General features: G+C 37.9%; 1 long non-coding RNA gene across 4 annotated transcripts; it reads right to left on the bottom strand.

Annotated features, from left to right (window-relative positions):
- Positions 1–28,840: 28,840 nt before the first annotated feature.
- Positions 28,841–41,397, bottom strand: LOC113987963. Of its 4 annotated transcripts, XR_005562260.1 has the most exons (6): positions 41,299–41,397; positions 40,473–40,558; positions 40,115–40,188; positions 33,002–33,160; positions 30,085–30,293; positions 28,841–29,267 (listed from the first exon to the last, which is right to left on the bottom strand). It is a non-coding gene; the product is annotated as an uncharacterized LOC113987963 (long non-coding RNA). The 4 variants fall into 4 exon arrangements; XR_005562261.1 differs by lacking the exon at positions 40,473–40,558; XR_005562259.1 differs by lacking the exons at positions 40,473–40,558; positions 41,299–41,397 and adding an exon at positions 41,196–41,280.
- Between the last annotated feature and the right edge of the window lie 30,692 nt (positions 41,398–72,089).

Consider the following 72,089-nt stretch of genomic DNA (forward strand, 5'->3'; position numbering starts at 1 on the left):
ATCTAAAATGATTGTGTTTGAGGACAACTTTTAAGACTAAATAAAAAGGCCTAATAAGGACCTCCAGAGAATAGCTTAGTGTTTAATGAATAGAAAAGACAGGACACCACTGGAGGTGCCTGTACTTCCACAGCTTGCTTTTGTCATTTGAAGAGAGACTGCAGCTTGTCTGGGGTCACACAGTAGCAATTTCTTAATTATTGGTCTAGTCACCCATCCATAAAATTGCATTGCCAACAAGCTGAACATATTTGAATTGTTCCAGTCTCAGTGTTGTGTGCAATGACCTCTAAACATTTTTTGTCCTGAAAAAGTGCTATTCTTTTCCTTATTGACAGAGGATTTGTCTGTTGAATTATCTAGTAGTTATTATCATAGAATCATGGAACAATTTGGGTTGGAAGGGACCTTTAAAGACCATTTACTCCAAACTCCCTGTCACAGACAGGGTTGCATTTTACTAGATCAAGTTCCTCCAAGCGCATCCAATCTGATCTTGAACACTTCCAGTGATGGGCCATGCACAACTTTTCTGGAAAACCTGTTCTAGAGTCTCACCACTATCGTCCTAAAAAATTTCTTCTACTCTCTTTCAATTCAAAACTGTTCCTCTTTGTCCTATTCCTACAGGCCTTAGTACAAAGTCTTTCTCCATCTTTCTTATAAGCCCCTTTAAGTTTTGAAAGGCCACAATAAGGTCTTCCCAGAGCCTTCTCTTTTCCAGGATGAACAACCTCAACTCTCTCAGACTCTTCATAGGAGAGGTGCTCCAACCCTCTGATCATTTTTCTGGTCCACTTCCAGACCTGCTGAAATAGGTCCATGTCTTTCTTGTACTGGCAACCCCAAAGCTGGAAGCAGCACTCCAGGTGCGGTCTCACCAGAGCAGAGCAGAGGGGCAGAATAACCTCCCTTGCCCTGCTGGCCACACTGCTTTTGGTGCAGGGATACAGCTGGCTTTCTGGGCTGCGAGTGCACTTTGCATGTCAAGCTTCTGCCTCGGAGTGATCCATAGCTCTCTAAGCCAGGTCTTTGTGTTGGGTGTCCGTGGCAAGGTGTTGGCAGCGGGGGTGGCTGCAGCTGGGTTTTTTTCTGAGAATATACCAGAAGCTGACCCCAGTGTCAGACAGGGCCATTTCTGGCTGGCTCCAAGATAGACCTGCTACTGACCAAAGTTGAGCTGATCAGTTGATAGTACCTCTGTGATAACGCATTTAAGAAAGAGTAAAAAAATACTGTACAACAGTAGCTGTTGTATAGAGAGGAGTGAGAAAATGTGAAACTCTGCAGACACCAAGGTCAATGAAGAAGTAGGGGAAGGAGGTGCTCCATGGTGGGGCAGGTATCTACTGTAGCCCACAGAGAGGACCATGGCGAACCAGATACCACACTGCAGCGTATAGAGACCCTGGACAAGAGTAAGCCCTTGTCAGGAACTGCAGCTCATGGAGAGGAGCCCAGGCAGGAGCAGGTTTTCTGGCAGGACCTGTGCCCTGTTGGGGGGACCCACAGCGGAGCAGTCTGTTTTTGAAGTACTGTATCTTATGGGAAGGACTCATGTTGAAGCAGTTCTTAAAGGACTGTAGCCTGAAGGAAGGACCTGTGTTGGAGCAGGGGAGCAGTGTGAGGAAGGAGGCAGCAGAGAAGCTGTTATGGACTGAACACAATCCCCCTTCCCCATCACACTGCACTGCTGGGAGTCAGGGGTGGTGGAGGAGTTGGAAATTAATGAGTAAACTTGAGCCTGGGAAGAAGGGGAAGGAGTAGGGTGGAAGCTTTTTTTTCTTTTCTTTTTCTTTCTTTTTTTCTTTTTTTTTTTAATCATCCAAGACTATTTTTATTTTAACTTTCCCCTAGTTGAGTCTGTAATGCCCATTACTGTAATTTGTGATTTCCCTGTCTTTATCTCAAACTCATCCTATTTTCTCATCCATTCTGTTGAGGAGGGGTGTAAGAGAGACTTGGTGGATGTTTTCCGGCTGACCAAGGTCAGCTTACTACAGTGTTGAAGGCACATGTGCAGTTAGCCCAGGAAATCAAATCCCCTTTTTATGATGTTCATCTCTCTATCCACTATATTACCAAGGTTGTATGTAAAATCTGGTTTTATAAGGTGGTTCTAATATATTAGCAAACTCACCTAAGACATGAAAAATAGCAAAATAAATTTATTTTAAAAATATTTTGAAAACTTTTCCCCTTTGTGCACAGTTGGAAGTGTATGTGTTCATGCACATATATGTACGAATTTAATCTGTCCCTATCAATATATCTACTATGAATGTGCATCCTCATCTGCAGACACATCTACAAAGACATATCCCCACTTCACATAAAAGTTAACCAGAAGAAGCAGTGTATTTTCTTGTTTAAAGAAAAGCTCAGCTCATAAGGATTTTGGACATCATTTACTCAGGCTTAAGTTATATTGGCCTCTTCTCTGTTTGAATAGGCTTCCATTCCACAGTAACTACTGCTGGTATGTGAAACTGTACAGTTTACAGATCCTGTAACAACATATAAATGCATGGTTTTCTAAGAAATAGCCTTACTTAATTTCTGTTTTGCCCAGTTGTACTGTTTGTGCACACTTACCTATAAAGAGGACATTTTAAAATAATTTGTCCATAACATAAGCTAGTTTCTAAGTGCAAAATTTAATGAATGTTTCCATTTTATCATCACTGTAAAAAATGGTATCATATTGTCTCATTTTGCAAATGAGAATTAATAGCCCATTATTCACAGTCATTCTAATGGTCTCACACTGCCTATCTTCAGAGATGGGTGAGCTCTAAGGAAAAAAGTTTTACTTCTCAATCAGTCCCCTGGGAGCTGGAAGGCCACTCTTCCTTTTTCTGTTGCAGGGAATCTTCCAACAGTTCCAGTTGTGCTTCTCCTCCATTCCAGTGATGTTGTGAGGAGTAAGGTTCTTGCCCTCTCAGCTTTGTTAGGTCAACTACATCTTTACCAGTAAACTGAACAGAGACAAATTACAGTCTACAACTGGCATAGACTGAGCCCTGCAATCAGTCATTGATTAATATATGTAATTTTGAAGATGTGCAAACTAGCCCTCTACAAACTAGCCCTCTGCCAGACGAAGACTGAGTGTTGTTCAGAAGACAAACTGAGACAGAAATGGTTCTTTGTAGGTGTTTTGGAAGGAGGAAGAGGGTGAGTTTTGGTATACAGGTACCCACTGCTCTCTACCATTCCAATCATGGCCAGAAAACAGGCGCTGGCCCACTTAATTTTCTAGTGTAAGTATAACCTTAGCCAATCCTACTGTCCAGTGCTAGACTGGGGTTAGCAGTGACATATCCCAACCTTTCTGACACCATGCCTCAAAAGGGAAAGATGGACAACATTGTGTCAGTCTTCTTCTTGGAAATTATGCAATACAATAATAACAAGAGATTGAATATCCATCCAAAATATTTTGGAAGAAGGGTAATAAGAAAATTTAGTCAAAGAAAGGGCCTGTAACATAAAATCAAGGAAATAGAAAAGACTTCTGTCCACATTGTGGTCAATGAATTCAATCATATTACAAGCCTGAGTTACCTTACCATCCAAGTCAGGGTGCAAAGGAAGTGCATCATTCAACAGGTATTTGAGCTGATAGATGATTGCTATTTTGTATAAAAAGGATTGAATTACCTAGCTTAGGAAATTTTCTTTGCAACTAACAGTCGGAAGCTGTCTATCTACACCCTGACTGGATCACATGCTAGATAATCAATCCAAGCCCTACAAAAATGTTAGATTAGCTTTAAAGGATCGTATCTTCAAACAAAGGTACAATTTTTCTATCTTCTGTGCACAGTCTGAATGTTTCAGAGTTCTCTATCACAATTTTTTCATCCTCAAGGAGATGACAATAAGAGGTGAGACCCTATCGCGAATAAAATATATGTTATAGAATGTTAACAGACTCGCATTGCAATATTTTGTAGACCTGACATTCATATTATGCAAAGGACAAGTTATTACCTGCTATAAGAAAGTCACACCTGAAAAAAACATGTATGATTAGGGCAATAAGCTATGAGAAATGAATTTGAAATCCTTTAACTATGTCAATTTTCAGTATAAAGGATGTGTGGTAGAGCAACTGCTGAACAATTTTGTATTTTGTGTGTCAAATGCCTGTCTAAATAACAAGAGAGAATCAGATAGAAAAGCAACATTTCAGAAACCATGAAGATAAATAAAAAAAAATGTGTGTTGAAGTATGGTAGAAAGAATGAAAGGATATTAGAGTAGGAGAAATGAAAGAGGATAAAATCTGTTACACAAATATGTTGAAACAAGAGGGGAAAAAGAAGAAAATAATACAAGATTCATAAGGTGAGTAGAATAGAAGCAAGAAAATAAACAATAAAAGTTTACTTAATGAGAAAAAACAAATCAGTAAATGTTAATTGATTTGGGAGATAACAAATATCATGGAATCATAGAATGGTTTGGTTTGGAGGGGATCTTAAAGATCATCTAGTTCCAACCACTTGGCATGAGCAGGGAGACACTGCAGAAGGGACAGAATAGTTTTGGATTGGAAAGCAGAAAAAAAAGAGGAAAGCTATGACAGTACAGAATGTGAGGTAAAAGAATTTAGAGGGACAGCCCTCAAGAAGAAAAAAGAGAGGTACATGAAAGGAGAAGTAATTTAAGTGACATATCAGCTGAACTTGTGAAAGAGTCAAGATCCTTAAGTCAGAAGTTATTCTAGGAAATTTAATTCTTTATACATTGTAGCTGCAATTGATGTATGAAGTGCTAAGAAATGTAAACCGAGGGTATTTTTTTCAGTCATTATGGATGATGTAGCTACAGCACCAATGGTACAGTTACCAGTTTCTATTCTGCAGTGCACTGCTAATCACTGGATGCTCAGTTGACACACTGAACGAACAAGCTGCCAAAGAGAGACCTTTTCATCCCCTGTACTTCCTGAGCAATGGTAGAGAAGGGAGTTTCTCCAGTGCACGAGCTATTTAACCCAAGTACTCTCAGTTCTGGTAAGATTTGGATAAAAAAAATTGAGAGCTAGGAATTAGAAGCTGAGATTGCTAAATATGCTAGCAGTTGTGTTAACAGCCATTTCCTCAGCTGGTTTTTAAACATTTTTAAAGGAGGGTATAAAAAAGAGCTTATTTTCACTGCCATCAGGTGTGAGAGAATGCAAATAAAGGCTGTTCTCACCTGCAGCCTAGCAAAATAAATAGCAAAATTCCCTTTGCTCCCAGTGCAGCTTTGGCCAAAGGCCATTGACTTACTTGGTCTGCTTTGTCCATATTATATAGTCTGCCTTCTCCTCAAGAAACCCTACATAAATAGGTCAGCAAAGCAGAATAAATACCTATGACACCCCAGACACTTCATATAACTAACAAATATGTTTTCTTTTTCATTCCCACACTGTAGTAACACATAGGTGAATTGAGTTTTAATGGCAAAAAATATAATAGGAGGAAAGATGACCACACATTTGTGAAATTAATCTGTTCCAATGGTGCTGAACTTTCTGGATGAAACTGACATCTTAGAAAGAAAATGGTACAGGTATAGTTTTGTAATGGAATGTGAAACATCACACCAGTCTCAGGACTGGTAACTGCTTCTTCCCGTGGTGCGCTTTTTCAGTGTAAGATGTCCAGTGGGAGGAGTGTCTTTTTTCCCTAAAGCTTCCAGAAGCTTAGGGTTGAGGCATCTCTGAAATTTGATGCTGTTTGCATGTATTTTTGCATGTATTTCACTGTATGTGCTATGTCAGTAACACTAAGGTTGCTGCATCTTCCCTAAGTAATGTAAAAGAGCAGCTGGATTCTGCACTTGGGATGGGGCAGCCCTGGATGTTTGTACAGACTGGGAAATGAAATGCTGGAAAGCAGTGCCACGGAATGGGCCCTGCAGGTCCTGGTCAATGGCAAGTTGAATCTGAGCCAGCAGTGCCCTGGTAGCCAGGAGGGCCAACCCTGTCCTGGGGGGCATCAGGCACAGCATCGCCAGCCAGTCAGGGGTGGTGATTGTCTCGCTCTGTTCTGCACTGGAGCAGCCTTACCTTGAATATTGTGTGCAGTTTTGGGCACCACATCATAAGAAAGATATTAAGTTACTAGAGAGCATCCAAAGGAGGGCAGCGAAGATGATGAAGGGCCTTGGGGGGAAGCCATATGAGGAGTGGCTGAGGTCACTTGGTCTGTTCAGCCTGGAGAAGAGGAGACTGAGGGGAGACCTCATTGCAGTTACAACTTCTTTGTGAAGGGGAGGGTCAGGCACTGATCTCTTCTCTGTGGTGACCAGTGACAAAACCCAAGGGAAAGGCCTGAAGTTGTGTCAGAGGAGTTTAAGTTCAGGTATTAAAAAGCAGTTCTTCACCCAGAGAGTGGGTGGGTACTTGAACAGGCTCCCCAGGGAAGTGATCGCAGCACCAAACTGACAGAGTTCAAGAAATGTTTGGATGACACTACCAGGCAGATGATGTGACTCTTAGGAATAGTCCTGTGCAGGGCCAGGAGTTGGACTCAATAATCCTTGTGTGTCCCTTCCAACTCAGCATATTGTATGATTCTGCAATCCTGTAGGTGAGGCCTCTCTCTTGGATCTGCTTCCAGTGCTGTATAAAAAAAAAGGCTTGATAAATTAAAAACTTTTGTGAACAAACCATGAACAATATTGAAGCCTATATGTTTATTAAAAAATTTAAATATACTTGAAGAGATTACTTTTGTCAGAACAACATTTGAAGAAGCATGCCTCCTGAACAATTCCATTCTGGGTAGGCAATGGAGAAAAATAATTGTTTCTATAAACTAAATAAATCTGTTCTTATGCCAAAGCTGTAGAAGACAAATCTTTATTCAAATATTTAATGAAGTAATAAACCTGTTGAAGAGATAAATTTAATGTTTTTTTGTGACTATATATTTACAATAATTGTTTATATTTTTATTTTAGTAGCAGTTTTATAAGAAAGAAATTTGTTCCTTAAAAAAATCTTGTTAATTCCAGCAATGGAGTAAAGAATTACAGTAGCATTCCTTGTGGATCTGTTCTTCATGGATTTGTTTTTTTTAGAATCGAGAACAAAATAGTAAGAAATTATGCAGCAAGGACTACAAGCAGCAAAAGAGAGGGAAGAACTATTTAATTTTTTCCAGGCATAAATTTCTAGAAGTAATGGTAAGAGTCACACTATTTGCTGTCAGTTTCAAAAAGAGAATCAGGGCTATCTTATTATGTTATCTTTGTACTGCATTGAACATAATAACAGCTTGATTAATAGCTGGATCTTGTAGGCACAGTCACAATGAAATTAAACATGAAATATCTTACTATTAATTTTCAAAAATAATTAGCCAACTTAGTCCCAGTTTGAAAAAATTATTTTGCTGCTTGGACACTAAAACATTAATCCTGTAATTTGTGTTCTCTGAATCACCACGCACTCTGTGTCTGAAAAATGATCACAGGTTGTTAATTCTAGGTGTTCAGAATCCCATCTGATGTTTTACGGTGCCTAAAGCAGATTGTTCTTGACTGAAAACTGCATTCCTTCAGGAGCCTTGTTGGACACTTAGGGTAGAAGCATCATTCTTTTCTCCCTCTGCAGACATTAGGAATGAGTAGGAGCCAAGTATAGCTAGACTTTTAGATGATGAAGGGTGTACATGGTCATTTGAAGATAAACATGAGCATGTTCCTCTTGTATTCCATACCAAACTGAAATCTGCTAATCGAAAGCATCTGATAGCTCATGGTCTCTCTTCTTCTAGAGCAAACTCATATCAAACCATGTTATAAATCACTGAACTTATGCATTTTTATCTCATCACCAAACCTGGCTCTAAATGTCATATTGGTGCATTTGAAAATTGTCAGTAGTCAAGTATTTTAGCTTGAATTATGGTAAGGTAGGGATGTCAAGCTCCTTCAAGCAGCTACAGTTATATAGCAGTTTTTATGATGGTATGGCTTATGCTACAATAAAAAAAAAACAAAATCCCTTAGTAAAAAGGGTTTCCTGACAAGTATAACTCAGCTACACTTCTGTTTCACCAGCTTAGTTAAAGAAAACAACCTTTTTAAAATTTTTTTAAGATATTGCTTTACACCTAAACAACATTTGATCAAATACAAACCTACATCTCTGTATCTGAGCAATCACTATGAGAAAAAAGGAAAAGTGCTTCTGTTGAGCAGTTTGGTTAGCCAAATGTATGTATCTGCTTCAGGATAACATGAACACAAAATAACAATGCCTATTTCTCTCTGTTGACTAAACAAGCACTTCAGCAGCTGCATTTGCTGTCAGATGCCTGTATTGTATCTGAGGAACATCATGTTAGTTACGTAAAAATTGGGTAAACCATGAGCTAGGCTATCCATAATGTGGAGAGACAGTCACCTCCAAAAGTAGTGCTCATCTTCCTCATCTCAAAGAAAAGCAGAAAGAAGAGAAAAAACCCATACCTTTAACCCCCCCTTTCCTCTTAACCTTTTCCTCCAACAGAGAGAACGAAATAGACTGACTGGGGGAAAGTCCTTACTTCTTATCTTTTTTCTTACTTCTTTTTTAAATCTTCAGAATGAGAAAGTATACGTTTTTTATTTATATCGTCGACAGCCCCCCAAAGAGAAATTTATTCGATTTGAGGTGCCCTTTTGCGGAAAAAAAAAGGAAACCAAAGAAATGGAGGAAAGAAATGAAAGAAAAGGATGCAAGAAAGCAAAGAAATCGGAGGAAAGAAATTGAAACGAAAGAGGAATTAGAAAGAAAGAAAGAAGAAAGAAATCGATAAGAACTGAAGGAAAACGAAAAGAAAGAAAAAGAGAGAAAAAAAGAAAAAAGAAAGGAGGAAAGAAAGAAAGAAAGGAGGAAAGAAAGAAAGAAAGGAGGAAAGAAAAGAAAGGAGGAAAGAAAGAAAGAAAGGAGGAAAGAAAGAAAGAAAGAAAGAAAGAAAGAAAGAAAAGAAAGAAAGAAAAAGAGAGAAAAAGAAAAAAGAAAGGAGGAAAGAAAGAAAGAAAGAAAGAAAGAAAGAAAGAAAGAAAGAAAGAAAAAGAGAATCTCATGTGACTGCCATGACTTTTCAAAGAGGTTGATCAGCTGCTTCAACACTTGTCCCATCAAGTCTGATGGAGCTGTATGTTAATTTTTATCTCCCATCTGCACTGTTCCCAGTTTAAAGATCTCACCAGGCTGGCCAGCATACTGGCAAAGATGCTTTTGCTTTGCTTGTTCAGGTGGATTTCCTCCCTTACAAGAGATCCTCAGACTGAGTTCCTTGGTCTTCATAGAAAGTCTTGGGGTGTTAAAGCAGAATGCCCTGTTGTCAATACCAGTTGTGCCACAAGTTGTTAATACACAAAATCCATTCTCTCCTCCAGTAATTCACCCTCTCTGGTAAGAAGGAGGACAAAAACCATCTGAGCTCTCATACTTATGGACTGTAATAGTTCAATGTTCAGATGAGCCTTAGAAGTTTCTCCACAATGTCCCAGATCTAGGGCTGCCTGGAAGATACAGACTCCTGTAGTTATTAAATTCAAGGGGCAGCACCAGCATCCTGATGCTCCTTGGGGGGTTCCCAGGAATCCCCCAGTGATCCCAATAAGTTTCCAGAAGATCTAGAAGGTCTTGAAACAGAGCCTAGAAGCAGCTGTCACACTTGGTAGTGCTCTTTGTCCTGAGTTCCAGGTCAGCTCCTTCATTTTGAGAATAATTCAAAACTCCTTGTCAGACTAGACTTGCTTTTATAAAAGAAGATCTCATGTGAAAGACTGATTTTTTTTAATTTGTCAAAAATTCAAAATAATTTCATATTTTTTTATTTGGCAGTGAATCAAAAAAATCAACAGCATCAGTTGGAAAAAAAAAATAGAAACCCTGCAGTTACCTATATGACATCATCTGGCAATTATGGTTTGGTAACTCCCTTTCTCCTGCCTCCCTTTCCTTCTTGTTGCCCTTCTTTTCTGCATGTTGCCATTCTTTCCTCCCATTTCATCCCTTTCCCCCTTTTTTCTCTTCTTCCTTTAACATAGTTGAATTTTACCTGTAAGTATTAGAACAAATTTGTGTCTAAGCAATATGCAGTCTGAATATTTTTTTTCCTTTTTGTCCTAGAGAGGAAATTCTCAAAACAATGCATCTCTGGCTAACATGGTAAAAGACCATGCTAATATACATGGGCAGAACAACAGCATTTGGAACAGAAATGTGCAGGACTTACTTCAACAAACTCACAGTTCTCCAAATATTTAGAGCAGGGAGCTCCCCCAGAGTCAACCAGTGCTCCCTAGCCAAGGAAGCAAAAGGCTGTTCCTGGAAATTACAAATGCTGTTGATTAATGCCATTGATTTTTGATTTAAACTGATTCAGTAACCTGCTTTCTTGGTATTGCCTTCATGCATAAAGCTGTAGATAGCACAATATCTGAGTAAGAGGCACCAGAAACAGATACCACTGATGGCATAATTATGCATTTACTGTAGTTTCAGATTTATCAGCCCATAAAGTACATGGATTACTGCATGTTCCATGGTGTTAACACAGTTAGGGCAATTTGATTTCATCTAAACATATTAAAATCAATGCTCAGTGTTTGATTTAATTTCAAGGATATATACTATCCAGGGTTCTCAAGATGTGGAAAGTAGTTTCTTAGTGAAATGCGTATTTCATAGTGCCTGTCACTTATCCATTATTTGCCTACAAAGAGATATATCAATTGAGAAAGCTGGTAACGAACCACAAGTCACTCAATGAAGCATCAAATAACAGTAAATGAGAATTTTTTTGCTGTCAATTCAAATTCAATCCAAAGCAGCTCACTTTATTATTTTGTACAAAGTTATAAAACAGCATTTGGAATTTATTATCTTTCCTACGACCTTTTGTGTTTTTTTTTTCCTTTTAAAATGTAAAGTACTGTAAATGTAGCTTCCAGTTCTAGGAGTATTTAACTGAAGACTACTATGCTAGCTACATCAGAAGATATTTATTTTTAATGCAAATACTTGACATCATCTGTGATTATAGCATTTAGACCAACTTCTATTTATTGCAGATCTTTTCTGTTCTGATTTCTGTTATTTCCACCACAACTAAATTTTTGTCTCTCTAGTGTTTCTAATTGCCCTTTTGGTAATCTCCTTGCCTTTCTTCTATTTTTATCCTCTTCAGCTCTTGTGTGTTTTTTCTCACTGTTGACCAATCTTACCTTTTGTCTTTTGTGTCACTATCAATGAATGTACTTACCCATCTGCTCCTTGAAACACTTGCAATGACATACATTCTTGCCTGCTTAAATATTACCTGTGCATAAAAAGCATTATTTTGCAAGTTCCTCATCTATTATGTCCCTCTGGCTCATGTATGGGTGACTTAGGTGCATCCTTTTTACATTATTTCACATCTATATATGATAAGTATGACTGGATTTCCACTGTATGTAATGTGAAAAAGCAGAGTAAATGCATGATGTTCCTACTGTTAGTAGAACCAGAGGTAGTTCTGATGTCTAAAAAGAGTTGAAACTTGGAGAAGAAACAAAGGGTGGAGGGTAGGATACAGATATTTGGAATTAGGTCGCATATTTCTGATATTTAACCCTTTATAAAATGTTTTTTGTGCAAAGAGGATCTTCTTCAAAATATTTTCGCTTCCAGAAGTCTTTGATGACTATAGCTGCTGTGACTTGAAAATTATTGATCATTTTTGGTATTAAAAATACTTCAAGCAAATGACATTTGAGTAGGTAAGAGCAAGTAGAACAGAACTACTGCATATAGCAGTTTAGTCTTACATTGTAATGATTCATTTAGCATTCATTAGGTTTGTTTAGGAAAAGAGGAAACTTAAACAGTTATTTTGAAGCTTTGATGAAGTTTACATTGTTCTTTAACTGAGGTTTAAAGTGATTAATGAAAAAATATCAGTGGTAGGAGTTGCACGGACAGTAATACTATAAGGAACTGATGACACCAATTCACACCTCTCAGGTTTAAAATGTGGGAAACATGGGACTGTACAGGTCATGGTTTGATCACTTTCTGAATGTACTATGGTCTTATTTCTGGAATATGTCATTATATTCTTTTATTTTCTTTCTTCGCTGAATTTTGTGATATTTCTTTAAGCCCCTTTCTCTAGCCCATTGAGATCCGACTGAATGGCTGCCTCTCCAGTATATTGACTGTGCTTCCTGTTTTGAGACCATTCATGAACTTGCTGAGGATGTCTTCCACCTCATTGGGATGACAATCAAGATGTTATTAGGTCTAGCAAAAAGCCTTAAGGAATACTACTTGTTACCAGATACCTCTTGGATATTGTACTACTGGTCACTACTCTTGGAGTCTGGCCATGTCATATCCATGGCACAAGTCATATCCAGTCATATTTTCATGACCTAGGTGAGTACCATATCCACTGTACTTCACACTTCTGATTTGAAAATCTTGGCATATAGGATTAGGAATGTATAGGCTTTAAGCTGAGATTCTTCAAAGCTCTCACATAAAACCAAGAAAAAAACCCCAAAAGCATATAGGAATAGCAGCCCAAATCAGAATAAAACAAAATCACTTTATGGTGCTGGAATTGTGATGTAATTTCAATGAATGGCCATGCTATGGGGGAATTAAAGAGGAAAAAATATTTTGTTTGCATTTCTGCCGTAATATGCTATGTATCACAACAGTCGTTTTCTGTACATTAGCAGTGATAAAATTTTCACTGCTTTTATTACACTGAAAATTAGTGTCTGATTTTCTTTTATTTGTGTAAAGCTCTTCTGAAAATTGTCTTAATGTTAGCAGAAACACTTCTTATAACACTCCATAAAGTTGAGCTGTTTCATACACAGCAACTCTTTTCAGCATTTGAACCTTTTCATTTATTTTTAATGTAGCAAGTAGCAATATTTACAGTGTTTGTGTCAATGGTGGGTTACCTTTTTTTTTATTTTGCAGTTTGACCATGTACATATTCTGTAGCATTTCAGTCTACATGGTTTTTAACTCAGATTTGTTAAAATCAGACACACAAAAAAATTGCAATAGGAAAAGGAACCAAGGGATTTATATATTAGTGTCAGGCTGAGCATCAGAATAGCCTTTTGAGCTCACTCTCAAGCTACGTTTACAGCACATTCATGCAGTGAATCTGGGGCCATGATGGTGAGGTCCAGGTGCAAAGCACAGGAGATGCTCCTGCCTATGCAAGTGCAGCAGCTTGGGAAGGGGTAAGGCACAAGTGTCTGCTTTGACTGCTTCTCTGCCTGCTGAGGGGTTCTGGGGAGGACCCTGTCCATTGCTGGGCTTAAGAGTCCTTGTGAATGGTCCTATAGCAAAGGTCCACATCAGAAGCTTGAAATTGCAGTGGACTCACAGTTGTTCCTTGCAGATGGTAGAGACTGTCTTCTACCTTTACTATGCAATGTATAGAAAAGAAAGTGGTATTACATATTTTCAGTTTCAGAGCTTCATACTCTGTTTTTTTCCTTATTCTTCAGTGTGCAACTCTTCACACCCTGCCAGGGATGTGTTAGCTAAATTCTTTATTTAAAATTAGCTGATTTTACGGAGATTTGTCCTTTCATGTTAATGAGGAAAATGGCAGGGAGATCCAGTTCTACCATTTTTAAAGCTCTAGTATTTAGAAGAGGCAGTACATCTGTGATGTATTATTTATTAAATTATATATTATGATTCTTTTGTGCGAACAAATCAAAATTGACTGTTTTGCCAATATTAATTCCCCACTGGTGGATCTCACAGTACAGTCTCTTCCGGGGACAGGTCCAGTTCCTCAGGGAAGTAAATAACTCAATGATTTACTGATAAGGCCACCCAGTATATATATCACCTATGTCTCATACATCACTGTCACAGGCAACAGCTTGCCTTGCTAAGTGATTCTGTGTTGCTCTTTCTGGACTTCTTTCTCATGTAATCAGGTCATTCTACAAAATAATATTGCTCATGCTTATATGACTGGATGTAGTTTTAAACTGCAGTTCAATAAACCTGACTATTATGGTTGTTGTTGTGAAGTTATAGATGACTTATCACTGGAAAAAAATTGTTGATTGCTGTCAGTAACTGTACTGTGAATTCTCCTCATAAATTCCAGGATGGTTCTCTGAATCCTTTAAAACCTTTTAAGGTTTCTGCTCTAATGAGACATGTTCAAAGTCAAGGAGTAGTACTTACATTTTAAAGACTAGGATTAAAAACTAGGTGATCTAAAACTAGATATAAACTGCTAGATTAAAAAATGGTTAGGTATTTCAAATATATAAGTGCTTTAGTTTTGAGACTACCCTCTAAAAAACTCCATGGACCAGCTAAAGATGCTTACTATTCTGTCAATAGCTCTTGCAGCAAAAATTATAACCAAGTTCAGAGAAATTTCCACATTATTTATAGTTCAGAATTGCTTCAAAGAAATGTTGCTCTAAATTGGAGTGGGATTACAATTGCTGATCTCAGCAATAAGGCTTGGATTCACAACACCTGAAGGCACTACACTGACCTACAGCAAGAGCAACTTAATCAAAATTCAGGATATGAGCCTACTTTTCCTGAATTCTGAAAACAGCAAGGGTGAAGGGAGAGTGTTTTCTAGTTAATTGAATGCATTTAGTATTCTTAATTCATTGCATCCAGGAATGGTATCCTACATAACTTCAGGTATTCCCTTAAAATAACTCAACTGAGAGTGTAGTCAGAGATTTTTGCACTCTGAGTGGAGAGATGAGCCCCTCTATGAGGCAATTCAGACCAGCTGATTTATGGCTCTGGCCTTCTGAGGCTTGGGAGCACTGGGACAAGACTTTGCACACTCTTGTCTCCACTGGGAATAAGAGCATCTGGATTGCCTAAGTCAATTTGGATTTGTTTTTACAGCCCCAAGGGACAGTGCTGGTAATCTGTGAGGGACATAGGGCAGTTCAGGCCCTGTCTTTTCAGTTAAATACATCAAGCATACTAAATAGTCTGTGCTGTGTTTACCTGAGTTTGCCTCGTTATCCTCATATAGCATTGCTTGCAAATTGAAGAGGGAAAATTTAATTTTACACTATAGTAGATCTTTTATGCTGCCTCCCCCATCCCTTAAGGAATTCCCCAACTGCTTGACAGTTCTTCTGAGCTGCTTAAATCCTAGGGTTGCTGTAGACCTTAGATACCAGAGTTTTTGGCACCTCTGGGTATCACAGGCCTAAAAGATAAGTGAAGGCTGGGAGACCAGTCTAAGTGCAGTGCCTGCCTTGTCCACCCCTCTGAATTGCTAACATGTTCCATAGCTGTATTTTGGGCTCCTTGGGTGACGTCTCCCCAGTCACCTCTGTTGGAAGGCACTATCTGTGAGCAATATGGGCTGCAGTCTGTTGGTGCCACTTGATCTTGGACCAGGGATTGCTCCTTGGCCTCATTTTTTTAGCAGTAGAAACAATATATGTGTAGTTACTTATGACCTCAAAACAGTACACGTAGATGAAATTCAGGTAGCCCTAGCCCCTAGCCCTGATAAGTATGCTCAGAATGGAAACCCCTTTTCTGTACATGCATCAACGTTCTTTCTTTACTGGGGAACATGAAGCATGTAACTGACTTCTTATATGATGTGCTGGCTAAGATTTACCTCTGGAGCTGATTGAACCATGTAGATCTTCATAGAGTAGCATCCCCATGAAGCTGGTGACAACAGAATGGACAATGAGAACATTTCGTGGAGAATATATTCATCCTTAAGTTGACATTTAACGTGCTTTTAAGGAGAGAATGCCTGGTTTTATTATTTTTAAAAGATAATCAGCTAAAATATAGTAGTTCCTACAGGGTGGTAGATATTTCCTGAGTGTAGCTTGTGTTCTGAAGTCAGTTATTAAACTGTTTGGGACCCATTTATGGTGCTGGCTCTTGCACAGTGTCGCGTACTTCACGGATGGTTTCACTGATGTCAGAATGAAGTAAGGTGCAAGTGAATAACAGAGCAGTATTTGTTTCTGGTCAGAAACTTTTACTTCTACAGAATTTGTCTAAAACTGATGATTCCTCTGAACCAACAACAATAAAAAAAGGAGCAAAAGAGATTTGTTGCTTTGTTGAAGATTACGCAGAGAAAGTAGAAAACCCTAAAGGGGTGCTTCCCCTTTGACTGACTGCTAGATAAAGAGAGAACTTTCAATCTTCATTAAAAAACAAACAAAAAAACCCCCAAAAAACAAACCCCCTAAAAACCCCCAAAACCAAATAACCCAAACAAAAAAAAAAGACAATATAAAAAGCCCCAGACAGTTTCAACTGAGTGGGTGAGTACAGCTGGTGTTAGATGTAAGCTGATACCGACAATGTGTTTGGAAGGACAAACAGAAGGGCACATCTTTCCAAATAGGAAAAGGAACCGAAGTTAGGTTTTTCTTTAAATGACACTTTTTTTAAAAAAAAATATATCTAGAGATGCTTAAAAATATATATTTTTAGTTTGAGTTCATTGTAAAATCCATTTTTAAATATGTCTGAAAATATATATTTTTCTAGGTACCTGTCTTTCAGACAGGAATTCTATTTGCAGCATATTTTTCTTAAAAAGGTTTTTCATTTCTGCATAAAAAGCTTATTAATTATTTGTAACTGCTTGTCATCATATTCTGATAATAGAGGCCTGGTTAAGGATAATAGCTACCACATCCCTATTTTGGGTCATATAGATTATATATGTATGTGTATATATATATACATATATACGTACACAATTCCTGGTGCAATATTACCCAAAGCATCTCCTTTCTCTCTGTACACAGGACCAAAAGTGCAGGCACATCATTTATTGATAAGACAAAAAGAATGTAATGAAATTATCAATGTTCTTGAATTAATTATGAACATGATTAAGAAAGCTAAAATCTCAGGAGCCAGGATCTCATTACCCATTCAGTCTTAGGGATTGCTTTCATTCAGCAAGGCAAAAAGGCTTTGAGCAGTCCCACAATTGCCTTAGTCTCATTTATTTGTGGTAGTATTAAGGTTTATTTGTTTTCTGGTTTGCACTTCTTCTGAAATTATTTCTCTTAGTTTATTCATTTAACAAAATGTTCCTTCCTGTGACACCGAAGAAAGTGTCTATAAGGCCTACATAGGTTCTTCAGTCTGCAAACCTCCCTTTGAGAACATTTCTTTCAACTCACATTGCTGGAGCTCCTAAATATCTTTCAAGGTAAGTCTGAGAATGTAGCCAAAAAAGTTCTTTCAGATTTATGTCTGCAGCTGTACTACGGTACTGTCTGATTCCCATTCAGCTCGGAGCCTTAATGACATCATTATTACGCTGTCTGAACCAGATTTAACTTGGAGCCTGCACTATATTGTTACTTATCTTCCTTCCTATGTGGGAGATTCAGTATTACTTTGCTTAAAAAATAAAAATGAGCAGGCAATGATGTTGCAGTGTTTCAGATACCAAACTTTCAAAAACTGGGGAGAGCAAATCAGTGTTGGATACATGCAAGCATGTCTATTTTAAATTAATTTCTCAGTCTAAACGATTACAGTCAGGTAATGCTTTTCTTGCACAATTGTCTGAATGAGCAGTGTCATGTGCAGCTGATTTATTTAGAGAGTTATAATGCACTGTACTGCTTAAAAATTTTGACTTTTCCCCTTTACAAGGCCCTTCTGAATTTCTTTTATTGCAGGATTTGTCCCCAAATAAATGCCTGAATGATGGGGCAGAATTCTGGAAGTAGTCCTGCAGAAATAATGCACTTAGGATTTTTGAATACAGAAATAAAACCTCTTTAGCTAAGAAGCAGAGATCTAACAGACTACAGGGTTTTGTTGGTTTTTTTGTTGTTGTCCTTCTATTATTAGAAGTTTGCTACTTTTTTTTTATTGTTTCAGCTTTTTGTTCAAAAAGAAGAGGAATCTGTAGCCCTATATTTGGTACGAGCAATTATCTACCAGAATAGACCAAGGACAGCAAAGAACATATTTTAGATTTAAATAAGTGCTGTCTGTGACAAATGAGAAAGATTGATTCTGGTTGTTTTCTCCATTATGCTTTGATATAGTGTTTTACTGCCTTTCCTTTTCTCAGTTAATAAATATAAGCAAAATGCAAAGCAATTAATTTGCTCAGAGTATGTACATCACCTAAATGGGACAATAAGACTGAAAAAACAATGTTAATGCTTTCCTTCCTCTTGGTAACCTTGAAATGTAGGATTACATTTACAGCCTTGAAAAAAAAGCATATACAAATACTACTGTTCATCTGTTTCTGTAGGTCTGCAGACCTATAAAATGGCACTGTGTTTAAAGAAATAAATGTAGTGGAATTTTTGTTAAAACTGACACCTGAAAGTTATTCATATTACCAGCATATTCATCCTATGGCAACTAGAAAATATTATTCTGGGGTTTTTTTTAAGATTCAGGGATGTGGGTTATTTAAATCTATGTTTAAGTGAAAGATTTTACCATCAATACAATTCTTTGTTGTCTGCTTCAAGATTTCATATTTTATTTAAAAAATGGCTATTGAAGATAATTTGACATACTCAAAAACTATACTTCATTGCTCTGGGCCTGGTTTTAGCTTTCATTTTGCTAGTGTTAAAGCAATATATGATATAAAGAGCATAAATTTTATTCCTGAATCAGAAAGAAGAAAAAAAGGATTTTTCTCCTTTTTAAGATTTTTTTAAAAAGGTACTGAAGGTAGAGCTTTTCAATTTCATCTGTTTCCGAAGAACTGAAAATATATCTACCAGTTTTGATATTTCTCTCCCATACCAGCCTTAAAAAGCAGTATTCTGTAGATGCAAGAAACTGATCAACTTAGAGAGCAGTTTCCAGTGTTACCAAGAGAGAGAACTTCAGAAGCATATTTTTAGGTGCCATGTCTCCCTTTAGCACTTGGATATTTTCTGATGCTCAAGCAAAATAGTTTGGAGGATCAAATTTATTATCTAATAGGAAATATACAGCTACCAATAAAGGCAGGAGTAAATAAATAGTTTGTCACCTGTATGGTTTGAACCTTGAAAATAAACGTATTTCTTTAAACTATATTATCATAAGAAAATACACTGTTTTGTTTTATTGATGTTGCAATATATTTCTAATACAAAATTCATGCTGATTTTGTTATCTCAAAGAGTCCACGTTTGCATAAAGTACTGCAAAAGCACTTACTGAACTAAAATTACACAGTTTAATAGGAAATGTTTAAATCAAAGAATCAGTAAGAGTGTAACCTTTTGCATTTGTGGAGAATACTAAATTGCACTAATTAAAATAGTTCATATGTGGAAGGTTTTTCATTTGGTCTGTGAACCTTTGAAATGCAGGAGAAAAGTCAGAAATACTGACTTTTTACATGTACTTACCCTATCCAAGATTTTTTTTTTGATTTGTGGTGGGGAAACGGATTTAAAATAAAGGTAGGAAGGTATCTGCATAGTTTGGATCACCGGAGAAGGGTTATGGGAGGATTACAAAGTCAGGCTTTAAACAAGCTATGAGAAAATTAGGATCAGAAACAAGCAGCTTGTTTACTAGATTCTGAATTTCTTTTTTTTCCTTATTGTTCTTCAGAGGAATAGTTCAGAAATAAAGACAATGTCTCCAAAATAAGTCACAAGGGAATCCAACAAGTTTGAGGTCCTCAGATTACACATGCTGATCATATGTCACTTCAATCCCTTTAACTCCTAAAACATGGGGGACTGACTGTGGTAATCAATAATTTAGCTCAGACTGACTTTGGAAAGAGCAGGATCAGCCCCAGGATAATTATGAAGGTGACCATTTAGTACGTACAACTGCTTGTGCTGAAGTTAGTAGTGAGAGGATGTTGACCATGTATATTGTTTATGTGCTCCTCTAATCTCTGGGAGAGCCGTGTTTGTCTGGTGGGCCTCTCCTGGCTGGGGGCCGACTGGCATTTCCCAGCTGTGTCAAACTGAGTGCAGTAGGTTTTTTTGTCTTTCTAAACACTAATCAAAAAGTAATGCTTAGAGACCTCTGTTATTTAAGTACTGGCCAAATTAGCAAATCATCTTTTAAATGAATTACATTTGGAATGTTTTAAAACTGTATTTAGCCCCCTTATTTTTTATTTTATGAAAAAATATAATCAATGCTTGTAATGATTTTTAATTGAAACTTAGGGGAGAATCTCCATTGATATGAAGTGAAAACACTAAGAAGTAAAATAGCTGTGGCTTGCTAAACTGCTGACTGATAACTACTTTCATTTTACTTTTGGAAGTTCAAGAAAAGTTACAATTACATTTTCCATTACAAAGAATAAAAATATCTTCATAGACAAATAAAATCTGAAGACTGCCTTCTGACAAGTGTTTCACCAGAAAATTTCAGTGAATAGTATTTAGATGTTGACTTTTATAAAAAAATAGATTTTCAGACAAATTGACAGCAAGATGATTTTAGACTGACTCAATTAAATTCCTTCTGCGTACAATGTCCTAATTTAGTTCAAATCAGAATTTTCAAGAATATTGTATTTTACTGCTGCATTTCCTCCACACTTCTGTTGGTGCTGCTACTTAGATTCAGTGTGTACCACATCTGGTAGCAGAGAAACAGTTTGCATTACTTTCAGAAGAAATAATTTTGCGAGGAGGTCAGCTTTGTTCTGAACGGGTTAATCAGAACTACCTGCTTTAGATTGATTTAAATCAGTAATGGATCTACTCATAAAGCTGCTGTTACTAGATATTACACTGCTATCTTAGTCCTTTGATAGCCCTGATAAGAAGTGCTTACCACAGAGGATGCTCCTAAAGGACAGATATTGTTTCCTGTACCTCAGGGAGTAAAATGCCATACTGCTGGATCAGGAACTTTTACTAACAGCAACTAAATTCAGGCCTTATCAAGTTACAGCACAAACTGCACTCATGTTTTATTATTCTCATTAGAGATTTAAGGACTAATTCCAGTTGTTAGCACTTAGCAGTTTAATGTTTTCCATAGATAAGAATTAAGATTCTTCTGGGGAATTTTTTTTTTGTTTGCTAAAGCTTGCAAAATATAATGTGGGAATGCACTCACTTTGATGCAATACAACTGGATTTCTTAAATGTTTTTAGCAGACAGTTTAAAACATTTAGATAATAACTAATTAACTGAATTTTTCAAATTAAAAATATATTCCTTTTCAATCAAAGAGGGGTTTTAAAGTTAAAAGAAAAACAGATTTTACTTTGAAAAAAAATGGTACTAATATTGTTAATCCTTCATCTTTTTTATGCATTACTAATGCTTTCAAATAGATGCAGATCAACGAAGGTAAGATAAAAAATTTCAGCATACAGAAAATTGTTAGTTGAACCAAGATATTACAAACCCTTCTTTACAAGCAGTGAAGTCATTATATTTTTGAGTCAGAAAAGGAGGAGATATGGATTAGCTATGTTCCTACTGAAATGACATATTCAAAGAGATAGTAAATCTTAAATTTTCCATCCATTAATTTCTCAAGAGATTCATGAAGAAATGAAATTGAATTATGTGAGACAAATAATGATATATTTGCATTAGGTCCACAAAGGTAATGATGTCACAGGAATGACTCTGTTTTTCCATGATAAGGCGACTTATCATGAAACTGAAGCTGAGGTTTCATTACCTCAACTTTCTAAGTTTAACTTGGTTTGAAAAACTAAGATTCAGGATCTTGCAGATGGGTTTCAGAGTTGCAAAACACCACTAATCCCAGCCATAGTCACGGCACACACGTCTGCTCACAAAACTGATCAGCTTTTGGAAATTAAGCATTGACTTGCCCATGGCTTGTCAGTCTCCATGTCTCCCAGTCGTTCTCTCAGGTCATAGACATTGCAGATACTGCAGGCTTAGTTAGAAAGACCTTACATCTTAGGAAGTTGAGTTAGGGCAATTAAGTCTACTTATCTAAATAAGTAATATCATTTACTATAATCCTCCTGGATCAAATAATCATAATTTACAGTCCTCACATGCTATGAAATTTTGGTGTGTATACTTATATTTGTTGTATTCTGTTTGGATACATTTCTATTTGATTTCTTTTTATATTTTCTCTCTAACTCATTGGACATATCCTATTTGAAATGTTTTCTTTGGGTAATATTACTTCATAAAGGCAGATCCTGTAAGAGCATCGCAGCTAATCAATAATAATTGTTGTTAGTAATTGATTAGCTATGACATTGCATTTGGAAGACATTTTTCATGGAGTAGCAGTACCAGGAATAATAGGATAAATCCCACTGACTCAGAGACTTGTTTCCAGAAAAGCTTCTAAATAGGTGTATTTCAGTATTGTTTTCAGCTGGGCTATACAACAGCTAATTTCTTGGATAGTTTACTCTCTATAACAAGGTGAAGCTTGCTATTGGTACACTTTGCTATCATGCAAGACTGTTTTCCTCTGGTAGTTTCCTTTCGAAGTTTAAGGTTGTACATCTTACAGCCATGGTATTGGGTGTAATCCACCCCCCATATAAAAAATAAATTTATTATGAGAATTTCCCACTAGATGTCTTGGAAAACTTACATATAGCTGTTCTGTATCCAAAATGCTGTTCAGTAGATTTTCCAAAGCACCCAGGTAACAGCTGGCGCAGGCCATGTGCCAGCCTTGACAGCCCATATGCTCTCTTTAGTGCTGTAATTATCTCAACACAAAACTCTGATAACCCAGTCTACAGGGTCCAGTTTCACTAGGTTAAATTGACTCAGTGGCTTTGTTAGTAAGTTTCTTTGGCACAGTAAGAACTTCATCAAGACTTTAAGTATTGTGGCAGGCTTGGAAAACCAATATGACTGCTAGTTTCAAGACAGGTGTCTTATTAACCCTAGGAGATTGTAGGTTTCAGTTCATTATAGCGGCACCCAGCAGCACTGCTACAGTTAAAGGTCTGTCGTCTTTTCCATTATATGTCCTCCTTTTCCAGAAGACTTTCTGATTCCTTTGGTTTAACCTGCTTTGGGCTATATTTTGACATAAGACTCCTCAGCCTAAAATTTTTCTTTTTCAACAAAATTTGATCAAAATTGATTTAGTTGTGGGATTATTTTGTTTGGTTGGTTTTTTGTTGTTTATTTTTTTGGTTGGTTGGTTGGTTTTTTAAAATTAGGATAAGAGGAAAAAATAACACTTTGCTTAGTTTTTATGCTGCTTCCAACTTGAGAAGATTATGGATAATTTTTTTCTAAAATAAACACTCTGGATGTCATGGGTTTGTGCAAATTTCTTAAGTCAAAAAAGAATGTAAATAAAATCAATTAGGATCTACTGTATTCCACATTGTGAGCAGAGGGAAGAAAATTGAGTGAAGGTCAATACCACAACTTTTTTTTTCTTCAATTTCTCTGTAAGGACAATATGTTCAGTTTCTCTAGAGGACAATATGTTCAGCTGGGAGAGTTTATCCAAAGTTTCTCCTAATATCTTAGCAATGCCTAAGCCAAAATGCAGGGAAGAGGAAATAATAGACCTATGATTTTTGTCTGACTTGTGTGCTACTGTTATTGGTTCAATTCCTTTTGGACAGGTACTAGTGTCACTACTGGATGCTTGGATAGACCCCTCCTAGTAGCTGATACATATGGGTCTCATCCAAAGCCAAAAGAAGTCAATGAATTCTTTCCATTAGGCTTTTAGTCTGCCATTTAGTGCAGGTGAATTAACTAGAGGTGGTCTCTGTGATTCAGACAGGTGACGGGTAAGCGTGAAGGAAGCTAAACCATTGCTAAACCATTGCCTGCGTAGGTCAAAAGCTACTTGTCTTGTGTATTCAGAACCCTTAATTATTCTCCCATGGTGAAGGATCTTCTTACACTGGTGAGGTAAATAACACCTCACTACTTGGTAGATGATAGCTGTCCACAGTCCTCTGCTTGGGAGCCTGACCTTTTTGATTAGTGCAGGGGGTACAGGACAACTTTTAAAGCTCTGTGAATTGTGTGCTACCAGTTGCTGAAATTAGATAGTTGCAGTTTGGAAGTAAGCAGACTCCAGCTTCACTCTGCTGGAAAAGAAACAAAAGGACTGTCGTTATCTAGCTGTCTTCCGCAGGTAGTCAGGCAACTAAAGTCATCATTTATATGTTGTCAGGAGTACTCACCAAATTTATTGACTTGCACATTATTCTCTGCAAATAACTTCTAGCTGCTCTCTTCATATTATAATTAAAACAGCAAGGACTTTAATCATTTATGAAATTTTAAACTACATACTGAATATAAATGTATCATTCAATGTGATAGAATGAATTAAATTCATCATTGTCAAATAAATGTATGAAAGATGAAATATCTTTCATCCCACATCATTATCCAACAAAAAGTCTGTTTTCCAAGACTGTAGTATAGCATATGGTTTGTATCATCTTTAGTGCATTTCCAGCAGATGAAAGAATTTCAAAATACCTTTAAGAAGTACATTTTTCAAGGATTGCATTTTTAATAACACCTAGCTTAGACCTTAAAAATGTTAAATGTTAAAAATGTAAAATCTGACCACAAGGAAGCACTTGCTCTTCATCAGTACTGAGTGGTGTCACCTAATGTGCAAGTTGTGTACAGACTTTCTTTCATTACCTGGTGAAATGGTTTCTGACAGTCCCATGTCTTTTATGTACAAAAGAGATGGGCTGCTCTTTGCCTTTTGCTCTGCTGTCCCACTGAAACTATGTCCTAATGCAGAATCTATGAAGCTGTTGGAAGTAGAGGACAGATTTGGTTTGAGGGGAACTCCAGCATTAGTGATGGAAAAGAGGACCTGGCACTGCAGCTCCCACACAGTCACAGTGCTGTGACACTGAGCAAAACATCTATCTCTAAGAGTAGTCTCCTCTGCCTTCTGTTGATTTTATGTGGTCATAAGATTTGGAAGTGACTCCAGAGATCATTCCATGAGGTCATGCTTTCTTCAGAAAGAATCAATATGGGAAATAAAATATGGTAAAATGTCTCATTTGTCTCATGGAGCTGTCCCTGAAAAAACCTCATCCAGCTTCTATTTGCCCTTCCACATTTTCACAAAAACAGCTGAAGACCAAACTCAGAAAAACTCTTTCTAAAGACATGACTGATACCTATGCTTTTTGAAACTGTTATCCTGTCCTGAAACTTTTCCTTTCTCAACACCTTATATCCATGTTTTTTCTTGGAATCAGTTTATTGTTCTGCATCTGATTCTCATAGACTCCTGTGAGTGCCTCCTGTCTTCTCTGTTTCCCCAGTGACTCCTGCAAATCATCTTGTCATTACAGATGAACAAGTGGGGAGTTTCATTCTTGAAAACTGAAGCAGCAGTTCTGGAGTCTTGTGCCCAGAAAGTGTATAAAGTGCCAACACCAGAGAGCTTCTCCCTACACCACCATCCTTTGGGGGGTGGGCAGTCCTCTTGAGTAGATGGACTGTGACAGACTAATTTTTTTCAGTCAATTACTTATAGATTAAAGCTTTTGCATGCTGCACACTTATCTTTATAGAGGAGCTCATACTGTATAGATCATTGAACAGTCATCAGATGGTGTATTTTGGACTCCTGTTCGAAACACCAAATTGCCAAAATGATTCTGCAGAGAGGGCTGGATCCAGCCTCAGTTCATTACAGGTGTAGATTATATTAAAATCACTGACCTACAATTTATTCTGAGTTGACAAATACTTAAATTAATGAAGCAATCACTGACTTGAAAGACTCCAGCAATATATTCTGAATTCAGAGTTAATATGCCAGCAAAAAGAAATTAACAAAATAAAATGTATTTAATGTTTCTCATTTGTTTTAGAGACATCACCCTCCTTTTTCACAAGTAGTATAAATTAGATGCTTTTTCACTGTATGTATTATTTGTATAGCATTTGGCCATATATCAGGATGAAATACAGTTCTCTAATTAGCTTCTTCCACGTACTTACAGTTACCCCAGGCTGCTGATCACCCATATGAAAGCAAATGTGGCCCTGGTGATTGTTTGTACATGCAATTGGATAGCCATGGTAAAAATCTTTCTAAAGCTTTCTTGTGGCTCCCAACCACAGTGTGGGCAGTAATCATCAGAGACAATTCACAAGAATCAAGCAGTTTGCTTGTTTTGGTGAAGCACACATAATGAAAAAAGACATTTTAGGCCTAATCATAATCTTTCTAATAGCTTTATGATGGGTTTCCTTTATATGGAAGAATTTTATTAGGTCAGAAATATAATTTTCATGATAATTCTCAAAATAAAAAAAGAGAGTAGAAGTAAAGTACATTTGCTAAACTCTTACAGTTCTTTTTCTCTTGCTTCCTAGTATAATTTCAAAGACTAGAAGGTGATGTTGTATTCCTTCGTGTGCTGTTTAAAGTCAGGAGCGGCAATATTTAGCACATGCTTGGGCAGCCGTGTTTGAAATCCATGTTTCCTCTCTCTGGTGTTCTGATGTGCCTTTAGGGGATGCTTGCCTGTTTGTAGTTTGTTTTCTTTTGTTTAAGGTTTCAGCTACTGCATTGACTAATGATTATATAGCAGTAAACTCTCGTCCCTGCTAAATTCAGAGGTAATGCCTCAAAAGCATTTTTCCCCTGTGTGACATAAAACAATAAAAGAACTAGACAATCCCCTTTTGAGGAAGAATAATCCTTTGTTTAAAGAAAAAAAAAACAACAAGCATCTTCTTGATGCCAGAGGGTGTAAAATTCAAATCAAAGATTAAGCTAATTGATAAAAATAAAACAAATGTCTCACAGTATAATCCTCCTTAGGCAGACCTAACATTTTTTGCATTAACAAGTCTCCAATATTAATCATCTCATCTCTGTTGTTTGGTATTATATTACAATTGGTTTTGAACTATGTAGTATCCATTTGATACAGAGGTAACATGGGACATACCAAATCTGAATTTCATCTCACTTGTAACTCTAAAATAAATTTCTGTCCTTCAGTAATGTCACCTCCATAGAGGACTGATGGGACCTTGTAATTCAGAGATGAAAATCAACTCATTGCTAGTATAATTTACCTGTATAGTTTCCTATATTTAATATAAAAAATTATAAATCTATAATTTTAAGAGGATTTTGGAAAAAAACCCTTACGTATTCTCACTGAGGCATTAATTTCTACATTCAGCTAACCTATTGAAGAATTTAAAAAAAAATTCTAATTTTTCTGATTAGTCAGTCACTTAAAGAGAAAAAAAAAGAGAAAGAAAGAAGTTAATGTGCTGTTTAATTACATACTGCCAGGATCTTCTGAGCCTTTCTATAATGTGTGATAAATTCAGCACTGCCAATTTAGATCTGTTGTTTGCCTAAAATATTAGCAAATAACTATGAATGAAAAGTTGGTTCAATTTGGAAGAAAAACTCACAGCAAAGAGGAGAAAGTGAAATGTGGTTAAACTACCATTTCAGCCACAGTCTGCAATTGTTGAATATGTTTGTGTTGAACATTTTTTTTTCATTAGTAGGAGTTTAAAAGCAATAATTATTCACAGCTTCCTTTTTATCTAAGTAATACCAGAGGTATCAGAGATCAGTTTTGTATTTATCTTTCAGTAGACTTTTTTTTTTCCGTTTCTATTTTTTTCCTACTGCCTGTACTTCTGGGCTTGCAGCATAAAACTGAAGGGACAATTAGCCCCTGATGCAAGTGCTATTGCTGACATGTCTGAATAAATATAGAGTAATTATAGACTAGATATCCAGGATTGCAGTCTGTCACATCTTTCTTATTTAGCTTGGTTTGTGGAAGTGGCATCACAGCCACTCTGGTAAGCATGCACCCTAACAAAAGCTAGAGAGTTTCTGTTTGTAGGCTGGAGCCTAGTCTGCTCTTTTGCAATTGATTATGTCCTGAGTTGGCAATGAACACAAATACAGTGACTGGGTTGAGTCTTATGATAATTTGAACCATTACGTAAACATAATCCAAAAGATAGACCAGAAACTAGTCAAAATTGGGCACCAAAAGCAGATATTCCCAGTTTGAGCATAATGTTTAGTCTTGTTCACAGTGAAACAAAATGAACTGCTTCAGACACAGGTGCAAAATTACAGCACTGCTATGGGCAAAAGCAGTATGCGCAGCCTAAAACCATGCCTTCCCTGACTGCTTTCAGCATATAAACCCTGCTCTCAGTGGGAGCACCTGTGTCAGGACCAATGAGGAAAATAGATGCATGTTGCAAACCCCCTCTGGTGTTTGTTACTCAGTATGAGCATCACCCAGATTGACCCAAACATGCAAGAATGACTGACCACAAAGTTACTTAAGAAGAATTGCCTTATGCCCATTAGCCTAATGTTTTGTGGGGAGTCTGAAGTCTATAAAAATGTTCATATTCGTAGAAATTAGGCATCAAAGCTGCCACTATATTCTCTCTGCAACGAGTTTTTAACATTTTGGAGATTTGCTCTTTTGCAAAACCACTTACTCCACAAAGGTATAAAATATAGCACTTAATGGCAATGGTACATTTACTCAAGTGCATTAGGTAGTTCTTCCTTCTCCTTCTCTTCCTGCTTGATTGGCAGCCAGAGATCCTGGATGCAGCACTATAGGAGATATTGTTTATAGCCAAAGCAGCAGGATCTGGCACCAGAGAGGACTCCACAGGCATTTGTATTGATGGTGGCTTTGCAGTTGCCTCTGGGTCTTTCATGTGGCTGGGCTGATGAAAGCTATCTGGGCAGTTATATGCTCTTGGAAACCATTTCTTTTTTCACTGACATTTTAAATGCTTGTGGTGATTAACTGTTCGTGTGTAGAGAATTTTAAATCCTGCACCACAGTGAGTCACTACAGAGGCCACTGGCACATGGTGTACATCTATATTTCTCTTTTCTGCCTAAAATCCCTTTCCTGTATTGGTTCAAACATTTGTTTAACTTCATTTGGACATGTTTGCGGTGCAGCTCAGAGGAAGGAAATTTGAGGCTCTATGTACAGAGCGAGGTGAGGTGTTAGTCCCGGCTTTAGGTCCCCTTCCCTGAAATAGCTTGGGGGACTCCATTCCGCACATCTCAAGATCCAGGAAGCTGGTTGCACATTTTGTAGCAGACAAGTAAAGTCGTGGATAGGCCCTGGGGTTTTTTTTCTCAGCCTCTGCATGTATCTTGTTCCACAGAGAGCTGAGTAAGGAGAGAAAAGGGTAGTTCCTTGGCCCACAATGGTATTCCATAGGATAGTCCATCCAAGTGGCTGGCAACACACTGCTTCGTGGTGTTATTTGAGATTCTCTGCAAATTCAGGCACGTGAATTGTCTTAGACAAAAAGCACAAAGGAATCACACATTTGAAGAAAAAAACCCTAGATCCAGATCTCTGGGGGTTATTACTCTTCACAGTGGCAGGAGTTACAGCCTGTGTTGTACCTTTGATCTCAATGAATGTATTCCTCTGCTTTAATGTTAACATAGGTGTAAGTTTGTGTAGGATTGAAGAGTATAACTGTTGAATGAAATGGTCAGCAAGTAAAGTAATGTCATATAAACCAAATGTTTTGCTCTTCATTAGACAAAAAATTTTTTCTTTGATTGTATTCTAAAAGATTAATTCAATAATTTACATATTCCCGGACTGTTACAGAAGGAATGACCAAATCTCTACTCCACAGTTTTTTCTTCAGATAAATATTTAGCTGATGTGTACTGGATTTCATAGTCATGTGAGTTGAACTTTAGAGCAAAATTTAGCCATATTTTCAATTTTTACCCAAGTAGTATCAAAACTGTGAGAGACTTCAAGAGTCTAGAGATTTTCTTACACAAGTGTAAGTTTTGTTTTGAAAGTATTTTACAAATTTACATTTTAATGTTAACTCATGTATCACTAAAATTAATTATGTTTAATGTTATCTTTAATCTATATTTATCTTTATTTATCTTTTATCTATAAAACATAAAATATGTGAGTTCCCAAATCCACAAATCAAACTTTTAAAGTGGATAACCTGAAATTTTTTTAAAAGTTAAGATCCTGTAGCAAAACTGAGGAAAATATTAAAAAAAAAAAAAAAAAAAAGAAAAAAAAAAAAGAGAGAGGAGTTCCACATACTTGTGAACAACTGTTCCTCCATTAAAATCACCATGGGGTGTTCAAGACAAACGTTTCACTGTATGTTGCAGACTTCCATTAGCTCTGAATAAACCTGGAAAAAATCCTGGTTTGCTGTATGTGGTAGATGGATTATGGCAAGCATCTTGAATTCTTCCTGTAGACCTGCTGCTATCCTTCCATTTCACTGGAAACCAAAGCTGCTTCATCTCCATTACAAGAGATATAATGAAAGGAAAAGGAGAGTGAAACGTTGGCAGACAAACACATTGAGAAGAAAATACAGGAAAATCATATTTAATTATATAAATATTCTCCATACAGAATCACATTTTTGTGGGTCTTTTTGAACTTCAGGATGAGCAGAATCAAATGCAATTAAATTGCATGCTGTATACTGATCTACAAAAGGAGGTTTAAAGACTTGCAAGGGACAGATTTATTTTACAAATATAGTAGTCATTTAGCTTGCTGACGTTTTGTTAAGTTCCCTCAGCATTATTCTTTTTTAGAAGTGATTCCTTTCAAACTGAGCAGCTTCTCCATCTCTTAAGTATTATGGTGACATTTAACAGCAACAAACCAACTAACAAATTCTTTTTTGTTAGGTTTTATTAGGACCCTTTGGAAAATTCCACTGAATCATTAAATCTTCAATACGTTGGATCAGGTTTTTCTTGTTTCAATTTGAACAGGACTCCTGTTGACTTCAGTGGGAATTCTGTCTGAGAAAGTCTCACACTTTGGTTTAATTACTTACTAAAACTCAATCAATACCTTATAAATTAGTCTGATACCAAAATATCAACAGTATGACTCCCTTGAAAGAGTTGTAGGAGAGAAAAAGCAGAAAAAGCTTGCTGAAAAAAGTCTGGATTCATCAAGCTGTTCTGTGGAAGTGTATTGGGCCCAGTGACATCTTACTTTGAAAAACAGGAGGCATTATTTAATTTAAAAAAAAATCAGTAAAGTCTATTTAGGTTTTATCTGAAATACAGTCTTTATTTTTTGTTTGTTTCCATATTTTCCACATTTCTTTCATCAATATACATTTATATTTTATCAATTTCTACTGTATTGTATTATCTGAAGGTTTTTATTTTTTATTTTCTGTTTTAATTATTCTTAAATAATATAAACTATATAAAATTATTCTTTTGAAAACATAAGCTGCCACAACTTGTATAATTTTCCACCTCTCACTGTGGAAATTCCTGGGAAAATCAAAGCAATGAAACTTTATTTTTAAACTGCTAATTTTAAGTTTAGTTTAGTTTAAGGTAAGTTTAAACTTTTAAATTTAAAGTTCAGACTTTCAATCGGGTATATTTTTGTCTGGGATATGATGTCAATCCACCTAGATAGTGTAATCTGTCAAGGAAGAGGAGAGACACAGAAAAAGCACTAAGACTTCTGAGCATTTCTTCAGTTGTCTGAGACATAATAAATAGCTCTTCTTATTGATATACCCTTTTGAGTTTGCCTTCATTTTTCCTTTGGTAGTAACAGAGTCTAACTCCAAAGAAACTTCCACCATCCACCCAAACTATGATTTCTTGATTTTGAGTGGAACCCTTCAACCTGAGGAAACTAGGGTGATTTTTTTTTCTGTACTACTGAATATTTTGTTGGTATAACTCCATTTAAAGGTGGTAGAGATCTGAAAATTGCTGTATGTTTTTACTAGTTTCTACTGAATTAAGTGTAAGAACTTCTCCTTGTTTGCAAATATGTGACAGATGTGGCTTTTCATGCTTCACGCAGATTTGAACTGTCTTTGAAGTTCTGTGTTCCATCAAGTACAGTGATACTGAAATTCAGCTATATATACGTTTATCTGCAGGAAGACAGTGATGTCTCAGAGGTTTGGATCCAGACAGGACAGAGATGTGTCTAAGTAATTCTATTAGTGAACTCATGTGCTCCTTTAACATATATCTGACTTTTTTGAACTTCAAATTTTAGCATCAGATGTTCAAAACCTACCTAGAATTTGTCAAACTCTACTTTTGTGTAAGTCAATGGAGTTTGGTCAAAGATTGCATATAGCCTTAGTTTAAGTGCTTCCTACTGTCCTAGAAAGTACAACTGTATTACAAGCTGTGTAATATGTATTGTGTGAGTAATTCTAGGGGAAATGTGTATTGAGTATGCACAGTATGATAACTCTTTTCAATAAAAAATCAAAGAATTACAGAATGAAATAATGGCTGAGGTTGGAAGGGACCTCTGGAGGTCATATAGTCCAAACACCCTGCTCAAGTCTGGTGTCTGGGACCACGTCCAGAACAGTCCTTGAATATGTCCAAGGATGGAGATGACTCCACAGCCTCTCTGGGCAACCTGTGTCAGTGCTCAGTTGCCCTTACAATAAAAAAGTGTTTCCTGATGTTCAGAGGGAACCTTCTGTGTTTTAGTTTCTACCCATTGCCTCTGGCTCTGTCACTGGGCACCACTGAGAAGAGTCTGGCTCCATCCTCTATGTACCCTCCCTTTAGGTATTTATACACACTGATAAGATCCCCCCCGCTGAGTTTTTTCTTCTCCAGGCTGAACAGTCGCAGCTCTCCCAGCCTGTCCTCATATGCAAGATGCTCCAGTTCCTTCATCATCCCTGTGGCTCCTCATTGGACCCTCTCCAGTGTATCCATGTCTGTCTTCTACTGAGGAACCCAAAACTGAACACAGCACTCAGGTATGGTCCCACCAGTGCCAAATAAAGGGGAAGGACCTGCTGGTATCACTTTTTCTAATGCAGTTAAGGATACCATTTACCTTTGCAGCAGGTACACGTTGCTGGCCCATATTCAACCTGGTGTCTATGAGGAACTCCAGGTCAGTTTGCCAAGCACCTTTCCAACAGCTATGTCTAACGTGGTATAGATAGATCATTAATAACTTTTTTTGGTGTAAATACCTTGTTTCCTAAGACACACTGTATCATAAAATGTTGGCCTTGCAGTTTGTTCTTAGTGAGTTCCTTACAAGATTAGAGTTAAGGACATTCTTGTTTCTTTCACTTGAAGTTTTGAAGATGTTACTCAGCTGTGGTGCAGTTCAATTCTTCTGATCTTTCCTATGAAGGGGATAATATGAAAAAAAGGGAGTCACTTCAAAATCCTACAAAGAAAAAAAACTTAACTGTCACACTGGCACATTGTAGAAAGCTCAGGTATCATTACAGCTGATATGGTTAAACATGCTATCATTGGTCTATAGTCAACTAGGCTCCTCTTATAGATACGTTATTTCAAAGCACTCCACTTCCAATGTACACACAAGGCAGTATCCAGATCTACTTTAGAAAGTTCATCTTCTATTAGTCATGACTAGTGAGCCATTTTATTTCAGCGTTGCAAAGAGCATTTCTGATCATGATTTCGTTTATAGTTGATGAAAAAAGGTACAAGCTCAGTGTTAGAACCAACAATAAACAGCCTCAGCACAGGCATTTTCCTTTTCACTGGTGTAAGACTGCTGTTTAGAACCAGGCTGCTGAACTGGGTGGATCTTTTTACATTCGTGAATATTCTGGTCATGAGTGCTGACTACATGATCATAAACAGGGTGGAAAACAATGTGAATTGTATACCAATTTAAAATTTTTATGATGTATTCAATTGAAAACAAGGTGAGCTGGCTGGGTCTAACCTTGTTTGGCTCATCTCTAAAATGAGGTTCATATGCTTACCTAATGAAACCTACAGACAACCTAAAAGTGACTTTAAAGACATTATTTCAGATTCATCCCTTGTTTAGAGGGCTGAAACCTAATTCAGAAAAGTGCACTAGTTGAAGCCAATTAAGCTATATATTTTGAGGTGTTCCTGTCTAGATAACATCAAACGTGTAAATGTACATCTTTAAATAAACTTGTGAATATTGTTCTCAGATACTCTTGAATCAAGATTATTCTTCTACCATTTTTTCTCTCCTTTCTGGCACTCTCTCACATGCATTTCTTGGATTTCCTGCAGTCAAATCAGAGTGAGTTGGGAAAAAGAAACTCAGTTTGTGCCTGTTGAACCAAATCTCAGTGTTTGGAAGAGTGAAGTGGGATGTCAGTGTGAGACAAGGAGAAGACCAGGACTATATTTCTAATTCACAAACTTGATGCTTCAGTGTCTAAACAGTCAGAGTCACAGAAGTTGAACTCATTTTGCCTAGCTTTTGCCATCTAAAATTGGTAGATCTAAGGCTGATCTCATCATTCTGGGCTTTATGGATTACCAATAAGGAGAAACAACACCTTCAGAGAACAATTAACATCATTCTACATGGTAAACCCGAGCTGTCTGGATGTGCTTTTGGAAGTCAATTAATTTTTCCGTGATGATTCTAAAGTACCATACATCACTGGTTCAGACTTAAATATTCAAATTCTAGACATCTAAACTGGGGGCAAATGAATCCTGGGGGCAGATGAATCCTGCTTGAAAAGTTCATCAGAAGTAGTTTTATTGTACATGACATGCTCACAACAACTATATATATCTATATCTATATATATCTATATATATATCTTGGGTAAATTTGAAGGTCAGCTCGGTTTCTAAATGTATCTAACTTAGACAAATTCAGAGTGGTATATCATTCAATTTTGAGTCCCTGACTACAAGAAAGACATTGAGATACTAGAGCAGGTCCAGAGAAGAGCAGTGGAGCTGGTGAAGGGTCTGGAACATAAGTCTTATGAGGAGTGGCTGAGGGAGTTGGGGTTGTTCAGCCTGGAAAAAAGGAATTTCAGGGGAGACCTCATTTTTCTCTGCAACTAACTGAAGGAATGCTATAGCAAAATGGGGATTGGTCTCTTCTCCCAGATAACAAGCAACATGATGAAAGGAAATGGACTTGGCATGTGCTAGGGAAGGTTTAGATTGGATAATAGGAAAAAACTCTTCATGGAAAGGGTTGTCAAACATTGGAATAGTCTGCCCGGGGAAGTGGATGAGTCACCATCCCTAGACATGTTTAAAAGATGTATAGATGTGGCACTTTGGGACATAGATTAGTGGTGGTAGACTTGGCAGTGTTAGGTTTATGGTCAGACTGGATGATATTTAAGGTCTTTTCCAGCATAAAGGATGCTATGAATTTTACGATCTATGCTTCTCTAGTGTCCGTACATGCTGTATTTTAGACTATATATCAGCTTTAGGAACGAGGCACCTAAAGTCTAGGTTCATACTAGTAGACTTGTTGGGTCAGGGACTCTTCTCTGATTCTTTAAGTAAATGGCACAGCACAGTTAGTTACCCTTATACGTAGTGGATGGATCTACAACAGATAGAGAGCAGTCTTCAACTGGTGCTGTTCCCCGAATTGTGTTCAGGCATTGCGTTGGGGGAACCATGCAAATAGCTATGCCGTGAAGCACAGCAACATTTGTACAGCACTAGTGCTTGAGCCAGTGATCCAGACATCTACAATTTTCTGGCATACAGGCTCCGTTGTTTCCCAGATAGGTCCTATTGTATATAGGCTCTGTTGTTTTCCCACTAACTTGGAATTTCCTGAAATTTTGAAGGTCTAAGCATTGCATAAAAGAGAAGGGCAGAAGGGTTCCTTAATCTTCTTTCACAAGACTGAGGTTGGACACTTCTTTTGTATTCTCAAGTTGCAGATGACAGAGCTGTAAGTCCCCAGATTCTCAGCGAAGCTGTAGCTGTTTTAGCTATGCTCATTTGTGATGCTCTAATGGGGTTTGATTTCTCAGTTGAGAAAAGGAATAATTGATTGCATTCCTCCGTGTTCCTTCTTTAAGCATAAACTCATGAAACTCTCTCCTGGTTCTTCAAACCATTAGTATTTTACAGTCGTTGGCCCTTTCAGAGAGGAAGCGAACACCCTGGTTGCTGGTGACCTGGTAGTTCTTTGAGTGTCATAGTGCTTTGGTTCTTCAACCTTGTGCAAAATAGCCCAGCTGTAGCAGTGTTCACTCAATGTGATCACCTCCCTCTCCCATCTTTCTTTCTTTTGCAAGCTTCTCTCTGTTCATACAAATACTGATTTTCAATACCCAGAGCTCTTGTTTGACTCTGCTTATTTCCGGTTTCAAATTTACTTGTCTCCTTCTCTCTGTCTCCCACCTTCTGAAGGGTTTATTCCCCCTGCCCTGAATATTTCTCTAAGTCTTGCTTCTGATTTTGTTCTTCTGTGCAGTATAATTTTTTCTTTGGCTAATTTTATTCTAGGGTCGCAAAGTAGAATGTTCTTTACTGCTGTCTCTATTCTCATCCTACCTTTACAGGGCTTTTGCTGCTGTTGAATAATTAATATTTGCTAAAGTCCACATTGGTAATGTTGAAAAAAGGTTAAAATATGTTAATAAACCTGGGAAAAGTACAGAGGAAAGCATATTGAAATGAGCTATGCTAAAATGCTATTCATATATAATGGAGTACGCTCCTAAAGAAAGTAGATATAAATGGAGATAGATACATAAAACTGACTGTCAGTTTTATGCCTAAATATTCTGTGATTGAACCTCCTCATTCATTCCTGTTTAAAAATATGCTATAAGTTTTCTTAGAAGGTGTACAAAAGATTACAGATTGTTTTTGAATGCTGCTTTTATTAGATTTAATGATTTATAGCTAGGTGAATAGGATTATATTCTTCTGTAGGAATAAATTCTTATACTGTATTCTGCAGTGGGTGATACCATCTACCAGTAATTTGGTAATTAAGAGTTTTGCACTGTTAATCCAGCACTTTCTGTCCTTGATAAAATCATTTTTTAAACTATTTTTTTCCATTTCCAGTTCAGGAACAGTTTGCTAAAATACTGCCAGAGTCTGTGGTCTGTATGACTGATTAAATGAACTTCCTAAATATAATTTAAGGCATTAATGATAAATGAGTACTATTTCTATCTGCTCTTTCAGAAGTTTAAATTGTTTTAAACAATTAAAGTGCCTAAAAAGTCTACCTGGATCCTCCTAGGATCAAGATATTTAGAGAAAAGGCTCTAAATCATCAAGTGAATTTTCCTTTTCTTACATTGCACATATCCTAATGACCTTTCCTGAGTTTTGCTTACTGATTTCCCTAAAAGGCAGTCTCTTTCTCAGATCATTTTGATTTGAATAGACAGACATAAAAAAAACCTGCACTTTATCAAAAGAAATGTCCCTTGGAATTTTTCAAGGGTTATGGTCTTTATGCTGTATTTAATCACAATTTTTCACCTGGATTAAAAAGCATTATGACTTGGATTTGGGACTGTGCTGGTCTGGTCTCCTTATAAAGTTTCACTGTGAAAAAAGAATAGTGAGAAAGATATGATTTTCTACATACATATATATGATTTATATATGATTTAAGGAAATTGTTTGTCGGCTCCTTTTGTGGTAAAACCCTTTAGCTTTTGCCTCCCCTTTACTGAAAGCATCTTCTCAGTCGGTAACAATTTGACTAACATCTACTTTTTAATTAAATGTTGCAGCATTTAGGAAGATGCATGCTAATCTGGGCCCCAGATCTGCAGTCCTCAGCTTTACAAGATGCTGCTCCAGCAGGGGCCGTAAAGCTCTCGATAAGAGGGGTAAGGAGCAAGGTGCAGGTCCCACAGCGATAACCTCCTGACTCCGACATTATGGGTCTTTCTACCGGAATTGAGTTCTACATCTTCCTCGATTGGTTATTGTCACAAATGAGTAATGGATGCACCCTGCCTGCGTCCCCAGGTACATGAGCCAGTCCATCAGGCCATCGGGAGGCACAGCTGCCAGCCACGGGGGCAGGCAGATAACAGGCAGACCGCAGGAGAGATGTTAAAGGCGCCGCCACCACCGGGACTCCAGGCGAGTACCTGCTGCTCTTCTGAGTAACTACCTGCCTGCAACTACCCCTTCCACCACTTTGCATGGGCATTAATCAAGCTGTTCCCTGGGACTGTTGTAGGAGACCAGATAAGGCGGAACAAACAAATCAAAACTAGAAAGCGGCTGGAAAATGTGCATCATTCAGGCCATGCTTAGGTTATTTTATTTTGTTCTATTATTCAAAGGGGGAAAATGTTCAGGATACCTCATTCACACTGGAAATTACTGCTAAGAAAACACATATACATGAAGACTTACTAATATAGTATATAATATATACTATATAACATTTAATACAATTTCATTATATATTATTATCTATGAAAATATATAATGTACATAATGTATCATACATATACATATACACATATATATGTATATAAAATTAAGCCTTGCAACATTGTCTAGCAACCTGCTGAGTTGCAAAACGCACTTGTCATTTTTTTTGCTGTCAACAATGATAGTAAAAAAAGTAAGTGGTATTTTAGTAAACCTGTCAGGGAATAGACTCATGCTGACTGAGAAGTAAGTAAGTAAATAAGACTTGTGTTTTAATTTATCAAGCATGTTTCTTTGAAAGGGGTGTGATTTGCATTGCTATCTCTAGTGTAAAGCCTTGACTGGAGGTTTTCTAGAGCACACATGATAAAGAGAGTTTTTGTTTAACATACCAGGTAAATTTGAAGGTCAGTTCAGTTTTGAAATGTATCTAACTTAGGCAAATGGTCCACATGTCTTTCCAGTGGTGGACATTTCTAATATTTCACTGTCTAATATAATAGTAATATCATCTGTAATTCAGGAAATTCCATTTTGTTATCATGTTAATTGTTGGAATAATAATGATTTGTAATGCAAACCTCAAGAAATTTCCTTTCAAAAGTGTATAATTAGAATCCTCATCAAGGCCAGATTTTCTAAAGAACATAATTTCTGATTAATCAACTCAGTAGATGTTGGTCGAGTTTCCAAAACTGATCAGAAGTCAGTGTCTCAGAGAAAAGCAACAGGACAGTGATGTTGCAAGCTCCTTCAGTATCTATTCATAACTATTATTGTGTCTATAAGCATAACTATATGTGCAATGCTATATTTCTGTAGGATTTGATTCATCCCGTTTGGCAATGCCCAAACTTAATAGAAAGTGTTATACAACACTTTGTCACACAGAAGAAAACGTATATATTATATCGCAGAAAACACATCTGGTATTCCTCTTGATTAAAATGGCAAAGGGATTTTTGGACTATAAGGAAGAAACTCCCAAATAGTTTTGGTACACATCACAAATTTAGCAGGTATGTATTCTGTGGGAGAGAAAAGGTAATGACAGAGCAGATGGAAAAGCAACCAGGAAAAAGTAAAAGTTCCATACCACTAGAATGTTGCTTTCAGAACCACAAAATAGTTTATTTATGTCTTTTTTTCTTTCTATGGTGGCTCATAAGTACTCTGCGCTTAGATATTTCCTTAAAGCATTGTTTCAGAATAGCCAAGTGAAGAGAAAGTAATTTTCAAAGCTCTGTAGTTCTTTCAAAGCAGATTATTTACAATAGTTCAGGGTGGAGCTCTTGTGAACATACAGGTTATGTTCTGTGCTATTTTCCCTTATGAGGGTCTCTGTTCAGTTGGTTTTAACTCTGCTGCTCTTTCACTATTTGGACTATTATTTTCTATGTTATATTTTTGCCTGAAACAAAATTGGTTTAGAAAAAAATAATCAGCAAAGATTATTCAGCATTTTTTGGACTAGGTTTGATGATATAAAAATAGTATTTTGCTAGAAGTGATATTTGTTCAACATTTTATGTAAAAGGTCAAGCATCTCAGAAAAGAGAGATGCCACAAAAAATAGATACTGCTTTTTCACCGTCCCTATTCAAACCTCCCCAATCTCATCCAAATTATAAATCCATGGCTTGCTTTCTTTTCACTTGCTTAGTTGAGATTCATTGGGCCTGACAGAATTGCTGGGAAAGGAAACTGATGTTTGAAGTCAGCACTAAGGGCTTTAGGTCCTCCTCCTCGCTGCAAGGACCTGTAGCAGGCACACAGACAAACTTTGCCTCCACAGAGCTCCCTGAGCCTGTTAATAAAGATTTTCCATTTTATCATCCAAGGAAATATGGGGAAGCTTGTCCACAATTGTTCTCATCCTTTTCCCTAGTGATGCCAAGATTGTAAGAAAAGAAGGAGCATTTTACCTCAGAACATGTGTGAGGAGGAGGTAGTAGTCCACAGAGCCAGGTGGAGTTTTAGAAGAGAGACTGGACATAGTCTGTAGAAAGGCAGAAACACGAAGAGTTAATGTAGAGGAAGGGAAACTGTTGCAACATCCCAAAGGGCAAGTATATAAGCTCCCATTAACTTGTGTTTCCACCTACAAGTGTCAAATGCAAGCCTGAATTCATACACTATGGTGGACTGAGAACCCTACAGGGTAATTACTCAAAGGACTGTTAGTCAAGGGTCTGCTAAAGATAAAGGCTGGATACTGGTCACTGCATGTACTAGGAGGAAGGATCCCCCTCCTTCTCAAAATTTGACAGGTAGGACTGGTACCTTCTACAGCAGGTATGAGGCTCTGGAACTAGAAGGCCAGACAACTGATGAGATGGGAAAAGGTCCTTCTGGGGTAGTGGGGTCCCCTAAAACAAAACCAGCTGTACTTCACATCACAAACTCCTCTGTTAAGAGGAAAAGAAGGGTAGCTATAATAGGAGACTCCCTTCTAAGGGGAACAGAGGGCACCATATGCAGACTGGACCCAACTCACAGGGAAGTCTGCTGTCTCCCAAGGGCTCGGGTAAGGAACATAACTGGAAAACTTTCCAGTCTGAGAGCAATCAAAAGAGAGTTCAGAACCCTGGGGTGATTGGTAGAGCGATCAGGAGCACAGGCAATAATTTCCTCAGTCTTTCCAGTAACAAGAAATAATATTGATAGGAATAGGCAGATCCATCAGGTTGATGAGTGGCTCTGAGGTTGGTGTAATTGGAAAAATTTTGGGTTTTTTGACCATGGGATGATCTACTCAACACCTGGTCTACTGACACTTGATGGGCTGTACCTATCTCAAAGGGGAAAAAGAGTTCTAGTGCAGGAGCCAGTGGGGCTTGTTGACAGAGTTTTAAACTAGCTTGGAAGGGGAAGGGGACAAAACCAGGCTTTGTCCATCCCATCGCCAGTGATGAGTGATGGGATGGTGTGTCAAAACATGAGAAAACCAGCGCTCAAGGGATCCCTCAATCTGCTTCAGGAGGTATTGGCTACAATGTACCACACCTGAAATGTTTCTCATCAAAGCATGAAGCATGAGGAACAAACAAGAGGAGTACAAAGCTTTGGCCCAGTCCCAGAGATTTGACACTGTTGGCATAAGTGAAACCTGGTGGGATGAGTCCTTTAACTGGAGTGCCTTGTTGGATGATTACAGACTCTTCAGGAGGGATGGGCAGGGCAGAAAAGGCAAAGGGGTGGCACTGTGTATAATAGAAGGGCTAGAATGTATGGAGCTCACAGTTGGAAATGTCACAGTTGAGAGCCTCTTAGTAAGAATCGAGGGGCAAACTAATAATGTGGATGTCATCGTGGGAGTCTGCTGTAGACCTCCCAGACAGGACGATGATGCCAACGAATTAATCTTTGAGGAACTACAGGACACTTTCAAGTCAACTGCCCTAGTCCTTATGCAGGACTTCAACTTGTCAGAAATTAAATGGGAGTTTCACATAGCTAGTTCAACCTCGGCCAGAAAATTCCTAAAAAACTGGATGCCCTTCTTGATCTGCTGCTTGTCAACAGAGTGGATCTTGCGAGCAAAGTGGAGATTGGTGGCCATCTTGGCCACAGCAACCATGAAGTAATCGAGTTTAAAATCTCTGTTGGCAGGAGAAAAAGTGCCAGAAAAACCTCAGATCTGGACATGAGGAGAGCAGATTTCAGGCTGCTCAGGGAATTAGTAAGTAAGGTCCTCTGGAAAAATGTTTTTCCACGTGCTAAGGTCCATCAGTGCCGGTCACTTTTTAAACATCACCTCCTAAGGGCACAGGAGCAGGCAATTCCCAAATGTCAGAAGTCAGGTAGGCAAGGCAGAAGGCCAGTTTGGCTGAACAGGGATCTTCTCTTGGAAGTAAGGCATAAAAGGAAAGCATATGCCCAGTGGAAACAAGGACAAGTGACAAGGTAAGAATACAGAATGCTGCTCACTGCAATGAGGAGAAAATTCATGTGGCCAAAGCTCAGCTGGAGTTGAAGCTGCCAGAAATGTCAGAGACTTTTAAAAAGAGTTTTTTTCGAATACATTAATGGCAATAGGCAGTACAGAAATATCATTGGCCCATTACAGAATGAGGATGGTCACCTCACAAATAGGGACAGAGACAAAGCAGAGATGTTTAACACTTTCTTTGCCTCTGTCTTCAACACCGATGACAGACCAAGGGGCTCTCAGTGCCCTGAGGTGTAGGACCATGACTGCGAGAATGATCAACTCCCAATCGACCCTGAAATTGTGTGGGATTTGCTGCTCCAGCTGGATGCCTACAACTCTATAAGCCTGATAATATTCATCCAAGAATCCTCAAAGAGCTGGATGATGTAATTGCAAAACCTCTCAATGATTTTTTAGCAGTCTTGGAAACCCAGAGAGGTACCAGCTCACTGGAAGCAATGTCCCCATTTCAAGAAGAGCAAGAAGGAGGACCCTGGAAACTACAGGCCTGTCAATCTCACTTCAATGCCTGGTAAAGTTATGGAAGAGATTATGCTGGGAGGTGTTGAAAAACACCTGAAAGACAACACAGCCATTGGTCACAGCCAGCATGGATTCCTGAAAGTCCTGTTTATCCAACCTGATTTCCTCTTATGACAAAGTAACCCACCTAGTTGAACAAGGGAAGCCAGATGACGTAATATTTTTGGATTTCAGTGAAGTTTTCAATATTGTCTCTCACAGAATCCTTCTGGACAAAATGTCCAGCCCACAGTTGGATAAACACATCATGCAGTGGGTGAGCAAAGAGCTGTATAATCATACTTTTGAATCTTTCCCTTAATTCAGCTGGTTTTTAATTTGTGCTTTAAAGAAACAAGCAAAAAATCCCCAAACAAATCCTTCTAAAATCAATCCAGTGAACTGAGTATTGGAAAAGAAACCCCAGAAAACCAGCAGCAGGCCTCACAAAACTTGGAGCGCTTTTCATCTTTTCCAAATAGTGGAAGCTGACCACTTACTGGACCTACGAAGTGGTTTACGGCTAAGGCTGAAGGAAAATGTTACCTTTCGAACTGAAGGAAAAACAAGCATATAGGGAAAACATAGAATCTTCCCTGTTTTGTAAGTATTTTTGCTGATCTCGCTGCCTTCTTGCAGAAATTGTTTTTCTAAGCATATGGAATTTTGTTCTGTGTATTGTCTCTGCAAAGTGTGTTTGTTTTAATGTTTGACATATGTGAAATTCAGCTTTGGTGGTTATATTACAATCTTAAAATAATGTTTACCCCTACCATGAATTCACTTTTTAGAGTTTGCAAATGCCTGGGTACTAACTCTCTGCTGTGCTTGAAGTGCAGCCACAAAGAAAGTTCTTGTTAGAATTTAAGATGCGAAGATCCATTTCTGCCTAACCATCTCCTACTTCTGCATTCCCTGAAGTGTATCCCATCTGCTTTTGGGAGCTCTCATTGCAATATGCAGTGATTGCAGGATAAGCACACCATTTTCCTGTCAATACTTTCCTATTAGCCTCCTGGATCCATACATCATCGTCTTGCTGGCCTGCAGTTTGCTTATCTTTGTCTCTGAGGCTGCCTTTGATTTATCTAACACCCAGGTTAATGAGGCATGGAGCCCAGGGTGGCTCCAAGGATAATGCACTCCTGTATAAAAATGCTTAAGGAAGGATCAAGTGATAATCCATTCTAGACTAAAAGGCCTAGCTCTTCAACAAATGTTGTATTTCTTAATCACTGAGCTAAGACTGTAATAGCTCCCTGTTAAGCTACTGCCATCCGTAAAACTAAGCCCACTAACTATATGAATTTACAAAAGAACTGAAAATTAGATTTTAATTTGTGTTCCAAAAAATGCAAAAAAAAAAAGTTCATTTCTTAGGAACAGTTATCACCATTATTTGACAGTGTTCTTATGCAAAAATAAGTTAGCTTTAATATTTAATTTACAGTAATAGTTTTATATTCCCTCACTGGGACTTATGTTTTTCTAAAGATAAAAATAACAGAAGCTAGAATGTTACTGTGGCAAGGATAAATCAAACTAGCTATTTCAATAATGGAGGTAATTACAAAGTGTATATATCTGAGATGTACTGAGTGGTTAGGGGTTGTTTAATTAACATAAAAATTTCAATATCATCAGCAAGTGTGTTGGTATCACAAAAGCATTGTTAAAAATGCATCTTAAAATAGTTATGCCTTTCTGTCTTCCTAGATACTACATAAGACTAATATACATTTACTTCCCATTTCTGCTAATTACCAACTTGCACAGAAATAATTTAATGAAAGCAAGGTGAAGATCCAAGCAAGCTTATTCGTTTATTTTAAAGTGCTCTATCACATTTTGTTGGCTGTTTTGGCTTCTTTTTTTGGATCTTGTTTTGTTTTGTTATGCATGGTTGGCCTTCATATTATGAATCTGCTGCAGGCTCCTGAAGTACAAGTAATGTATAACCATTTAGAATAGCACCAAATAATGGGATCACTCCTATGGGATGCCATGCTCATGTTTTGAAGTAAAAGACATGCACAAGCAAGGCATTCACCAACTGGCCCACCACAGTCCCCAAGGACTTGACCCAGGTAATAAGTCCTTTACTGGTCACTAACCTACATTATTGAGATTTAGTTTGGATTTTGATGACATGACACTGTTAAGGGTTGTTATTGAGATGTAAATGATCTTCTGTTGGGTTATTTAAGACACATGAAGGACCTAGTTTAGAATGAAAATTAGTTATTGATTATTCCAGCAATTAACAAAATAAATTTTAGAACCTGTATTAACATTTTCAGAAGTCTTAAATTATATTTAGCTCAAACTGACCCAAGGATCTAGACTGATTCCTTAGCAATCTTTAAGATGTTTTGAAAAAGGAAAACAAAGATAAATAAATATTGCTGTGCTCTTATATCTACTATAGATCACAGTGGTATGTGATGCAGTTGTCTATACAGTTCTACAGTGTGCTCCACAGATTCTTTAGTATTAAAGACAAGTTTGGAGCATATATAAAAGTAAAATATCCATCCTGTTTGTTTCATCTTCTTTTTTGAATATTTTATCATTAGATTAACAGAGTTAATTTTCTTTACTTGCATTTCTTTCATTAGTACTTTGAGTTTCTTTACCTAAAACATCCTGAGATAGGAGGTAGTCTTTTCGGATACCCATTGTTATTTATAAGCATCTTGTATTGATAGCACAATTATTAACAATATACATTTTCCTATCTCACCTAGGAGTGTTTTACTTTATTGCTACATATTTTAACTAGGAGATGGGTTTCTTGTATTTTTCTCATGGAGTAGTGCTAAGAAAGCTTTAGAGGCTGTTACACCCACCCAAAAGGTCACATAGCATGTGCCACTATGTATTTGGTTTGGTGGCAAAAATCAGATAATTCATTATATGAATATATTTTAGAGCAAACTCAGCTTAGTCTTCTCTTTTTCTATGCTGCAAGCTCCAGCCAATGAAGGGTATTAGGCACTAAAGAGAGATGCATCCTGTCTTGTTATGATTTTACTGTTTGGGTCCCAGTGATACTTTTATATATAAAATATTTAGGTAGGGAAATGGCACAAGCAGCACAACTGGACTGCTAGAACTCATTACTTAATGTGCTGTCTGTAGATAGTACCACTGAACTCACTGAAAGTAATACTGCGGTCACGTGATGTCTTTTGTGATGCTGTATCGTCTCAGGATCCTCCACACCTCAGATAACATTACATGGAAAATTAGCTGCCTACCCACTGCAGTTTGAACAAGGTTTTAAGAAAACCCTTCCACACAGTGATATTTCAGTTTAAAAGTCTCTTTTAAAATTAGCAGCTAATAACAGCAGGTCAGCATTTTCTAACATTGACTTTCCTTGAATAATTTCCTCTGTCTTATTACATACTTTTTTCCTGCTCTTTCAATTCTGTTGTTCAGATACAGGCAAAGAACCCACTGATTTAAAAGAGTTTTATATCGTCTTATTATGAATCCCTGTCACCAGTGTAACATCTGAATCATCAGGAATGATACTTAACTACTCTTTCAAGACATGACAGACTGCATTACCTCTGATATTAGCGGAGGTTTTCATGAATGGGTATTTACAGAGGCTTTCACATCACTCTCTACACCCATTAACCATATAATACCAGCCTGGTCATTTTTGGTTTGTATGGGTTTTTGTTTGCTGATAAGTCAAATAAGACATAAGCAGCAACTCCTGGCATATTAATTTTTTTAAGATTTTCTAAAAAAGGGATTAAATGTTAGGTCCCATTTTTAGTATTTTGAAACACAGAGAAAATCTAATGATATCAATAGATGTTAAGGCACAACAATAATCAAAATACAAGCATAAAATTTTTCCCCTTATTGGACTTAAAGAATGTTTGTCTTTTACAAAAAAAAGCAAGATTTATCTGCCAAAACACACTAACACATATTCACCATTACAAAAATCTTTGAAGAATTAGATTCAATATACAGCTGTAACTCCTATGAATAACCAGGCAATAAAAAGAAAACACATATCTTCTTTTTTTTTCTCTGTACATCACCCAGCAACTATTGATTTCTTCAGATGTTCTCTTTCATATTTCATACAGAGCTCTTCTAATGTATCTTTTGAACACCACCAGAGCTGGTTTTTGATTCAGATTCCACCCAGTTACCTGTGAGTTTTCCAGTAAACCAGCCGGATGAGGAGTAATCACCTGTGAATGCAGAGAGACAGACATCTTCAGAGGTGAATGATTCTCTGGAAGTGACTATTTTTGTCCCTTAATTCATGGAGTACATACTCTTAGATATTGATGTAAAGGTGAAGCTTCTGGCCCTTTCAGTTGATGTTCCCATCAAGCCCATTGCTGCTGTACTTACAGACGTCCCAGCTCAAATGCCTGTGCGAAGTGCAACTAGAACAGTATCCTGAAGAAATAAAATTCTCAAACCAAATGCAGTTAACCAAGAAAGAACATAAAAGTTGTCCAAACTCCCTTTGTAATGCATCCAGAGAGACAGTGGCAATTCAAATTCACTTACCTTTCTCCCCATATGTCACTGTAGCTGGGCCTCATTTCAAAAGTATGTATCACTTTAAGGGCAGGTTATTTTCAGTGGAGGTTTTCTCCTGTTTTAGGACTTACATTTATCTAGACAGATTTTCTAAAGAGGTCAGCACTTTGTTGCTCCATAGGCAGCACAGTATCCCAGCTCTACCAGGCTCCCTTTCTTTCCAGATGTGCTATACTAGCACCAGCAGTGCATATATCCAGTCTTCAAAAGCACACACTAGTGTTTTCTGATTGCAAGAAAAGATTACTCCTCTCAGACATTCTCATAACAGGGATGTGTATTCTACACGCTGTTTGCACGTAGAAAAGCATGAAGCTGGAGATAGGAATACGTGAGTTAATGCAGTTTTGTGGCAGTGGAGGCAGGGCACTGTGTATAGATGAGCACATATTAAGAAATAGTATGTGTCCAGCTCCCCATTGAGATACCAACCTGTGGACTGTGAGGGAAACATTATGTCTTCCTTTCTTGAAATAGCATGTGCTAAACAAAACAATTGCACCTGCAAATACCACCTGACAAAACTGTTTTAAGAGACATTGGTGTATCTTGCATTAATAATAAATGTGAAGCAAAGCCTGATATTTTATTTTCTAAAGATAAAACACACCACTGTATACTCAAGAAACATTCATAATAAATGTCAGTTTTAGGGGAAAAAAATAACTAATACTATTTAAAGTATTAAAGGTGTGTTTTGCTTTAGTAACATCAGAAAAAAAAAATCAAACCACTTTCAATCCACAGTTCCTCTTGTGGGCATTCTTAGCTTAAACTCGAGCAATTGTACAGAATTTACTCTGTGCTTTACTATTTACTAATATGATTGATAGGATTAGGACAACTGGCTGTCATGACTGAAGACATTCAGGAAAGGAGAAAGATGATGGAATAGCTCTGAGTGGCTCAGGTGCCTCAGGCCATTTGGATGCCTTCTCCTTGTGATGCCACAGAAGGGCTGAATGCAGAAACCATTGCTTCTTGTGGGCAGTGACTCAGATGGCTACACAGATGGCATTATATACTTGTAATATACACCTTTCCTGTCTTATGGGTCCTTAAGCAACAAGAGGTGCCATCGTCACTCCTTACATTGCTCTGTTCTGTTGTGGGTTTTGTGTAGCATGATCACAAAATCTCACTACTTTTCTTTTTTTAATTATAACTGTGCAGATTTATATAAAATCTTGTTAATGAGTAATTGCACATTTGTATATCTGTTCCACATGGTGTGCAAGCAGATGAGATTCTTTATGCAAAGCAGTGAAATGCAATGCGCAATGAAGTATTTAATTAGAATTTGGCCTAAATTAAATACACTGAGAATAACAGACTTAAATTCTTATGAGAAGAGAGACTATCTAATGGTAATCTAATACAACTTCTTCTAGCTCTTATTGCTCCATTTATAAAGTAGTTTGGAAGCGGGGGCACCACTTGGAAAAGGAGAAAGTAATTTAAGAATCCAGATCTTTAGTAGGCCATTTGGAAGAGAAATTGCTTGGTTGTCTAGGCAGCTCAAGTCCTGCTTTTAGGGTAGAGTGCTGAACTCCAATTTGCCAACTGTCACACACTGGGATTACCCTTTGATACTCTACTCCAGCAAACCCCCGGTTTAGCAAGTTCCTAGGCAGACACAGTTAAATGCAAAGTGTCAATCATGCAGAAATAAAGGCTGAAGAATTTTCCTTTCTCTCACTACCAAGTAAAGCCCATGTGATCATGAAAGAGGAAGAGGGGAGCAGCTGTCCACCCTAGCTATACTTGGGTCTATATTTGCCTTGTTTGACAACACAACAAGCAGTACTGTGGTGAGGAAAGGACTAAAGAGATACTTTTGTTAATATGACTAAACACATTTACCAGCAATGCTGACATCTAGAGCTGAGTTCTCCAAAGGGAAGTGTTAGTCTAATGATGGGATTTGGATGTGCACACAGATTTTCTAGTAGCATGACAATTTCTGAAGTGAGAATATGTTTTCTTTGTGAGTTCTTCCTTGGAAAATGCAACAACTTTCTGATATGTGGTTCTTCTTTTCTCAACTTTTCTGTTTTCCACATGTCTGGTTTAGACCTTCTTTTGCCATAGTTATCTGCACCTGAAGGACAGAAGAGTGGGAGACACTGTGTTAGAGCCTGAATTCTCCACCCACACATATTAGTACATAAATCTAAATTACTGAAAAATACACTTTAGCCAAGAAGATAAAATTACATAAGAGATGAAATCCTGAAACCTTAATTCAGTACTTTCTAAGCCCACACTGATGTGGCTTGCTGCTACTCTGGTTCTTTCTCTTCACATAGTAGGAAACTTCTAAGTGTTTCTTGCCCCCAGCTTTGTAATAATATGGATTTGTATTAACGCAGTTGCTGTGAGCCAGTGGACTAAGCCTCTGATGTGTAATCAGAGTTTGTGGGTTCAAATCCTGACTGTGCCCACGTAGTGGTGTTGGGGAACTGTGTTAGCCCTATGGCCAGGGGTCTGAGCAGTCAGGTGAAAATACTGTTGTAGAAAATATTGGGTTCAGCTGACCTAAGTGAATATTATAATGTGAAAGCAAAGCATTCCTCTGATTCTGATAAAGCTGATCTCTTCTTTACCAGTGTCAGAAGAAAAAAGAATTCAGTTTTTCCCCAGTTTGAAAGTGCCTTGCTTCTTGAAACAACTTGTGGACAGAGAATTTAAAAAACACATATTTGAAATGCAGTGCTGCTAAACCTTTTATTTTTATTATTTACCTTTTTCCCTTTTTAAATTGCAGAGCATCAGTAAATGGGTGTGCTCTTCCTTTTTCCCTTTTGGTCCTTTTCTCTACTTTCTTTATAAAACTGCAGAACAGGTATGATTTTAAAGGTGATATTCTTCTGTCTTTAGTTATTAAAACCAAGAAAAATTGGACATATCTAATTTATCTTTCTTTTTTTTTTTTTTTTTTTTAACTCTTCTAACTGATTTATGTATTGTTTCTTTCAGCTAAAAGTAGATCTACATAGCAAAATTTTCACTCAGATGGAGCTGATTTTTTTTTCTAGGAGCTATTTGGACTCAAAATGTTGAGATCCACAGTAGGCAAAATTTGACTTAACAAAATCTGTGTCTAGATTAATTGGGCCTCATCCTGGCAAATTTTATAGTTAGAACAGGTTGGGAGCTGGAGCCATTATGTAGAAATACAAGCTAACATAATGCAATGGATGTTATCTGTAGCACTGTATTTTTTTAATATTCCCACCAGTTAACATATCCATCTGATTAGTCTGAAGATGTCACATTATCTAGTAATGCCAAATATACATCAAAATGGGAAAAGCTATGGGCGTGATTGAACTGTGATAGCATATGGTTTGTACAGTCATTGGGCTCTTAAGAACTTAACTTCCAGCTGGGATCTGTGTAACATAAGAAACAAGGATATCACATTTCCCCCCTCCCTGCTTCTGGCAGGTGTGTGCTAGAAACTGACTGCTAAATACTTTGTAATTAGTATGCCTTGGAGCAGTCACTGTCATCTTACATCTGTAACTGGAGTGAGGGCACTGTTAGCATGACTGTGTTCATTTCTTTAGTGTCCCAAGCCTATAGACCTATACAAGGCAGCCTGAAGGATCAGTGTTTGATGCATGAACCGTAGGCAGACCTCAGAAATGTATCTAATTATACCAGTATCTGACTGCACTATTGTAGCAAGATGTATTATTCATAGACAAAGATGAACTGCTATTCAAGGATAGAAATATCTTGTATATTCTGACAGTTCTAAAGTTCAATGCCTAATTGAAAATTAAATAGTTCGAGACAATCAATAGCTGTATTTTAGATTTTTAAAACTGTTCCTGCAAAACATGAACTATTGTCATACTTCCCACTGTACAATAAAATGTTGGTATCATCTTTCAAAGCGGGTGAGAGAGAGAGACAGAGAGAGAAAGGGAAATTTACTGCTAGGATATAAAGTTAAACAATTTTCTGGAAATGTGTAAGAGTACCTGTAACCTTTGCAATCTTTACTGGATCCCAGGCTTTTTTAGAATCATGATGTGGGTGTTGTTCATAATGTTTTGATTTATTAAAAAACATAATTCTCCCTTGCAGTGGGAGTAGAACTGAAAGCCACAATAATTGTTTCTGACAAATGGGTAGGCTTCATTTTCTCTTGGTTTAATCCACACTACTTATTTTAAAACCATCTGTACCAATCAGAAGTTATATGCCACAAATATGTGGCAAATATGTATAACCATTTAGGCAGCAGCCATTCCTCATACAAAATCCAGAGGAAGGGTCCCCACCCACAACTGCAGGAGCTCTGATCATGAGGGGACTTAGATGCCATTTGGAGATCATGCTGTCTCTGTTTGTAAAACAGAGAGGATTTAGTTTCCGCTTCAGAGTCAGACACATAAAAAGAGAATCTCAGAACCAAATGGGTCCAATGGAGTGCTTCAAATATTCCTTGAAATTGTACTCTGATATCAATTGGCAGCACTCAAAGGCTGATACTGTGTCACTTGAAAGATACACATCTTAGCAGATAGGTCACCAATTTTTTAACTCTTCTTCATAAAAATGTTCTACATCCAGACGAAGATGCATCTTGTATTATCTCTTAATCATTGCCAAACATGGAATTTCACCCTGGGATGCTTCCATCACACCTTATAGCTGAGGTTATTCCTCTTTGAGTCACTTCTAGCCATAGAATTCATTCCTCAGTTAATTTTTCCAATGTCTAATGAAACTTTTAACTGTAGCTGTTATCCAGGAGATAATCCAACGGATAAAAACAAATGTTTTGGGGGAGATCTTGTCTACTTAATTTTTCCTTAAATGTTTTGGTGTTTAATAAAGCAGCGTTCTTATATTAAATTGTTATACAGGCACTAAAAAACGAAAAAAGAACAGATATTTCTAAGAATATCTGAAGGAATCTCCAAATGGTTCCTAAAAAGTAATCACTTTGTTTATACTTGCAAACAACCCTATTTTGTATCTAACTTATATGGATAGGATTTTTTTTGAAGTAGGATCTATTAGGTAGGATAAGTTTCCTTTAGGAATATCAATTTGATAGATATCTCAAATATTATCACTGGAATACTATACATCCCTGAACTTTAGTTGAATAGACCAGATCCTGTTTTTGTTCCTGAACACTGCTACCTCGTGTTCTGGGAAACTTGTACACTTTTATTTACATATAAAGAACCTGCTATCAGAAGTCTTTTCCTGTTGTTGCACTTTTATACTTGTCAAATAACTTCTTAAGCTTTGCCTTGATAAACTAAATAGAAGGAGCATCTTTGGTCTCTAGGGCAGGTTTTCCAGGCCCTGGATATCTGCTGCTGAGACAAGATGAGTACTTTAACATTGGGAGTTGGAAATTCTCACCATCTCTCAAGAGGCAGCCTTTATCAAAAAGATTCCTTTAATGTTCCTAAAATGTTTCAGAACTCAGAGTTCATTAACCTTTTTAAGAGGAGTGGGCATATTTGCCTGTATATTTAGGGAATGTTTTGCATTAAATATTCAATATTTATGTAAAAGTCTGAGATAATGTCTGACAGCCACATGACTGTTCTTAGGCAGATAAAATTGAGATGGATGCCAGATTATTTTTGAAGTTCTGAAAGACACATCTAGTACACACAATAAATGAGAAAATGGTTTGAAGAAAAATCTAAATCTTTTGTGTCATATCCTTCAAATAATTATGGATTGTGGCATATGGGATAAGCAGAGATAAAAGGAAACAGGGTTTTAGCCACCACAACTTTTACAGTACAGCTGCTTAAAGACATTTTTGGGAGAGGAAAGACAGTGTCTCTCCTTCAATCTGGACTGAATTTGCTGTTCAAAGGTCCGGCTTAAGGAAATATTCACACAAGTTTGTGGGAGAGGTGTAAGAGTCAGAGGAGGAACCTGACCCTAGGTATTCTGCGTCGCCTTCTCAGGAACCTTGGCTGTCTGCACTGATTATAGAAATAAGCTATGGAGATGGGTCTGCTCTGAATAATCACCAAAAAAGAGTATTCTTTTTATTTATTATTGGATAGGCTGGTGATTGACCATCTGTCTACGTAAAGGACATTACGAAGTCGCACTGCCTGAGGCTACGCTGTAAAAGATATTGCATCCAGTAGACCGAATCTCTCTCAGCTTTGCTTCCTAGCCATGTGATTGAGGTGTTGTCCCAGCCTGGATTCATCCCAGATATTTTAGAGGGCCAGCTATGTTCACCTCCAGCCATCCTACTGTACTTTGTGGCAGTAGGAAGACATCACTGGAGGTGAGGCAGAGATTAGGCTGACTTGATTCTAGTCTATCTACCTCAACAAAATTAGGGTGGTTCCTGCTCTGAAATGCCTTCTCAAGGAGATCAGTTTGGCAAAGTAGCATTAAAGAAGATGATAGAACACAAAAAAGCAAGCTGAAGTGCTATAACACAATAACAGCGAATTTTCAGAGGCACATTTCCATTCAGGTACTGCCACTTTCATTGTTTGCATGTCTGATCCCCAAAACAACCCTATTATTTAGTTAGGGAAAAAAAAATCTCCTCTAGTGCATGGGATACACAAATCCTTTAAGAAAAATGTCTTACGTAGTAAAAAAAAATTATTAATAGTATCATGGGTATGGTCCCTAAGTGACATTTTCATCTGGGATATAAACAATAATATAATACTTGACTAAGTTCATATTAGTTATTCTTTCATTTCTGCTGTCTCTCATTTTTTGCTATTACTTTCTTCTTTCCTTACTTGTAGCTCCCGCTTTTATACTGTCTTTAATTCCTGACACTTTGTGCTCAGGGGAGTCCCTGCACTTTGAGAATACTTGACATTCGGGAAAATACAGTTTATATGTTAAAAATCAATGGTGACACAATATTTACAGCCCAAAGGCCAAACATTTATGTTTCTTCACGGAGAGAAAGTGCTTGGAGATCAGCTTTGTGCTGCTAAGCTATAGACATGAAGGAATAATATTACCATAGTTTTAAATTCAATGGTTTGAGTAGGTTCCAGCACAGTCAAGTGACTGACTAGCTGATTTTATGGATACCCTTAATACAGAGATGAATTATTATTATTATTATTTATTATTTTTCCCTGAACTGTGAACCAACGCTCTTTGTCTAAGTGTAGGTCATCTCTTCTGTACTAAAATATTCATATAAAGTCTAAAATTATAGGAAAATGCTTTCTCCTTCTCATGAAAAAAGATGGATTCTCAAAAGTGGTATTTTTGTTGAAGTTGCAGTTAATTCCTTGCAAAAAAAAAATTCCTATTGCAACAAAGAGGCCATAATGTGATACTGCTTTCTCTCCTTCTTGCTCTTTATATAATAAATATACAACATTTCTGAAGCCTCGATGTTTTAGCTGAGAACTGAAATAAAAGCTAATTTAGAGATTCAGCTTTTTTAACACAAGAGGTAGTTTGTCATTTGTGCTAAAATGTTTATGAAGATTTGTTTTATATTCCGGGCAAGATTTGTAATGTTTTCAACTGGCATATTTTACTCTAATAGGCTTAATTTTGGAGTGTGAGACAAAAACACTGCAAGGCATCATTAGAAACTGCACTATGTACCTAGGGAATGCAGTGTCATTTGGTTTGTACATTTGACCCCTGCTTGTTATTAGGTGTACTTTACTAAATCAGCAGAAGGAGATAGGTCACTAATGACTATTACCAAGCTAATAATAATTATAAGGGAAAAAATCTGTTATTGATGTTTCAGACATGTTTCATAGATGCTGTTCCTGCGACACTGATTTGTGATTTGCATTATTAGGAATGAACTTTCTTTGACCTGTTGTGACATAAGTTAGACTGGTCTGATAGTTACATATTATCCTTTCCATTGATTAAATTATTGTATTTAAATATTTGATTTGATTTTTGAAATGTTTTGATATCAGGGTACCTCTAGAATAAACTAAAAAGGGAGGAGATAAATTAGAAATAGTACATGCGAGAAAAGAAAAATCTTGATAGGTAATAGGGGGACCAACAGAGTTTAGATCATATTTTGAACTATTGAAAAATTATGTTACTTCTGAGCAATACATCACAGGAGTTTATTATATTCTCCCTCTCACTCTGAACAAAACCTATATATGTAAGCATATAAGGAAATGGAATTACCTCAGCAGGGCTTGAACTTAAGATTCTCTGGCCTGTGTAACTAGTTGCTGTTTTACTGATTGGGATGGCCTCAACTGATTAGCCAGAACTGTGGCAAAAAGAATGGGCTGGACAGGTTCATACACTTGTACATACAGAGTTGTTTCATTCTACCTTGTGGTACTATTAAGTCAGTGAAAGTGCATCTTTCTTAAAAGGGCTTTGCAGTGTGTTAACTTTGTTCCATGTGGAAGGTTTTAAACTCTCAGTCGGGAGTCACTCCTTCAGGTTTGTGGCATGGGACATAAGTGAAGCAGAAGGTTTCTGTTTGCCAGATACAACGAGGTACGTTGCTATTTGCTCATCAGCAAATAGTAGGTTTAAAAGAGAGGAAAGAGGTGCTTTTTAGCTGTGGAACTAGTCAGTGAATGCTGTATATGCTTAAAATGTCATCTGTTTAAAGTAAATTAATGAAAGAACGGAAGAAAAACCATCAGACAGACCACTAGATAGACCTCCATTCAGGAAATTAATGGCAACTGGGGGACTGTTCAGGAGAAGTTTTATTGGCTGTTGATCCTGCTGTAACATGGTTATACACTTCTTAGAGCACCACTACTGGTCATTTTTGGAGGCAAGATACTGGGCTAAATGGGACTTCTGTCCAGTAGATGTTGAAGTTCTCCTGTTCTTATGATGATCTATGTCAAAAAATAAAACCTTACAAATACATTTATTTCTATAAATTTTCAAATTTCCATTGTGTTCATTTTTTCCTTATCTCTTTGCTGCACCCCCTCTGCCCTCAGTTTCTTGAAAGTGCATCTGTGCTTTTCATTCTGGTATGACACCATATGCAACTGTATATTTCTGAATATGTTGTGCTGGTTTCTTATGGTTTGTCTTCTCTAGGAAAAAAACAGACAAGCAGGTTTTTTCCTGCATGTTTATAGCTGTGAAAGTCCAATGACAATGAATGAGGTTTCAGGGAGCAGCAGTGTTTCTGTTGCCATACCAAGAAAAATATGTATTCTCAGCATGTTAGTGAATATGCGGTAAAATCCTAGGGAGACGAAGGCAAATCTCAGCAGAACTGAACTGTATTCCTGTTTAATACTTTACATGTTAACACATTTTCAATCCAGAGATGACTGTGAATTTCACAACACTTCAATAGGTGTATGATGAGAAGATGGAGGAATGCAGTCCCAGTCTAAAGATAAGGGGTCTCTGCAAAGCTGTGATTGGATATAAAGAGATATCCATGCTGGATATAAAAGATAATGCAGACAAAAAATCATAATGCACAACACGGGTTGATGGTGACTAGGAAGGGGGGAAAAGAAATGCCAGGACTGACTGAAATTTCCCTTCATTTACACAGTAAAACTCCACAGATAGGTGTAATTTTTTGCTTGTTTTGTATCACCATCCAATATTTGATATAGCTCTCCATGACAGGTTGGATCATTATAGTGTACCTTTAAGGCTCACGTCAGAGGGACCAAATAAAAATGAAGAGTACTATCTGCTGTTCCCATACACAGCAGATTTTTTTCATTCTGATGTGTGAAAAATACATCTCTCCGGTGAGAGGAGAGGGAAAAGGAAGTACGAGTTAGTTTACTTAATGACCTCAATGTATTTTATTTTCAGCAGAATAAGAGTTTTCCTGGAATGAAAAGAGTTTGCAAATGTTCCAAGGATGCTGGACAAATACTTTGAAAAAGAAATAAACTGATGTTCACTAGAGATATAGAATCCCAGTCTATTTCAGGAATGCCCATAGCTGGAAGCAGTTGGAGACCAGGAGAGGACTAGGGAAAGGACCTTCACAATCTTTCTTAGTCATCCATTTCTGAACACTACTAGAGTCCAAAAATGTGCTGTCCACAAGCGACAGGTTGTGGCCCTGAGCTGGTCCATTTTGGCCTTTCTCATGAGGTTCCTTCCCCAGCATGGGACACTTTAGGACTTGTGGAAGAGTGTAAGAAACTTTAAATAATAGAATCATGAGGGGAAGAACAAAGCAGTTTTAAGAATAAGGTCACCTCTGAATGGTGCCCTAGGAGCAGAATTTGCAAGGCTTACTTCAATGTATCAGCCCTGTACTCAGTAAATGGAGGAAGAGTTCATGAAGATGCTGATGTGGATCCATTAGATAAGATCCACTAGAGATGAAGCAGGCAATGGTGTGAGGCACACATGCCAGACCTCATCTGTCTCCTGTGCCACATTTCTGTGAAACTGGGGTTTGAAACTTGAAACATTTCAAGTTCATGGAATGAAGTGACCAGGCAGGATGGGGACTCTTGCAGGGTTTAATTGCAAGACATCATGTGAAATACCTATCCATTCCTCAGGACATGGACCAGCATTTCAGATCTGCTCGGTCTCAGGGGAACTTGTTGTCACCAAGGCCTGCATACGCATCCACTTTTTTTCTGTCCACCCTCACGCCATTTCCATGCACTGACCTTCCCTCCCACCCCGATCGTGGTTTATTAAGGAGCAAAAAACACTCTCCCTTGAAATATGCTGGTACTCTCTTCCCATGGGACTCCTTTGCAGCAGGGTGGTATACGACTGCAGCTGCCTGGAGCTACACCCAGGGTGTCCTCTTTCTGGCAGGAGAGCTCTAACCACTAGGCCATTATGCAAAACAGGTGCTATACCACAGAAATGATACTGTGTGAGTTAAAAATGGTTGATGCAAACCTAGCAAGTGAGATTTCCCCAGAGGTGTGAGTGCAGCAGTGCCTAGTTTCTGGTACTGAAAGACTATGTGTAGGTCCTAGGTAGGCACTTTCCTTAGTCATCCCAGAGGAAAGGACACTACTCAGCATTTGAAGAAACTCAGGTGCCCAGGGTATCTCAGGTGAGGCAAGAATTACACAAATGCCTCTCCTCTGCTTAAATATTATCAGATGATTACTTGTTTGTAGCCAGAATCAGTTAAGCTTTTTACATAGACTGTTTGCGTATTTTGACAGAGTTTTTAATTATTTCCTTTTTTTTCTTAATTCAATCTGCTTTTTGTTCTCCTTTCTGGTGCCCACTGATGTTATCTCTCCTTTCGGTCAATTTGGGGCCCGACAGACTAATTTTTGAACCCCAACTTCTCTTTCCTTACCACAGCAAATGTGCAGGAGCTGGCTGGGGCATGGAGTATAACAGAACTGAAACTTGGTTGATGTGCAATTAATGTTGGGAGCCTGATTAAAATTTTGTGCCAGGGGCACAAAAGGCCAACTTTTCAATGGCCTCTTAGCCTGCTTCTGAATTCACCCACTTTAACCTCATATTTATTTACAAGGTGAAACTGATTTTGTGTACAACAGGCAGACAGATGCAACATTAAGAAAATTGTTATTGAGTATATAGTTAATACATTCCTTTACCAAAGTTGTTTTGCATATTCTTGATGACAGGCTAATTCTGCTCTAGGTTATACATAAAACCTCCCTCCCAAACACGCACACACTTACATACGAGTATTTTTTGTAATAGAAGACTTAGCACTCTGCTTCTTAATGAGTGGTGCTGATGGGAAATGACCCCTGCTTTCCTAAACACACAGCAATCTAATTTGAACCTGTGTGCCAATTACTGGCCTCTGTGGAGCACTTTGCTGTGAAACAATCAAGTCACAATAGGATTAGAAAGCATTGCAGGGAGACCACAAGGGAAAGCAAACACAGGCGTAACTGCAGGTTTATTCCTTTAAATTGCCAGTAAATAGCACTGATATCTTCCTCAGTGCCACCTAGGTATTGTTTCTATAAATCCTCTGTAGGTACAATCTAAAATGAATATAGACAAGGAGTCTTTTACAGCATACCAACCTTACTCACTGAGCTGGTCTGTCCTCCGGAAGATTGTGGGTGTTTGTTTAAGCATCCTCAGAAAACAAAATTCAACAAAGCAGGACAGACATCTTGGCTTCTCCAAAGAATTTTTTATTTTATTTTTTTTTTTAGAAATTCTGACAATACACTTTAATATTTTTGTTGCTAAGTGACAACTGTCATTCCTGTGAGAGCAGCCATACTTCTTTCTGGATATGCATGCACAGATCTGGCAAATAGACAAGGCAGCTTCAGTTTGGCTAAATTCATACCTTTGTTCCAATCCTAAACCAGCAGTTTCATATGTGGCCAATCCCATGCACTTCAGAAGAAGCAACGTCCTGTCCAGCATCAAGAGTTGACAGACTTTTCTTGCTTAAAGGGGATCTTCCTCTATAGTTATGTCCTTCAAGTTATCTCCTTATCATTCTTTCAGTTCTGTCTTATTCAGGCTGCTTGTTCCAAAATAGAAAGAGTTTTGCTGTTTGTTTTATACAAGACATTATTGGCAGTGATGGATTTTTTTTGTTTTAATTTGAAAATAGCTGCATCATATCAAGTAAGAACTCAGAAAATCTGTTTCTTAAATAGGCAAGAGGCTGTTAAGCACCTAACCTCCTGGCTCTTGACTTCATGGTAGGAGGTTACTCATGGCTGAAACCTGCTGCATCCCTGTGCACATCCCGAGATGCCATGTCCCTGAGTTTGCTCACCACACCAGCTCTTGCATGTACCAGGCAATATTTGCAGCCACATATCGGTAGCTGACTCCAGCAGCAGTCAAAATTAAATCCAATTATTTCTGTGACGGCAACATATTGAAGGAGATTTTGAGGGGCCAAGGGAAAGCAGAAAGGTGACAGAATCCTCTCTTAACCCAAGTCACAGAGATGTTGCACCCATATTCCACAGGCATTAACACAGCATCTATCCAAGCTGCAATAGGGATAGTAGTTCATCACACATTAAGGCTTTTAACACCAGATTTGCAAGTCTCATTGCATGCATTTGTGCCCATGCCCCGGGCCCCAGCCTGACAAGCCTTTTGATGCTTAGATTTGTGTTCAGCTTTAAACAGAAGCAGACATGTGCCTCACCCTGTGGAAGGCAACATATTCGCTGTTGTAGATAGGAATTCAAATCATAGAAGATTCAAGCTCCTTCACTTATTCAGACCAAGAGCAGGAGTAGAAAGAGAACACTCCAATTCAGATGGGAAGAGCTGACTAGCAGCACCCATCTAGGCAAGTTGTATCAGGGACAACAGATGGCAAGTCTGAAAATTGGAGGCTGAGTATGGGAACAGAAAGTTTTGGTTCTGGAGGTAGAAAGGAGGTAAGCCTATGGGATGAAATATTTGCAAGGGATGGAGCAGAAGGAAGAAGCTTCTGAGTATACAACAAAACATTCTGGCCTGAGATAATCCCTTTGAGTACAGATTGTTCTATCACCATTCTGTTCTTCTCTCTGTGAAATCCTAGGAAACTATGTACACACTGTCACTCTCTAGTTAAACCTGACTAAGGAGGATTGCTTTGGATTAATAACAGTTATTTTATTACCTGTATCAAATCCTTACACTTCTTGAGTTTTGGAATGCTTGACTTTGCAACCCTAAGAATAGTCATTCCCAAAATTCTCAGTATGCAGTGTCTGCAAAACATCAGCTAGCTGTGGTACAACTCCTAATCTGTGAACTGTCTGGGTAAAGAATTCAAAGGTCAAAATATGACAAGATATCCCCTCTCTTGTCATGTGCATGTACTCCTTTTTACTTCTTTGCTTGTACAATGGCCTCAAACTTATTTTGTGTAGAGACTTTTTTCTCTAAAATATTTTTGCTAAGAAATTGGAATGTACCTAGATAACATGACTTACAGTTATTTCTAAATAGCCTCTGTAGGTAAGGGCACTTGATATGAGGTCATGAGGCCATCTAACTTAACTCTACAGACTGTTATGCTCCTGTTTCAGGTGTCAGTCAGAGAATAAGATCAAGCAGACTGGAGTTGCCAATACTGTCAATGAATAATAATTACTGTGTTGGTGTCATGAGCTATGACACCATGAGCTCTGTGTTCTGTGGAGACGTTTCTTCAGTCCAAATGTGTATAACCAATTAGTGTCAGACTATGTCATGTTTGGAGTACCCATATTTTTTGACTTGATATGTGCCAAAATAGTGATAAAGTGGCCCCGGAACTTATCTTTCCCTTCTCCAACTGCACCTTAGGTGCTACACTAAACCATTTTCTACTGTCTGTCCATGGCAGCTACCTTTTGAGCTCTCATAGCTCTCCTATGCTCGGTCAGAAGCAGAGGTCATAGCCCTGACTGAATCCTGTAAAGAAGCCTTCCAGTGCCAGGTGAGTCAGGGAAGGGAGCTCTGAGAGATTCAGCAATAAATTGTTATGTGTTGACTTCCAAAACTTGTAAGGATGCCATCAAGAAGACAGAACAAAGCTCTTTACGGTGTCATGTGATGAAAGGACAAAATACAATGGGCATAAACTGAAGAAAAAGAGCTGCTCAGACTTGGTATAAGAAAGACTTGTTTCCCGTGAGGACAGGCAATGGAGCAGCTTTCCCAGAGAGGTTGTGCTGTCTTTGTCCTTGGAGGTTTTCAAGACCTGACTGGACACAGCCCTGAGCAACCCGGTGTGACCTTAGAGCTGCTTCTACTTCAAGCAGGAGTTTGGAATGAAAAGCTTCCAAAGCCCCTTCCAATATGAGTAGGTCTGTGATTCTGTGACTGACTACAAAGTAGTGATTCTGGTACTTTGACTGACTGCAAAGTAGTGATTCCAGGTTACTCTGTGATTCCATATGGTTTATAATATGTATGTATCAATACCAGACTGAACCTCAATTAACCTGTCTGTTCAGAGTGGTGTATACTAATTTCCTGTCTCTCTTTGCAAATCATAACACTATTGAAATAAAGGCAGTTAATTGTGGAAAAAAATCAGCACAAAATTGATCATACACAAAAAGTCGCCTTACTGGGTTGAGTCTTCTAAAACTATGAATATTTGATCTCTTAATTGTATCTGTGCCTTGAATGACATTTAAAAACCTCTGACTTTATTAAGTTTCATCTTAATAATTTAATTAGATAAAACCAAGATAAGAGGTTTAGTAACATACATTTTGAAATTAATGAGCTGAGTGCCAGAGGATGAACTATATTACCCACTTCAAGTGCGCATACAACATTAATTAATGTAGTCTAGCTTTGTTTTAAGAGCATCTGATAATCTGCTATGTACAGTACTTACTTTCAGTTTAAGAAGAGGAGCCAGAGAAAGAAATAAAGAAGTAAAGTTCATGCAGTCAGTGTAGGAAAGAATTATATATATATTTTTTTCATGAACGCTTCAAGAACAGAAAGAATATAAGCCTCAGAAGTATAGAAGCAATTTTAATTTTACCAGAGGTAAATTAAGGTTAAGACTTTCCTTTGTAATATTGCTCTTCTTTGGGGGGAGACACAGTAGAAAAACTGAAAGAAGAGCATTTTTGTGATCAGTAAGAAAAAATTATTTCAAACCGTTGGACAAATAAAAAAATAAAAAGGGAAATGATAAAGGCAATTTAAATGTAAGAAAATAAAGTACTGAACATTTAGGTAACCCTTTTAGAAACACTAATGGCAATATCTGTATTTCCTCAGCACTTTTTACTGTGAATAAATAGTTACATCTTTATGATAGCTATTTTTTTTAGTAAAAAACCTTTTTAGAAACCCCTCTGGTACTTGATTTTCATTGAAATCTAGCAAATGAAAATGTTTAGGTTTCTTCCTGTTATCAGTAGTAGCTATGTTCATAGGAATTGTTACAGTAATGTTTAAAATAAGTAGCATAGATAGGGTATGATGAAAAGTGTAAGGCCTCATTCTGTTGTGCAGTTCAGATGTGAGTACTGAAGAAAAGATTGTGGTTTATTGTAATGCTAAGTGAGAGTCTGTATGGTAAACCTAGGTTACCTCTAATATATGGATCTTTTAAAAGGTATTTATTTGTTGTTCTTTTTATAAATACATACACCCCCCCATTTATACATATATATATATGTGCGTGTGTGTGTGTAGGTATATACACACACAAATATTTCCCTTAAGACTGTTTTGCAGTGGATTTCCAGATCCTACAGGTGTCATTGATTATATAGTGGCAACATCTTTCTTAACTCAGCTGAGAAACTTGACTGGAAAGAGTATAATTGGGATCTTTTCCTCAGAACTATGATAACAGTGGTAACAATAAGACTCTGTTCAGTTGAAACTGGGGTAATCTTTTCCACCAAACAAACAAGGAGCCAGGAAGCCAGGGTGAGGATACAGTTAATGAGGAAGTCTGTGAATGCTCACACAGAGCCTGTCTGAACCCTCCTTGCCTTTCTCACTTTGCATTCAGTAATTCAGATTTTACTGCTCAACTCATAATCTTTTTTCCACAAATGAACAAAATAGAATAGGCTTTCATAAGAGAACAAAAACACTTGAATGCTCAAAATTAGTGCCAGGATTATGTAAACTATAGCCTTTGTTCCTGTCCTTTTTTTTGGTATTATTATAATCTGACTTGTCAATCAAAGCCATCTGTCAACAAGCCACCACCATTCAGTGAGCTGACCCCAGAAGAGGAAGCAGTATAGGTGTATCAATGCAGCAAAGGGTCCAAACTCATTTAGAGGTCATGGTTGCTTAGTCTAAGCTCCCAAATGTGTGGAGATGTGGCTACGCAGCTTGTAGGCCCTAGTACATATCTGCACAAGTGTGCATTTTGTGCCTAGACATCTATCTGGGATCACTAGCTTGGCATCCCATTATGTCATGTATATACAGCTTTTGATTTTATGCTCCAGAGAGTACAGAGGTCTCTTTTTTGTGTTTTCACTGAAGGACTAAAAATGCTTGTGGGTGCCTTGAAATCAATATTTATGATGGTAATATTGTATGAAGTCCACAAGTTTGAAAATTGAACCCTGGATGGCATGAATAATACATTTCTTTATAACAATAGTACTGGAACTGGAGATGACAGAACAACCAAATGTTAAAAACCTTTAGACGAGTATCCAACATGATGCAAATGTTGGTAAACTATGGGGCAAGAATGAGGAAATCAGAGGAAAGACATGAGATGTTCTGAAGTGTTATCTTGCTCAGATATTATGGGTGTGCAGGAAGAGGGTAAATAAAAATACCAAACTGATCTATATGGTATGAACCTTCTGAGATCATACAGATGCATCTCATCTTCTTATAGAAGAGTGTCTTTGGAAGCCATGTAGTGATAGTTCCTTTTTGCACCCCACACCCTCTGCATTACGGCCAGGAACTCAAAGTGGTTCCTTAATTTCAGCAGAATCATAGATTCATAAAATGCCCATTGAAAGTGACCTCAAAAATCATCTAGTTCCTACCATCCTGCCACAGGCAGGGACACCTTCCACTAGACCAGATTGCTCAGAGCCCAATCCAACCTGGCCTTGTTGGCCATAGATAGGGTATCCACAGCTTTTTTAAGAAATCTGTTCCAGTGCTTCCCCACCCTCACAGCAAAGATTTTTTTCCCCAATATCTAATCTAAGCACACTCACTTTCAGCTTGAAGTCACTGTGTCTTCTCCTGTCACTATATGCTTTTGTAAATAATCCCTCTCCATCTTTCCTGTAGGTTCCCTACAGGTAGTGGAAGCTTGCAATTAGGTCACCCCTAAGCCTTCTCTTCTCCAGGTTGCAACCCAATTCTTGCAGGCTTTCCTCAGAGGAGAGGTGTTCCACCCCTCTGATCATCCTCATGGCCCTCCTCTAGGCTTCCTCCAATAGATCAATGTCTTTCTGGTGCTGTGGGCCCCAGAGCAGAATGCAGTGCTCCAGGTGGGGTCACATTGGAGTGGAGTAGAGGAGCAGAATCACCTCCCTCACTCTGCTGGACACTTTGCTTTTGATGCAGTCCAGGATACAATTGGCTTTCTGGGCTGCAAGTGCTCATTGCCAGTTCATATTCAGCCTGTCATCCACCAGCACCCCCAAGTCCTTCTCAGCAGGACTGCTCTCAATCTGCTCATCCCTCAGCCTGTGTTGATACTGAGGGTTGCCCCAAACCAGGAGCAGGTCCCTCTGGCATCCTATCCTTCAGGTGTATCAACCACACCACTCAGCTTGGTGTCATCTACAAATTTGCTGAGGGTGCACTTGATTCCTCTATGTCAATGATGATACTAAATGACAATGGTCCCAATACAGACCCCTGAGATACTACTTGTCGCTGATGTCCATTGGGACTCTGAGCTGTTGACCACTACTGTCTAGATGTGACCATCCAACCAAGTCCTCATTCACCAAACAATCCATCCATCAAATCCATCTCTCTCCAATTTAGAGAGGAGGATGTTGTGGGGGACTGTGTCAAAGGCTTTACTGACATCCAGGTACATGGCATCTCTAGCCCTTCCCTTGTCCATTGATGTGGTCACTCCCTCACAGAAGGCCAATTGGCTGGTCAGGTAGGACTTGCCCTTGGTGAAGCCATGATGGCTGTCTTGAATCACCTCCTTGTCCTCCATGTGCCTTAGCACAGCTTCTAGAAGGATCTGTTCCATGATCTTCCCAGGCACAGAGGTGAGGCTGACAGGTAGACAGTTCCCAGGGTCCTCCTTTCTTCCCTTTTTAAAGATGGCTGTAAAATTTCCCTTTTTCCAGTCATCAGGGACTTCATCTGACTGCTGTGACTTTTCAAATATCATGGGGAGGGTCTTGGTAGTTACATCAACCAATTTCCTCAGGACTCTGGGATGCATCTCACTGGGTCCCATACACTCATATTCAGGTTCCTTGGGTGCTCCTGAACCTGATCTTCTGTTACAGTGGGAGGGACTTTGCTTCCCCAGTCCCTGTCTTGCTATCTATCCCCCCGAGGGATGTGTAGGAAGAGAAATTGCCATTGAAGACTGAGGTAAAAAAGTTGATGGGTACCTCAGCCTTCTCCTTGTCTGTTGTTAACAGTTTTCCAGCATTGTTTATCAGGGCGGGGTTACATCTACTTGCACCACTCCTAGCAGGATCTGAAAAATATACCAGACCTCTGATTCTTATGTGGACTTTTCCACATAGTTAGGGACAGCCTGTCATTTGCTTACAAGCAGCTCCCGTGACATGATATTCCAGTAGTCAATCTGTTTATATTTTATTGCTTTGCATACTTATGAGAGAAACTTTTAATTGTACAATTTGGCACATATTCTTCAAGCCCTGCAGTATATGATACATGAGATCTTCTCTGGTCGACTACCATAGAAACAAGGAAGACGAACTTCTATTTTTCCCCCCATCTGAACAATAGAAACACTACTCAGTAATGTGACTTTCAAGATGAGAGGAAAACTTCTTGTTAAGGGTCGTTAATATAAGATTACTGTTCATTGTTCTGAGTTAGCACCATGCTATCACTTTTCTAATCTGGTTTTGGGTGAAAAAGATGGAACCAACTATGAAATTTATGATTTAGTTCAAATATGAGGAATGCCAGTTTTCAGTTCAACCGCAAAACAACATTTGCTCTTCTGCAAGTAGTGAGGTGTTTAAAACAGGAAAATAAACTTCTATAAAAATTCTTATTATTAATCATCATCATCACAACAACAAAACCAATAAAAATAGTAATAATAATACATCAGAAAAAATAAAGCATAATAATAATGAAAAAAAAAGCTAAGCTGAAAGAATGTGTGCTATGTTTTATAAATTTTTACAACAGTTTTGAAACCCCAAAAAGCTGGGTATATAATGGAAGTGCTGGCAAACCTGTAATTGTACTGGTGCAAATGGAACTGCTGTAATGAGAGAAACTATTGCTTGGAACGAGGACAAGTGTATTCTTTTCTGAGCTTCTACAGTCCCTACACCCCTGGAGTACCATTCGAGACAATGATGAACCGTGGTCTCAATTCCCTTATTAGCTGTAAGACCTAAAAATTATATGTGCAATTAAAAGGCAAAATGCTGATATTACTCATAAGAAGCACTTTGTACATTAGCAAGGTACAAAAGTCTGCTGACACTTTGCAACAGAGAGAGTCAGCAGGGCAGAAGATTAATAGAGCCTCATAAATTTGCAGGGTGAAAACAGTGGATGGGGCAGAATAAGCATGTTGCGTTAGAGATAAAGGGCATGGTCAACATGACAAAACATTTAACATGGAGTACATTCCCTTCTTTTAGACAATTTGCTGGCCTAGCATTAGGCTCCTTTATGTAACTACATATAATTACCTCACAGCAGTTCCAGCTAGTATCACAAGGACCTTCTAGTATTTCAGACAGCATAGTGCTGGGAACAAACCCTTTAAAATGAAATGCATTGCCTTGTTTCTTCTTTTTATTTTCTACAAAACATTCCTGTCATCTCTTTCTGGTCACAGGCTTGTTCAAGGAAATACCAGTTCCTCCAGGTCTTTCTTGCTGGAGATAATAATCTTCTTGGCTTTGCATGCACGTAGTGAGAAAACAAGCAGCTTCTATTAATTCATGTGTAGACTATATCTCTCCTTGAATCTAAGAAGGTGTCTTCATTTTATTTGGAAAGAAATACTAGACTGAGGAATCTGAGGGACTATTTTATCTCGAGTTATCCTGCTTTCCTTCACAGAAATGGAGGGACGGTGTTCATTACAGGAAGATGTAAACATTCATAAATGAGCATAACAGGAATTAAGAAACAAGCTATGAACTAAATGCCCCTAGTCAGCCAAACTTTGTTTTGTCAAAAATATGTTCTGTATTTTGATGGCAACTCAGCCTGAAAATGTTTGACATTATGTGAAATATGATACTTCGAGTGTTTTTTGCTTTCAGACTAACTGAACTGCAGAGTTGAATATATGCATAGGAATGAGGAAACAACAAGGTAGAAATGTTAAACAAATCCGATTAAATATAAAAACATAAGCAAATATAATAATAAATAAATATTGAGTTGTAGTGACAGATGCATCCCCAAAGCAATGGAGGGCTGATGTTTGGAAGAGTAAGGGATGTGCAGCTGGTGTGGCTGTGAACATGTGTCAGGTTTTCTGCACCAGTAATTCTGATGGGGAAAGAGATTAAGTGCCCCTTGTGCTTTTGGTAGATTGTTGTAAGGGGGATAACCCACAGGGAGAGATTTTTTCCTTCTTCTTCTTTCTTGCCTTTTTTTTTCTTTCTTTTTATAAGCTTGAATTGTTTGTCTATTCCTTATTTGTTGCTAGAAATCTGGAACTAAAATGAAAAAGGCAAAATGAAAGAGGGACAATCTGATTTTTCTCATATTTCCATATGTATAGTTTGTACGTTCTATCACATAAGCACATTTGCATAATGGCTATCTCATTCTGGCCAATGCTACCCTTGATAGCAAGATATTTCACATCTAAACCTGATACACATGTAGGTACCAGCTATTGTATTTATAGTATCAACAGGTGATAGGAGACTTTCCACACTTTAGGTGTTAAAAGGGTACTTTATAACACTGTAGTTCTGTCTAATCCAAATGAAATTTTAATGTTCTATTTCACCTGCCTACCTCCTTGTGACGTACCATGTTAGTAACTGAATGAGAAAGAGAAGGTCACACATGGGGTAGGGAAGACATCCACAGTTGGTGTGATCACCAAGTGACCTTGCTTCACCGCTTGTTCCCATTTTCAGGAAAAACTTCTTGATGAATTGTGTGGATAACCTGTCTTGATCAGTTATGGTGAGGGGTGAGAAAAAAATTGTAACTGCTTGGATTGCTTGTGAAATTTGAAGGGAGTTGTGAAAATAAGTTCCATGAGCTCTGTAAAATGAAGGATGGTCTAGCACTGGCAGCTTCTTCCTTGCAGAAGGGATTCTAATGGTAATCTTAAGATAAGTTTACTCTATTGATGATGGGGTAGAATTTGATGTTAGAAAAATGTATTTGAGTTTTTAAGAGAATCTGCAGTCACAGAGAATTTGCAAAGCCCTCCCATATAAGGAATATAATAAGCACAGTCCATTATAGCAAAATGCTCATTTTTAAAAACTTGTAAGAAATGGTAAGTGCTGTCCTGAAACAAGAGAATAGGGCACGTTTCTATTGCAAAACAGCTTTTGTTTCTTAGTGATACTGTCTTTCTCAAGGTTTTGAGTAAGGAGCCAAAATATTCTATGACTCCTCTTTTAGTGATGTTTTATGCCACGCATCCCCTCTACAATTACCTAGGGAGGAGACCATTGCATCATCAAATTGAAAGAATACTGAATTCACTGTCCTTGTCACCTGCTAAATACACATGGAAAGGAAAGGTTTCATGACAGGACAGGTCTGTCTGGTCTTCAGTCTTTGATGTGATTTCATTAAAAGAAGGAAAAAAACTAACACATATACAAGAAATTTTTAAATCACCAAGATAAAAATAATGCCTTCTAACCAAGTAGAAAAAACCTTCCTGTTTTGTAAATTTGCTCTGTACCTGTATTTACCATTATTTGAAAACAGTAAACATTTTTAAAGATCTTTTATTTAAATTTATGCACTACATAATGCACCCTTACTTGGGGAATTAATGCTGTGTGGATTTATTGCAAATAACATTAAAGAATAACTATAACCATTTACATTTTAAATAAGGTTGTTATGCTAAATATAATTAGAGCATTTGTTGATCTACTTTTTCTAAATAGTGACAGCAAAAAGTCTCCCTGAAAAGTAATACGACATTCCATTTCAGACAACTGAATTTTTTTGTTTCAGAGAGAGAATGCTTTTCAGGCAAAAAGGTCATCATTAGGTCTCCTGAGATGCTTCAACTCCAATTGTTTTGATAAAACACTTGAATAAGTAGGTGATGTCTGGAAGTATTCAACTAGGAATCTAGGAAATATCACTAGGAAAGTTCCTAGTCTGGTACAGCCCTCAGACTATTATCCATCACTGCTCTCCAATGGGGGTGGTGATGAAGCCACAATGCACTACACAAACTTCCAGTTGTTCAAGGAATTAGTCAATAGGACCCTCCGGGAAACTGCCCTCAGGGACAAGGGAGCAGACAGAACTGGTAGATCTTTAAGAATGGTTTCCATAGAGTGTAAGAGCTCTTGATCCCTAGATGTAAGAAATCAGAAAAGACAGACAAGAGATAGGTTAAGACCTGTCAAACTAAAAGGAAAGAAGGAAATACATAGGCAGTGGAAGCAGGAACAGATATCCTGGTAAGAGTATAGGGATGCTCTTTGGTTGTGTAGGGATGGGATCAAGAAGGCCAAGGTGCAGATGGAGCTGAACTTAGCAAGAGACACAAAGAATAACTATAAGGTCTGTCAGACAGAAAAGGAAGGTCAAAGAAAGTCTAACCCCCTCACCCATGAGCAAGGCTGGCAAACTGGTAACAACAGACAAGGAGAAGGCTGAGGTATTCAATAATTTTTTTTGCCTCAGTCTTCACTGGGAACTTCTCTTCCCCCACCATTTGGGTGGATGGACGGCAAGACAGGGACTGGGGAAGCAAAGTCCCTCCCACTGTAACAGAAGATCAGGTTCAGGAACACCCAAGGAACCTGAATGTACATAAGTCTCTGGGACCCAGCAAGATGCATCCCAAAGTCTTGAGGGAACTGGCTGATGGAGCTGCCAAGACTCTCTCCATGATATTTGAAAAGTCACAGTAGTCAGGTAAAATCCATGGCTGTCAGGTGAAGTCCCTGATGACTGGAAAAAGGGAAATTTTACAGCCATCTTTAAAAAGGGAAGAAAGGAGGACCCTGGGAACTGTCTACCTGTCAGCCTCACCTCTGTGCCTGGGAAGATCATGGAACAGATCCTTCTAGAAGCTGTGCTAAGGCACATGGAGGACAAGGAGGTGATTCAAGACAGCCATCATGGCTTCACCAAGGGCAAGTCCTACCTGACCAGCCAATTGGCCTTCTGTGAGGGAGTGACCACATCAATGGACAAGGGAAGGGCTAGAGATGCCATGTACCTGGATGTCAGTAAAGCCTTTGACACAGTCCCCCACAACATCCTCCTCTCTAAATTGGAGAGAGATGGATTTGATGGATGGATTGTTTGGTGAATGAGGACTTGGTTGGATGGTCACATCTAGACAGTAGTGGTCAACAGCTCAGAGTCCCAATGGACATCAGCGACAAGTAGTATCTCAGGGGTCCGGTGCCATACAGTGTCTTCATCAATAATATAGAGGAATCAAGTGCACCCTCAGCAAATTTGCAGATGACACCAAGCTGAGTGATGCAGTTGACACACCTGAGGGATGGGATGCCATCCAGAGGGACCTGGACATGCTCATTAAGTGGACCCATGGGAATCTCATGAGGCTTAATAAGACCAAGTGCAAAGTGCTGCTTTTGGTTTGGGGCAACCCTCATTACCTATACAGGCTGAGGGATGAGCAGATTGAGAGCAGTCCTGCCAAGAAGGACTTGGGGATGCTGGTGGATGAGAGGCTGGACATGATCCAGCAATAAGGACTTTTAGCCCAGAAAGCCTTTAAAGGTTCCTTCCACCCCAAACTATTCTATGATTCTAACTAAAGATGAAAGTTAAGTGCCAGCTTCACTCTGGTGGTTTCCAGTGTTGTGGAATTAAAGAACAGGTCAATGCTGGCTGAATTATCACAAAAAAGAGGGATTCGCAGGTTTTCAAGTGTTTGGAAATGCTTTTAATGTTTAAATGTCCTGAATTCTAAAGTGCAGATTCAGAGCCGAATTACATGAAACGTAAAATCTAAGTGTTTGTCAAATCTAATCTCTGAAATGACATCTGAACATTAGTTTTATTGTAGGCCTGAAAATGTTTTTGGTTTGTCAGATTCTCAACCAAACTACAACTGCCCTTGAAGCAAA

This window comes from Pipra filicauda, unplaced genomic scaffold (genome assembly GCF_003945595.2).
Source record: "Pipra filicauda isolate LSUMZ 115617 unplaced genomic scaffold, ASM394559v2 scaffold97_size2427393_pilon, whole genome shotgun sequence".
NCBI classification, from domain to species: domain Eukaryota; kingdom Metazoa; phylum Chordata; class Aves; order Passeriformes; family Pipridae; genus Pipra; species Pipra filicauda.